This window comes from Erigeron canadensis, chromosome 7 (assembly GCF_010389155.1).
Source record: "Erigeron canadensis isolate Cc75 chromosome 7, C_canadensis_v1, whole genome shotgun sequence".
NCBI lineage: Eukaryota > Viridiplantae > Streptophyta > Magnoliopsida > Asterales > Asteraceae > Erigeron > Erigeron canadensis.
The window spans coordinates 28,872,009-28,938,861 of record NC_057767.1 but is presented as its reverse complement, the minus strand read 5'-3'; the positions used below and the strand labels follow the sequence as shown (position 1 = coordinate 28,938,861).

General features: G+C 34.1%; 5 protein-coding genes, 1 long non-coding RNA gene and 1 pseudogene across 7 annotated transcripts; 5 read left to right on the top strand and 2 right to left on the bottom strand.

The window, feature by feature from the left end:
- Window positions 1-6,424: 6,424 nt before the first annotated feature.
- On the top strand, window positions 6,425-7,169 carry LOC122608616 (annotated as a pseudogene).
- A 6,335-nt stretch (window positions 7,170-13,504) lies between these two features.
- LOC122606907 (heat stress transcription factor B-2c-like) lies at window positions 13,505-15,279 on the top strand. Of its 2 annotated transcripts, none has more exons than XM_043779794.1 (3): window positions 13,505-13,668; window positions 13,789-14,041; window positions 14,170-15,279. In XM_043779794.1, the coding sequence occupies exons 2-3, from the start codon at window positions 13,805-13,807 to the stop codon at window positions 14,980-14,982; spliced, it is 1,050 nt and encodes a 349-aa protein (XP_043635729.1). In that variant the 5' UTR covers window positions 13,505-13,668; window positions 13,789-13,804; the 3' UTR covers window positions 14,983-15,279. The 2 variants fall into 2 exon arrangements, with proteins under 2 accessions (XP_043635729.1, XP_043635728.1); XM_043779793.1 differs by having other exon boundaries at window positions 13,505-13,686.
- Window positions 15,280-19,070: 3,791 nt separating this feature from the next.
- Window positions 19,071-20,714, top strand: LOC122606908. Its single transcript, XR_006325000.1, has 2 exons — window positions 19,071-20,390; window positions 20,507-20,714. It is a non-coding gene; the product is annotated as an uncharacterized LOC122606908 (long non-coding RNA).
- Window positions 20,715-21,504: 790 nt separating this feature from the next.
- On the bottom strand, window positions 21,505-24,774 carry LOC122608078 (mitochondrial fission 1 protein B-like). Its single transcript, XM_043781163.1, has 4 exons — window positions 24,528-24,774; window positions 23,928-24,054; window positions 23,000-23,121; window positions 21,505-22,391 (listed from the first exon to the last, which is right to left on the bottom strand). The coding sequence occupies exons 1-4, from the start codon at window positions 24,756-24,758 to the stop codon at window positions 22,380-22,382; spliced, it is 492 nt and encodes a 163-aa protein (XP_043637098.1). The 5' UTR covers window positions 24,759-24,774; the 3' UTR covers window positions 21,505-22,379.
- A 4,686-nt stretch (window positions 24,775-29,460) lies between these two features.
- Window positions 29,461-32,746, top strand: LOC122608003 (protein TRM32-like). The gene is made up of 5 exons (XM_043781083.1): window positions 29,461-29,519; window positions 29,684-29,912; window positions 30,082-30,140; window positions 30,239-31,259; window positions 31,920-32,746. Exons 2-5 carry the CDS (start codon window positions 29,756-29,758, stop codon window positions 32,507-32,509), a joined length of 1,827 nt encoding a protein of 608 aa, XP_043637018.1. The 5' UTR covers window positions 29,461-29,519; window positions 29,684-29,755; the 3' UTR covers window positions 32,510-32,746.
- A 5,871-nt stretch (window positions 32,747-38,617) lies between these two features.
- Window positions 38,618-39,418, bottom strand: LOC122609236. Its single transcript, XM_043782295.1, has one exon. The coding sequence runs from the start codon at window positions 39,416-39,418 to the stop codon at window positions 38,618-38,620; it is 801 nt and encodes a 266-aa protein (XP_043638230.1).
- Window positions 39,419-41,328: 1,910 nt separating this feature from the next.
- Window positions 41,329-42,452, top strand: LOC122607415 (metallothionein-like protein type 2). Its single transcript, XM_043780384.1, has 3 exons — window positions 41,329-41,480; window positions 41,578-41,652; window positions 42,108-42,452. The coding sequence occupies exons 1-3, from the start codon at window positions 41,416-41,418 to the stop codon at window positions 42,199-42,201; spliced, it is 234 nt and encodes a 77-aa protein (XP_043636319.1). The 5' UTR covers window positions 41,329-41,415; the 3' UTR covers window positions 42,202-42,452.
- Window positions 42,453-66,853: the final 24,401 nt, after the last annotated feature.

The window sequence follows — 66,853 nt, the reverse complement described above, 5'->3', positions numbered from 1 at the left end:
GATGTATGCTACAACATAATATAGACTACACCTCAATTTCATTTCAACAAAAACTGAAGAAAATCAAATTAGTAGATAATCAACCAAAATAGGACGATAGAATGAATAAATTTAATGGTAGAAGTTACAACCATTCCGGCTACTTATCTTTCGTAATAGCATATTTCATACGTCTATTAGCTAGGAGTCATTGCCGGCTTCCATTCGAGTCCTATCTGTAAGTAAAACTCCCCGCATTACACAAGGGCACTAAATAAAGAAATGTAGGCATCCAATTTATCAATTAAAAATAAATAGAATCATAGGGTCAATATGCAAACTAAAGAAACTATTCTAAAAAGTAATTCGACAAATTGAGCAAGAGCAAGTGTAGTTATTCCTTCAATGAATCTACTACTAGAGAAGTTAAGATGAGAATAAGATATATAAGTAGCAGTCGTGGAAGTAATTAAGGTTACTGAATCGGGTACAATCTTCACTTTTTTGAATTGCTTTACTCTTCCATTATATAATTTGTGTCTGTACGTAAGTATAATTAGATTAGGGAGACAGAGGTGGTTGATGATTTTTAGAGTTCAGAGTAGGTAGACTTTGGTCTAAAAAGGGAAATGAAAAAAAAGTTGCTTATAAAGGGGCGGATTTGGTCTAAAAAAATCCGACCCGTTGGTAGACTTTGGTAATATTACATGGTTTCTCTTTTTTGTTACTTCTCATTTTGTTACTTTTCGTTCTTAATTAAAACGGACACAATTGTTCTTTTTTATATAAGATACTTCACTTGAAGTTTGATAAATCTTAAATAATACCATTATTTTTGACTTTTTTTTTATTATGGAAATAAAATGAATTGATACGATTTTAATGGAATCTTTAAGTTTTTTTTTTTTGAAAATTATATTCACTACTACGCAATTAATAAGTAGTATAACAATACAAAAAAATCCAAGGAGGATTAGATTACATTAAAATCATTCCAATCCTCCCAAGTGATTGATCCTTTTTTCGCCCTACCTTTATACCATAAGAAACCTATCGCTTTAACATCATTAATAACCTTATTGCTACAAAAAATAATCTTGTCAAAAATCCTTTCATTCCTTGTCTTCCAAAGCCTCCAACACGTGACGAAAACAGTACCTTTAAATAATTTCCTTGCCTTCTTTCCCAAACCAACCATTTTGTACATATTTATCACTTCACGTACAGACGAGAATGAAAGTGACCCAAATTTGCACCATGAAGCAATTTTTTTCCAAACTTCCAATGCGCAGGAACAGAGACAAAGCACATGATCTATTGTCTCATCTATGGACTCACACAGGCCACATAAAGATGTACCAAAATTGCAATTCCAAGCTTGAAGCGCTATAAAAGTAGGAACCCGTTCCATCGCCGCCCGCCAAACAAAAATGTTACACTTTTTTGCCACTCGGCCCTTCGCCCATTTAAAAACCCATCTGCCACTATATATAATCCTTGTCACTTTGAAGAAATTTCTTCACGCTTTTAACTGAAAACAAACTGTTCGAGTCACCAGACCAAACCCATCTATCAGTCACGTCTTTGAGTCTCACTTCATCTAACAGATCACGAAAGTCAACCCACTCAGCAAGCATATCTGCTGAGAATGGGATGGAGTACCAAGTAGTATTACCAACAAATCGTTTCGTATCCAAACAGAACCGGTCTTGAATCAAACATTTTTTCTCGTTCTCCTATCTAAATAGTAATGGAAACCGGTCTTTCAAGCATGCTTCATCGATCCATGGATCCAACCAGAAGCGAATTCGATCTCCTCTTCCGCATACTCCTTTGAACAGCCCGTTTAAATATTTTCCCGCCACTTCGACTCTCTCAATTTTCCTAACAATAGCCTTCCATCCACCAGCAAGCGAGTTATTAATAGGAACCGATTTCCACCTTTACCATTCCCATGGAGCGAATCAATCACCCTCCTCCAAAGAGCGTTTTCTTCCGTTTTATATCTCCATATCCACCTAGACAACAAAGCGATATTCGAGTCTTCCAAATTACACAGAACCAAACCTCCATGTTTAATGGGCGAGGCAACTCGTTCCCAAGCCACCCAATGAAAATTTTTTTCATCTTGAGAGCCTCCCCAAAGAAATCTTCTAATTAATTTTGGATTCAAGACCCGCAATGACTGTCTTAGGAACCACAAAAAGGGAGAAATAATATGACGGTAAGCTTTCTAGAACAGCCTTGATAAGTGTAACCCTTCCACCTATAGAGAGGGATTTCGCCTTCCATTTAGCAAGACGTGACTCAAAAATATCAAATAAAAAGTCCCAGCTTGACACTCTATTCATGTTCCCTCCAATTCGAAGTCCAAGGTACTTAAAGGGTAACAAGCCTTCCTTGCACTTATATTAACTCAACAACCCTTTTTATCTCCAAATTATCCACCCCAATTCCAAATAAATTTGATTTTCCAAGATTTATTGTAAGACCGGAACAAAGGAAGAAAACTCTAAGAACCCTTACCACTTTATAGAGATTGTTTGTCTACCAATCTCCCACAAAAGAACGTACAATCATCCGCGTATAATAAATGTGAAATAATTGGACCATCGATCTTTAGGCAATTTTAAACCCGAAAGAGAGCCCGACAAAGTGGCCTTATTTATCAAGCAAGAGAAACCTTCCATGACAATCAAAAATAAAAACGGGGAAAGTGGATCACCCTTGACGTAAGCCTTTATTACCACATTGAAACTTAAACATTGGTGCTCCATTCACGAGAACTGCCGCCCTAACCGAGAATAAAATCCCATATATCCATGTGCACCATTTATCATAAAAAAATATTACTTTTTATGCAATCAACTTTCTTGAAAATACTCGGATTCCATACACTTAACAGGCCACCAGACCGACCACATGGATTCACAACCTCAAAATCCATCCTGGAGTAACCCCAATAATATCTTCTGAAACATCCCCACATTGAATTTCTTGTAAAGCTAAAAAAGAAATTCCTAGCTTTTTGCAGTTTAATCTGTTTAATCCAATTCCCTTTCCCATTCCCTTTAATACCTCTAATGTTTGAAGAAAGAAAATTCATTGGAGAACTACATTAATACCTTCATCTTGAATTAATAGCCTGAGTGATTCTTTTCTCGTGACCTGCCAAGTTGACACACATATCTATATCGGCTTTAATAGTTTCTTGCATGTACTTCTATATCCATGACCTCGATCTCTTGAGCACCTTGCTTTTCAATCAGTTGAGTTTCTGCTTCCTTACTCAAATTACCAGCCTCTGTATCTATAGGAGGAGCAGTATGAGATTCCTCATCGTGTGAACTCTCACTAGACCTATTCGAGTCACCTATTTCTTGCATGTTCAAAGGAGGATTTCCAAAATCATCTGTGAAAAAACTGTTAGCCTCTCTAGGTCTTTTTTGAGTTGCTACCAATGTGAAAATTCCATTCCTTTTCGGTATCAATATCAGCTTGCTTTTCAACTCGATGTTCTGTTGTAGAGGCGAACACAATGGAAGTACCATTATTTATACCTCCCGAAAAGTTGTGATTAATTCCACCATGCATCCTCGTGAGTAGGTTTTTCTCCATTAACATTAGTAACGCGAAACTCTCCCTCTTCGAGTTCATTTTGAACAGAATTCGATTCGATGAATCTTTAAGATTAGAAGTTTGTTTGATGATATTGCAAGGTGGACACCAGTCAGCCGCCTTTTCCTCTACCCATACCCTAAAGGTTTGACCTCGCCACTTCAAAGAAACCATCGAATTAACTTTCAGGCCGTCTCCAACAAGCACACCAATACCATGAACTGATTTATTCCCATCCATTTCGTTTGTTATTGAAGGGATTACCACCTTACCAACTGTGGCACTGATTTTATTAATGACCTCCGGTGTTGCAAGCTGGAGAGGAAACCCATAAAAACCGAGCCACACCAAACGTTCAAAGGGGAGCGACTGTCCATTCCACACCTCTACCCTCGAAAACCAATTCCTCCATTTTTCTTTTTTGTACACAAAATTTTCTGCATCGATGTCATTTGAAAATATAATCAACATGCAAGAACAAACCTCCCAAGTATTGTATCGATGTAATTCCATGCTCACCATCGCCCAACAAAGAAGACAGCTAGTGAGTTTAGAAATTCAAAACTTGAGCATCGCACCACCAACGAACGATTGAAAAAAGCCGACATACCCACATGATCATCATCAATGGTAATCTCTCTTGTCTTTTCCCTCGATACACCTTTCACTGCATCAACATCAGCAACCCTATCCGTCGTCTTCACATACAACCTATCATTTGAAACCCTAGGTTTTTAGATAAAACTAGGTTTACGACCACGTGGATGATCCTTCAATACGTGTCAGTATTCTCGACTGCGAACCACGCTATATTGATCTTGAGAGCCCATTTCCCAATCTTGACATTATGTAATGATTTCTCCAGATCAATCGGATCCTTCACACCTTTGAAACTAGCAAACCAAATCTAACCCCTTCCTTGAAACTAGCAATCTCCCCATAAGTCTTCAAAACATCTGCCAGATCCCATGAGTGACACCCATCCTGAATATTCGACACAAAGAACTTAGTGATCTGATCACCCTGTCCCATGGATTCATTGTTTTTAGCCTTGAGAAACGCTAGCCCAGTTCTCTTCTTCCGTTTTTTCTTTCGACGCACTTAGTTGATTTTGTTTTAAAAATTAAAAACAAAAAAAAAGACTTTCTCTTATCATTGTGATGATTTAAAATGATTTTTATTCCTTATAACATGTATGTTAGTTGATTTTGTTTTAAAAATTAAAAACAAAAAAAAGACTTTCTCTTATCATTGTGATGATTTAAAATGATTTTTATTCCTTATAACATGTATGTTCTTGAGTTTTGTTTTAAAGAGAAAGGAAAAGATTGTAAAGGATTTTAAAATTATTTGGGTTTTTGAGTTTTATTTAAGAGAAGAAGAGAAAGAAGTGAAAAGATTTAGAAGGAGAATTATATAGAGTTTGTTTAAGATATTTTCTTCCTACTTTTGGGATAATTTGGAAAAAAAGAAAATCCACTGCTTCTCTTCCATTCATCCATTTTCTCTTCTTTCCCCTTACTTTACATATAAACTCGAGAACACAGAACATAAAAAGGACATAGGGAAAAACACATATGAATAATATCAAATTGACATCTTATAAACGTAAATAAATAATGATATCAAATGGAATCACATCAATAATATTAACCCGGCAGCGGCGTCAAAAACTTGATGTATAAAAATCGAGTTTAATTAAAATTCTAGAAATACTCCGAATCGAATACTACACACAATCGGGCAGTGGACCCGTCCGTATGCAATATAGATTAAAGTAAGTCCAAGTTCGTTCCTCAGAGACCAACAAGAGCAAGCGAGTTTTAAGTAGTTAAGAAAAATGGTTTGGATTTTAAAGACTCCACGTCATCTTAGATTTTTGTTTTGAAAAGTTAGTCAAATTAAAAGTAAAGGTTAGCAATTCCGCATAATTCAATCGAAGAGAAAATTGTCTTATATCAATAAGGATTAAAGGATCATCCACTTCGACTCCATGACATAACTTATTTAGGTATCCAGGGCTGAAAATAGCAAATTCTGCTCCTGTTCTAAGTTCCAAACCTTTTGTTCATTTGTTATATATAAGATGAGCATATGAACATTATCTTAGCCATATGCAGAATTTAAAAATGGTGCAAAATGTAATCTGCAAGTAAAATTTCTAAACTGGGCCATCTGTTTGTGTTTGGCTAGATGATACATTTCTGATCGTGATGTATCTTAAAGCATGAACTCGTATCTTACTTCCTTCATTTACTGGTATGCAATTTTAGTGTTTTTTTTTTATGCTTCGAGTGATCATATTAGACACACTTACTTGCTCTGTAGTAAAAAAAATATAAAAAATAAACAGGTTTGTTGGCTGCTTTTGGTTGTAAGACCAGTTGTAAAGCTAGGTGAAAGGTAAAGGTGAAAAGGGTGAATAGTTAAGGAGTGTAGGTGAAGGGAAGAAGGTGATTGTGATCGCCTAAGTAAAAAGACAAAATGTGGGATATTTTTTTTATTTATATATATTTTTTCTTATTTTCTTTTATTCTGATTGGATATAGAGTGAAAGATTGTAAGGTATTGTGTTTTTAATTAAAAAATAGTGGGGACCAAATGATAAGTGAATGGTTAAGGGGAAAAATAGAAAGTGAAAGAAATGAAAAGATGATGTTGATGTAGCAGAAAAAGTGTAGGGGAAAGAGTAAACGGTTACGAATGTTCTAATGGAATATCGAGTGTGGTCCTTTAAATTAATAAAAACTGGACCCAGTCCTCGTGACATGCACGTGATCAGATAGTGCTAAAGAGGGACAGAGAAATTTCAGGTCAGCATTCATAAATGGAGGAAACTAGCAGCGACTCCATGTCATCTCTGGCAACTAAAATCTGTAACCAGTTCAACAAACTCATCTCCATTATCCATTACCGTAGACGAGATATCTTCAGCAGCAGCCCGTGCCCCGTGGTGGAAAAATGTTTGTCCGTGGTGTACGTAGGCAGAGAGGGTCTGATGATGAAAGCCTTATGCATGAGGCTAGCACACTTGGGCCTATCAGCTAGCACACTGTGTTGGCGACATGACAACGCCTCCTATCTCATCCTCGGACCTCCTCATCACATCAGCTGGACCAGGTGGGTTCTCAACCGTTCTGTGGTGTAGCAAAATTCAACGGTGCCTGTGTGCTTGTTCTTACTGCCCAATCCGGTGACTGGATAGAGTGTGAAGTATGCGAGTGCAGTGCAGCAGTGGCATATGTAGCGGCTCAAACGATGGCGGGTGATGATGTTAATCAGTTGGAAGGGAAAGCAAAGGGAAGAAGATCGAGTAATGCTGCTGCCAATGGGTAGTGTATATAAAGGGGCATTGTTTGTGTTGTTTGAAATGGTCATTTTTGAATTGGCTGAAGTTTTGGGTCAGGATTCTGATGAAATTCGATCTCGACACACAAACTTGGAGTAGGATTTGCGTAAAAGTTAGTGATAAAATTTTCTATTACTTTACAGTTAGCAAATATAATGTAAGGAATGAACTAATGATATCACGTTTTAACAATAAAAGTTAAGCTTATAAGCTTTAATCTTGATATTAGGCTGGTGTCATCGAGAGCGTCGTGGCTCACGCCCTCACGTCTTCTTTCTTGTTTACCCGGACTTGTTTAATTCGCCATCCAGAAATTCCATGTTTCCACAATCTGTAATATTGTTACAACTGGAATATCGTTAAGATGTACTATTTTAAGTTGATTTTGTGCATATGTGGAAGTAGGAGTGTTCATCAGTTCGGTTTTAGGTTCATCGGTCTATTTGATTTGGGTTTTCGAGTTCAAAACTAAAACTAAAACTAAACCAAAATAGAATTCAAATTAGAAAAACCAAACTAAAATTCGGTCACAGACCAATTAAAAACCCAAAAAACCAGATATGAAAAACACAAATTTACTATTTTTTTATTTTAATTGTGTTCAACCAAAATAAATTCACAATACCAATTTTCACTAAAGGTAAATTTAGACTTTAGGCACAAAATGGATAAATAAGTAATAAAGTTTTCAGTAAAGAAACTAGTCTTACAAAGTACTAGAACAAATAAATTATTTTTTTTCATCATCATCAAAAATTCTTCGATCAAGTTTTTTCACTTTGAATTTTTCTAATTTCACAAAAAAGTGAATATAATAAATGTATAGACATCAAAAGTAAAAAATACAGTAATAATCATCCATATAAAAAAAAAATATGTATAATTTAAGTTATTCACTTTTTTTAATTTAACGAAATTCATTATCATATACCCATAATCAAACCAAAAACCAAATATATTTTCGGTTTCGGTTACAAACTAAACCCAAAACCAAATTCAAAAACGGTTTGGTTTTTTTCGATTTTTTAAACGGTTCGGTTTACAGTTTAACCGGGTATACTAAACCGCGAACACAATCTGGAAGCAGTCATGAGAAATCGTTAGCTCATCTCTTTTGTTCTTCCTTGTTTATCTTTTTCTGACGAGGTGGTCACACACCAACCGCCGCACCTAACGTCTCCGTTCCACTTTTAGGGTGTCTTACTAATGATGTTAAGGGATAAAATGGGGATGTTAGTTGGATAAGGTGAAAATGACGTTATGGCCCAAAATTGACCATCGTGATGATAGTATAACAAATACAGTACAAAATTTCTAAATACATCTAGGTTCTCACTTCTCACCAATAGTGAAGCCGGAAATCTTTTTTAAAATGAGCCAAACATGCGATACAACGTTCAAATGTAACAAATGTTAAATGTGTAATAACTAAGGTTTGCTTAATTTTAAAAACTGAAGCTATAAACGACGCTATCCTTGATAACTTTATAATAATATCAAATCAATAACTAATAACAATAATGATAAACTTATCGATGCTATAAAGGAGTGTTTGGTGGGAAGAAATCTTAAGGAATGAAAATGTAATTGAGAATGTAAATACTATGAAAGAGTCATGAAAAGAGAATGGATTATGTTGTTTTGTAACAACAAAGAATGAATATAAAAAAAAACTAAAATTTTAATTAACAATCAATATTAACACATATTAATATGGAGAGGGAACTCAGAAGACAAACTTTCTCCTCAAATAACAATAGTTAACAAAATATGAATATAAGAGGGAAAAAATATTATCGTATTCAATGGAAAAACAATCGTCTAATGCCTCTATTTATAAGATGATGAAAAGTAGGCTCCAAGTAATTACCATAATACTATCTAAATAAAATACTAATATAATGAAAATAGGATATAAAATCTGACAAATAGGAAACTCAAATCTTGACTCCTTATTAGTGTCCCACGTGAGTCCCCTCCACCTGAAAAAGAACTCGCCCTCAAGTTGTCTGGATATAAAGGCACTTGGGAATCATGATAATGTGATAAGTCAACCACATTACAAGTATTAGAGATACTCATAGTTGTTGGCAAATCCACGACATATGCATTGTCATTGATCTTATGGATGATCTTGAAGGGTCCATACTTTTTCGGTTGTAATTTGTTGTACTTGCCTACTGGGAAACGCTCACGTCGAAGAAAAACCATCACCATGTCACCCACTTCAAAAGTATTAACTCGTCGATGCTTGTCAGTAGCCCTTTTAAACTTCTGGTTAGTTTCTTCCAACTTCTGCCGAACTTCAACTTGAATAGCTTGTGAATCAGTCGCCAACTTAGCTGCAACAGAATTATAATCAGAAAGTTTTGGTAGATGTACTAAGTCAACAACATGCCGGGGTGACTTTTGATAGACCACAGAGAATGGTGATCTCCCGGTAGAACTATGGGTAACATTATTAAAAGCAAATTCTGCTTGTGGCAACGCATAATCCCATTGTTTTGGTCGATCTCCATATACAACGAATTAGGTTGCCTAAGGTCCTATTTACAACTTTTGTCTGTCCATCTGTTTGTGGATGTGCTGAACTACTAAATTCAAAGATGTATCGAACATGCGCCAAAAAGTCATCCAAAAGTGACTTAGGAATCGTGTATCACGATCAGAAACAATAGACTTTGGAACTCCATGTAGTCGAACTACTTCACGAAAGAATAGGCGTGCCACATGTGAAGCATCTGATGTTTTCTTGCACGGAATGAAGTGCACCATTTTCGAGAATCTTTCCACAACAACGAAAACTGAATCCACTCCACGTTGAGTTCGAGGCAGCCCAAGTACAAAATCCATTGACAAATCTTCCCATATAGACTCGGGGACGGGTAAAGGCATTGACAAATCTTCCCATATAGACTCGGGGACGGGTAAAGGCATGTAGAGACCAGTATTTTGCGACTGTCCTTTTGAGGTTTGACATATAGGGCACCTTTGTATAAACTTTCCAACATCCCGTTTCAATTGAGGCCAATGATAACGCTCCTCTAAGCTTGCTATTGTCTTTTCTCTACCTAGATGACCACTCAAGCCTCCGCCATGCAGATCTCGTATCAGTTTTTCCCTTAATGAACAACGCGGGATACATAATCGGTTCCCTTTAAAAAGAAAGCCATCATGCATAGAAAAGTCCTCAAAAGGAAGTTTACTCCAAGTGGTACTAAAATCTTCATCATTGGCATATAAATCATGAAAAATTTCAAATCCAGTTACCTCATTAGTCAAAGTCACCAACATGGTTGCACGTCAACTCAATGCATCAGCTACTTGGTTATGTTGTCTGGACTTATGCTTCAATGTAAAATGAAATTGTTGGAGATAAGACACCCAACGAGCATGCATTTTACTCACATTCTTTTGGCTGTTGATATACTTTAGTGCTTGGTGATCAGTGTAAAGAACAAATTGATCTTGTATAAGATAATGTTCCCAATGCTTTAGGGCCCGAAACACAGCCTAAAATTCTTGATCATAGGTTGACCACTTTTGACGAGCTTCACTTAATTTCTCGCTGAAATAAGCAACGGGTCAACCTTTTTGACAAAGGACAGCCCCAATCCCTACTCCACAAGCATCACATTCCACCATGAATAACCTATCAAAACGAGGAAGAGCAAGTACTGGAGCGGTGCATAACTTCTCTTTAATTAATGTAAAACTCTTGTTTTGATCAGGCCCCCACTGGAACTTTCCTTTCTTCAAGCAATTCGTCAAAGGAGCCACGATAGTGCTGAAATTGCGGATGAATCGCCTATAAAAAGTAGCAAGCCCGTGAAAGCTTCTAACTTCGGACACAGATTTAGGGATAGGCCAATCTTGAATCGCCTTTACCTTCCCTCCATCCACCTGAATCCCATCTCCACTAATAATGAAACCCAAAAAGATCAAGCTGGCTTGCATAAAACGACACTTTTTGACATTTATATATAATTTGTTCTCCTGCAAAACAAGCAGCACTTGTCGCAAATGGTTTGTATGATCAGCCTCATTAGTGCTATAAATTAATATGTCATCAAAATAAACAACTGCAAATTTATCAATAAATGGTTTTAACACTTGGTTCATCAACCGCATAAATGTGCTCGGTGCGTTGCTTAATCCAAATGGCATAACTAGCCACTCGTAAAGCCCTTTTTTTGTCTTGAATGCTGTCTTTCATTCATCCCCAGCTCGAATTCTAATATGGTGATACCCACTTCTTAAATCAATCTTTGTGAAGACCTTTGCACCAGATAACCTGTCCAACATATCCTCAAGTCGAGGAATTGGAAACCTATATCTAACTATAATCTTGTTAATAGCTCGGCTATCAACACACATCCGCCAGCTCCCATCTTTTTTTGGAGCCAATAATGCGGGCACTACACACGGGCTCATACTAACACGAATTAGACCTTTATGAAGTAGTTCCTAACCATCTCTTGTAAAATTGTACTTTCTTTTGGGTTCATGCGATAATGTGGCAGATTTGGTAAACTTGCCCCAGGCATTAGATCAATAGCATGTTGAATGTCTCTCATTGGTGGCAATTCATTAGGAAGTTCTCCAGGCATTATATAACAAAAATTTGAAAGTAACTTAAGAACAACATCAGGAATACTACCTCATCATTATCCTCCTCAAAAGCTTCATTATCCTCGTTTTCAATGTTCTCTGTATAACTAACTTGTCGGCGTTGGGGGCAAGTATTTGACCTATGGCCGACTTGACCACACCTATAACAAGTGTCACCTGTTGGTTTTGCATAAGGGTTTGCTGTTGGCTTTTTGGCAGCCTCCTTATCCTTATGCTCATTCTTGTTAGTATTAGAACTTGAACCTGTTGCATTACTAAACTTGGAAGGCTGAAATTTGGAAGGCTGTTTCGATGCTTCACCAGTAGGAAAACGGTTCAACTCGCCTCCAAGGTTTCCTCCTCTGTTGCTCATTGACTCGGCCCGTCGTGCCAAGTTTATGGCCTCATTTAGTGTCAGGACTACTTGACAACCAATCTTTTCACGTATGGATGGCTTTAATCCATAAAGATACCTCGATATTTGTTGTCCTTCAATCTCCATCAAATTATTTGTTGATGATAACCGCAAAAATTCAGCTGTATATTCTGGAACAGTCTTTTGTCCTTGGCGTAATGATTGATATTGCTCGAATAAGAACTGGTCATAATTAGGAGGTAGAAATCGACCCATCAACATCCGCTTCATCTTTGTCCAAGACTGAGTCGGTTGTTTACCCATCCGCCTACGTTGATTCTGGACTTGCTCCAACCAAGAGGAAGCCCCCCCCCCCTTTCAATCGATATGCAACAAGCTTTACTTGTTTGTTCTCTAAGATTTCTGCAAACTCGAAAAACCTCTCTACTTCTGCTAGCCAGTCTAAAAATTCCTCAATATTGAGATTCCCATTAAAGAACGGTAGATCTACCTTTAGGTGAAAATAATCACGCCGATTTTGTCCTCTAGTGGGGTCACGGTAGGTATCTAATAACCCATTAAAATCCTCATCTAAAGAGGATTCCTCTCCATAACGAAGAAGAAACTGTTGGGGTCATCGCTGGTGTTGTGGTGTTGGCTGTTGGTTTTGATGTCGTAGCTGCTGTTGACGTTGATGTTTTGGCGGCGGTGGTTGTAGTTGTTGTGGTTGTTGTTGCGACTGTAAAGGTGGTTGGTTATGGGGTTGTTGTCCTAACTCTCTCAACTCGGCTTCTGTTTGATCCACACGGGTGGTCAAAGCTTGAAGCATAGTTGTTATTGTGTCAATCCCTTTGAGCACGTTAGAGAGACTTTTGTCCCTGCCATCTTTGTCGCCAATCATCACGATGAGAAACAACGTGGCTCTGGTACCAACTAATATGGAGAGGGAACTGAGAAGACAAACTTTCTCCTCAAATAACAATAGTTAACAAAATATGAATATAAGAGAGAAAAAAATATTATCGTATTCAATGTAAAAACAATTGTCTAATGCCTCTATTTATAAGAGGATGAAAAGTAGGCTCAAAGTAATTACCAATCTAAATAAAATACTAATATAATGAAAATAGGAAATAAAATCTGACAAATAGGAAACTCAAATAGTAATTACCATAATACAACCCGCCGCCACTACCACCAGTCACAATCTGACGCCACCATCATTACCATCACCACCACCACCACAAACACCTTAATTTCACCGCTTGCTGCCACAAACCACCAGTCCACCATCACCAACTACAAATTTATGTATAATAAATCCATGTATGATCCATTAAAAAACAATACGTTTAAAATAAACAAATAAAAAGGAATGAAAAGATGATTGAATAAGGTGCCGAACAAAGTAGAAAACATGTGCAAGTTAAACTGGTCGTCGTTACAAATTTACAATGTAGATTTAATCAGGGCCGTCAACCTCTTGACACATTAAAATCCACGGCAATCAAGTAGAAACTTCTGGAATATATATTTTATTCTTTCTCTTTGCGTAGCTTCTCGTTCTTTCTTTTAATCATCCATTTTTTTTTGTTTAATTCAATTCCAAGATAATAACTCTCACCAAGTCACCCGCCCCACGCCCCTTTTTCCTTTCTAATTCTCTCTCTTTTCATCATTGCACCTTATCCTTCTCTTTCTATTTTCCTACAAGGAACTTTCTAGAATCCTCATTCCATCAGATCTAATCTTGCATGTACTAATTAATTCATCGGTATAATCTATATTTATTCATTTATTTGTGGCGTTTTATTGTATATAAAAATATCGAAAAAAAAAAGATGATTCTGATATTGTATATTTCGTTGTGATGTAGCTGGTTTCGTGGTGGCATGGAGTCGCCGGTAAGGGGAGGAGACACCGGTACCGGTAGTAGATCTCTTCCGACGCCGTTTTTGACGAAAACCTATCAGCTTGTTGATGATAAATCGATTGATGAAGTAATATCGTGGAACGAAGATGGATCTAGTTTTATAGTTTGGAATCCAGCCGAATTTGCAAAGGATTTACTCCCCAAATATTTCAAACACAATAATTTCTCTAGTTTTGTCCGCCAGCTCAACACCTATGTAAGTTTCAGCTCTCATATTATCATTATATTATATATATATATATATCTAAATAAATATATATACATATCATATATATATATATACACACGTATGTATGTATTGATGTTTTATGTAAAATTTGTTAGGGATTTAGGAAGGTTGTGCCTGACCGATGGGAGTTTTCAAATGAATGTTTCCGTAGAGGTGAAAAGCACATGTTATGTGATATACAACGGCGGAAGATCGTCGCAGCTCAACCACCTGCTCCTCCGGCACCAGCCGTCGTCGTAGCTCCTCCTGTTGCAGCTGTACTATCTCCGACGATAAGGACGACTGTATCTCCTTCTGACTCAGGTGAAGAACAAGTTTTATCATCAAATTCATCTCGAGGCGGCGGCGGAACAACTAACTTATCTAGAGAAACAACCGCTTCCGGCGGAACGAACACCGATCTCGCCGGTGAAAACGAGAGGTTGAGAAGAGAAAATCATCAGCTTAGTAAAGAGTTGAATCAGATGAAGAGTTTATGTTCTAATATATACCTAATGATGTCTAATTACGCTTCCGATAAACCGTCGGAAGGAAGCAGTTCACAACAGTCGCCGGCGCCAATAGCGGCGGAGAACGACACTTTGAAACCGCTAGATCTTTTGCCGTTGAGGCGGTTGGCCGAGGAGTGTTTAGGTAAGGCCGACGCCTTAGACAGCGGCGGTAGTGGTGAGATGGAACCTGGTGGAATTAGCCCTAGGTTATTTGGTGTAGCTATAGGTTTAAAACGGTTAAGAGAGAACGGATCCGGATCGACGGAACACGATAATGAGCTGCAGCTGCAGCAGCCTGGATTAGATATGAAACCTGAGCCGTTGGATCAAAATGGGAACGGTAGTAGTAGCGTTGTGGTTGATAATAATGAATCTAGTTGGACGATGAAGAAATGTCAGCGGTCAGATTGTGGTTAGATTTGTGTGACTTTTAATTTTGGGATTGAAATGGAAAGGGATGAAAAACATGAGGAGGAAAAATGTAAATGTGGCGAAGTCCTAGAGATAAGCACGTGCCACTTTGAAGTCACGTGTCGATTGTTGTCGGGTGGTAGATATGGACCAAGTGCTAGAAGTTTCCTGGACTTTTTTGGCCTTTGATTTTTCATTTAAAAGGAGAAAGTGTATTTTTTTTTTTTACTGTAAATTTGGGCTCAGCAGTATGTCTCTTCGTATACTCAATTTCAATTCTAGAGGAGAAAACCCTTGTATTCATTCTTGAAAGCATTTTGCTCACTCCAGGATTTGAATCCAAGACTTCTTAGTTTCAGGTTTCATCATATATTAATCCATCTATTGATGATTGGTATAAGAGGGGAAAGTGTATAATTTTTATTTTCATATTCCAGAAGGAATTTCGCTGTTTATTATCATAAACCTTATCAAAAAAGATTTGAGAATCCCCTTTACTGAAAAAAGTCAAGGAGGGCTGTTGTTATATGGGACCATTCATTTAGTTAGTGGAACTTCATTCATATTATACTTGTATAGAAATTTTGGTTACAAGATTGTTTATTGTTATTAATAATTTTATTTTACATGAACTGAGAAGCTTCTTTTTGTTAAAATTTGTTTTGCGTCTAATGTCAAATGGTTCGTGGTTAATTGTCCATAATATGCGTTAACTAATGCGATATAGATTCTTTCTGCAAGTTCATTTTTAGTGTAGATAATACAAAAGCAATCCAAGTTGTAACAAATACGAACTATTCCTAAGCAAAACATTCCAAGAGGGCCATTTTGATCTGCTGTCTTAGATATCCTTGATGAGTGAGTGAGTGACGCCGACAGCAACACTGTCTAATTCTGGTCTCAAATGTATGGATAGGAAATGGTGTGCTATGTTTAACATGACCTAAATTTGTTAAGCTCGACAACCACATTAAAGATTTGTCTAAAAAACTGGAATAATTAGCAGAGAATTACAATCTAATAATTATATGCTGTTCAAAAAAAATCTAATAATTATATGCATCTCTCTTGTGAGATCTTATGTAGTACTTATAGCTAGGGCCTTGAATTTGTTATCTCAATGATTGGTTATATTTGTCTAAATTTAATTTAATTTTATGTGTTTAGATTGAGATTTGGTGCAAGGTTGTTTGTCTTGACTGAAGCAGGTGTCAAGTATAGATTAGACTTGATCAAGAAAAGGTCAGGCATATATTTATCCTCTCTGTTTGCTGATATGTTGGGTCTGTCGGAATTTGGTGAAATCCAGTCGTTTGACCTGTTCTCCATCAGGTCAGCAAGTAATCAACTTTTTGATAGTTACATTTTCTATAATACTCACCTTAAATTATCTCTTGGAAACTAAAATGTTGTTATTTTGTTTTAGGACTTCTGATGTAATTAAATTTAAAACACTTCATGCTGCTGATGCTGCATTTGCAGCAGCAACTTATGTAGTTGGTTTCGGTATTATTCTCAAAGGCAGACACCTAAAAGTTTTGAAGGCCTTGAATAAGAAAGCAACCCATGATAAAGAAGTAGAAAAGACGAATTAGGAAGAGATTGACCACCGCAATCTCTACTTAGCTAAGGTATGCTTTTGACTTAATTTAGCATCTATTTTAGCATCTGTGGTAGTTTTAATTTTCAGTTAAGAATGGACCGATTTTGTGGATGGGTTATTTGGAATGAGCGTGTTTAAATGAATGCTTGCTGAATGTTTCAAGGTTTTAGAGATTGTGAAACTGTTGCAGTCATATATATTTTAGAGCTGGATATGCACCCACCGATTATCCATCTGAATCCATGATAGGAAAAGCAAAGTTTACATAGTTGACATGTCATAAGGAAAATCAACAAATAATGTATGTTTGATAAGTTTTAATGTTACAGTGCTTATATCTTTTGCTTCCTTTTTTTTTTTTTTGTCATACTTAGCACCGTTTGATCCAACTATACATGACCAGCCTGAGACTCAAAAATGAGATGTATGGCATTGCGAAGCTGAAAGTAAACCCACTGTAGATGTAACTGGAGATAAAATGAAACCTACTTCTTAGTCTAATGGTTTCCTTACATGTTTTTTAGAAGGTTGATTGGTTGATAGTTCTCTTTATTGCAGATTTGAATTGAACATGTTAATAGAAAACTTGAATGCAACAGCCAAAGGTCTGGAAGAATTGCTGGAGAGCATCAACGATAACTCCACCAAGACAAAAAATGTGGTTCATATTGAAGACTTCACAGAAGAGAAACTAATCTGACATGTAGAGGTGGCAAAATCGGCTAGGGGGCAGGTTGGTATAACGATCATGACGTAATTTTTTGCACTTTCTTCTAAAAGGTCTAAATTTGTTATAAATAGTTGGCGTGTCAGATATGATTAAAACACTATGTGGATGTCTGGTATTGTATTCTGATAGTTTTTTTATTTGGTTATTGTAGTTTCAAGTTGTAGAACCCATTTATATGAATATATGTCGAAGTTGCTACATATAAGAAAAAATCAAACTAGAGAAATCAGTAGGCTTGGTGCCAATTGGGTCTGTCTATGATGCTCTAACCCATTTGAAAATTTGACCCATTAACCATGCTTCAGTTTATTTGTACCACCTGTCATCCAACCAACCTAACGAGCATGATTGCCATATTTGTACCACAGTTCAGTTTATTATTGATATTCATCGGGTTCTTCTTTCTCTTTCCTTTTGCAGGTAAGCTACAACTTACAAGGAGATATTGAGCATCTCATGTAAGTAATGTTTTTCAATAATACTTAACTTAAAGGTAATATTTAATTATTCTTGATTAATTGATTTATATATAGCAAACTTTCATGTGATCTAAGTGTTAGCACACCCATGGAAAAGAATCTTCAAAATCTGCTCATGGTTAATACACAATTGAACCAAGAAAAGCCTCCGGTTTTCTATTTTTATTAAGAAACCGTACTCTTGAATTTGTTTAACTTATATTACTTTATTTCTTTTCTTAAATAAAAAGAAACGCACCATGTGATGCTTATATTACTTGGATAAAGCAAATTTTACTTTTAATTATCTGATTATATAAGGGTCAAATAATAAATTGTCTGTTATGATAATTTAAAATTCTATCTTCCCAATTTCAGGTCCAATTCCACTTTTCTGGAATGGTTGAGTGTACCACATACCGCCTCCATGTTTAGTTGTGATTCAGGGAATCAGTCAATCAGGTCAGTGATGTACTTTTTTGCCGGTGTTTTGGTGTCTGATGAATGACATAAGTAAAACACAGTCATAACTATTGAATTGTATAATCTTTCAGTAACTGGAATATAAGGATACATTTCTAAACCTTTTAATATTGAGAAGCAGTCAAGAACAGGCCATTGACATAGACCTATTGCTACAGAACAAGATTCTGAAGGTCTATCAACAGGACAAAAGGTAATGTACTCAAGTGAGAATATAGATATGACCGGGCAGCTTAGGTAATGAGTCAAAACGAGCTAAGATTGAACCGTGTCATTTTAGTGTGGGCTGGGTAAGATTGATCCAACATTCTTTTGCCCTTTTTTATGGATAACTCATGCCAAGGACTGATAGAGAACTTACGCCACGCACCAAAATGGTTCCTTGCTTTACATGGTTCTTACATCCTAACTAATTTTTCTAAATTCAACCTCAAAGATACAACCTTAGTTGACCTGTTTTCTAAGGTGGGTCAGTTTCTAAAATAAAATTGACCGACTTTAAGTATGTGACCTGTGTTGATGATAAATTTTTAGCGTGAGCATGGCCACAGTCTCTTGCTGCTTATTGATTAATTAGATGGAGAGTCATAGTTTAATTACCTTGATATTAAGATAGAAATTAAGCGATGCTAACATGACGAGTTCAATGTTTATATTCTCCTTTTATACTCTAGAGTCTAGATATTGTAATTTTCGTGAATTTTGATGAGTTATCTTTCAGAACAATCGTGTTTGGCCTGATATTGCAGGCTTAATCTTAATTATTGTTGAGAAATGACCAAGTGGAAAAACTCAATGGGCCTGGTATGTAAAATGTATAACTTACCTATTCTGACCTGGACCCTTTTTTATCTGAGCGTCAATTTGCGACTTTTTAACTTCTATAATAATCGGTGTATGTGGTTTAAATGCTGGAATGAAGCTCTTTTTTCTACTTATGAACTAGTTTTGTAATTATAATGTCATAAGCTAAATTCAAATTATGTCATAAACATTCCCTTATTTTGGCCAAACCTTCCAGAGATCAGTACTCACATGAGTCTCACATGCATTTATCAACCTTGCTAGCACAAAATCAGCAACTTTTGGGTCAAAGTTTTCATCGAGTAAACTGTTGCTCGCTATGATATCCCTATGAATAATATGGGGAATGAACCCGTGATGCAAAAAATCTCAACCACGGGCTGCACCCACTGCAATCTTGAACCTTTTAGCCCATGTAAAGATTTTCATGTCTTCGGTTCACATTCGTAGCCAATGATCCAAACTTCCGTTTTCCATAAAGTCACCAAACAAGCAGTTTCTCTTCATCAAATGAGCAGTAACCAAGCAAATACACTCTGCTAATGTCTCCATTTCAGCTAAAAACTGCCCTGCGATTTTGATTGGTTCATTTTTTTTATTACTACTGTCTTTCCATTTGGTAACTGGGCTTTGTAGACAGTACCAATCCACCATCAGCAACAATTTCAGACTTGCAGAAGTTGTTGGTGGCTTAAAGAATGTCTGCGATAGTCAACCGGGCTAGGGGTTGTTCAAACATTGCTACGTTAATACCCAATGATTCTTTTGACCTGCTGCTACTTAAAAGATACAAATTTTGATCAACGGAAGTGCTGTTACTTGCACCAGGATCTTCACAGTCAGACTTTTTCTTGAGTATATGAATCTGTTGTATTGCCATAAATGTTATAAAAATGGTGATCAATAAGGTCACAACGGCAATTGAAGCCAGTGACCATAAAATAAAGAGCTTTCGCCCACTTTGAAAGCTTGTTTGGGTTTGGGTAATAATAGAAGCCACCATTATACTGTCAACAATCGCTGAAATTTGTGATTTCAGTAACTTAATGCATCAAATTGTTACTAAATACTTTAATTGTGACATTAATGTTTGAATTTGTTACAATAATGCTCAATTTTATAACTTTACATACATGCTGTCTTACCTTTTCTTTTTTTCCCTTTCTTATAATAAGAAGTAAGAACAATCTTTAGGGGTATACAAAAACTTTTCTCATGGGACATTTAAACAATAAAGTCTAATTTGTTTCTCAACGGTTCTTTGTAGAAACCTTAGCATTGAAAAACGCAAACCGAGGCGTGTTATCGAGCATGCGTATCTTGTCCCGGAAGAAATGTGAGTACACCTTCAATGTCTTTCCAATTTAAATTCTAGTTTCTTTTGCATATATTAAAAAAAGTTATTGTTGCAATTGAGGCTTCAGTTTTTAAGGAATTGATTGATAATTGCAGAGAAATGATGAGGGAGGATCTGGACCCAAGAGGTGTGAAGATGCATCATCCGCTTCATACTTAGCGTCAATTTGACTGTGCTTTTCTATGCAATGTGCAATTGGACTAGTGATTTTATGTTTTTTCTACGTTTCAGTAGGTTAGTTGGTGCAACAAGTTTTATGCATATTTAATAGATTTGTTGTTATGTAAACAGTTTTATTCTGTATCTGATTCTGTCAAAGCCACGATACTCTTTTTTTTTTTTTTTTAGTTGGTTAAGAGCAGTAATAGATTTTCCTATTATTTGGGGAATATATTCTCTTTTAGGATGGTTTAACAAGTGCTTTGTCAATTAATTCGATCTATCTAATTATGGAGGCAACCTGCCTAATTTGCTTGAAATTTGTAACTATCAAAACAAGTTTGTGTATTTTTATTTGATTTTTGCTTTTACTTTTTTCTCCACAATAGAACTTTGAATTGAAGTAATCTCCATTATGATTTTCCTGAAGTGTTGTCTATATTTTATCCTTTTTTTTTTATACATTTTCCGGTGTTGTTTTTATTATTGAACAGGAAACTTATGAAGCAAATAACCTCCCAATTTGGGCTGAAAGTGTTCCCTATATTTAATGCATGGAAGGTGCTCGATTAAATGCCCACAAGAAATAGAGTATGTAAGGTAATTTTGTTGGCCAACTTCGGATTCTAAGGCCTCTCCTTATAGGAGTCACTTCTTCCCTGTTTCTTATCCACTTCTTTCACTATTCCTCAAGTTTCTTTCTCCAAGAACACCTCCCTCCTTATAATACTCACTTCTTCCACTATTCATTTATTATTTAATTATTCCATTTTTCTTTTTCACAAAAATAACTAAATTAAAAACAAATTAAGTAAAACTTTTATTAATAATAATAACAAAATTTATACAATTTTAAACAAAAATTTAGATATAATGTTAGGGTTTAAAAGTAAAATTTTAAAACTATAAAAATTAATTCGTAAATAACTAAAGGTTGAGGGGTTAAAACGAAAAGTTTATATAAATTTTACTGAGTACACATCATCGTCTTCTTCCTTTGAAATATATATATACACCTATATATATATATATATACTACACAGATTACACACACCTGTACACACACTCAAATTCTATGTACCATCTTCTTCATATGTACATATGCACATCACGATTCACACACACACACACCATATGAGAGTTAATTATTTTTTTTTTTAATTTCGTAGCGGACCCCACTTCAAGCCCCAAAACGCGCGTCCAGATGTGGGAGAAACAGCCGGAATGCATACGAAGACGCACCCGTAAAATTTCTTGAATGGTCAAAAAACTGTAATTATATATACATATATACAGCACGATGCCCGCACAATGCGACGACGGTGGTGATGACGACGATGTGGTGGTGGTAGTGGCGACTATTAGGTTGATGTAAATGTAATTGTTGTAAAGATGGTAGTGAAGATATCTTGGAAGTTAAGAGTTTAGGGTGTAAATTAGTAAGATAAGGGTTTGAGGTGTAAATTAGTTCATTAAGGCCAAATTGGGTCATTCTTTATGGTAGTGAAGATATCTTGGAAGATAAGAGTTTAGGGTGTAAATTAGTAAGATAAGGGTTTGAGGTGTAAATTAGTTCATTAAGGCCAAATTGGGTAATTCTTTCTAAATTATGTCATTCCTACAAGTGATCCCCCATCCAGGATTGGAGGGCAAGACATCTATATGACCAAGATGGCCATCTCACGAATTGGATTCGAACCGAGCGAGGCTTTTGAATATTAGTCTTGCTGTCCGCTTGAGCCTGAGAAACCACGAGGGGAGAAGAACATCATCAAGTTCCTTTTTTCCGGGATTTTTTACCCTGTTCCATTAAGGTTTTATCTGTATAATCAAAAGTTCACATGATCACTGATTATAAAAAAAGATGTAGCAGATAGATGCACTTGGTATCTCAATCAATAAGAAGAATCATAAGCGAACACACCAAAAAAACCTTAGTAAAGAACTATAAAAGAATGTGAAATATAACTAATGAAACTAAATGAATGACCTCCTAGAACCATATTGAATATCGACTCACAATTTACCAAAATACTAAATAAATTGTAGGTTTACAAGATAAAAGTTGTAAATTGTATTTGTTTACTTCCTAGTATTCATATCATAATAAGTTTTGTTTACACGCACTGTGGTAAAACTAAATAATCCAAAATAAATGTAAAAAAAATAATGTTGCACCGAGTAAAAACTATTGACTATATGCTTAACTCTAGTCATACAAAGGGAACATAAATATGAATATTTTAAAAAGTTTTAACATAATAAAAAAGAGACTCCTACTTAGACAAACAAAACAAATGTCCCCTCAAAAAAAAAAAGACTATGTAATTACCTCCAACTCCAAGTAAATAAATTTATGAAAACCAAATTAATTAGGGCAAGCACATAAAATGAACTATAGAAGCTTTGTGGAAAATGAAATACCATACCTCCAAACAACGAGAAACAGAGTCCAGGCTCTTTGAAAAGTTCCCAATTCTAAAATACCCAAGAGCAAGTATAAACATCACTTTTCGCTTTTGTTTGGGGGTAGGAGCATGAAGCAGTAAATCTGAAATAGCCATGTAAAAGATATAGTAAAAAGCAGCCTATTGCCGGGGAGGGGGTTCCAGGAAAAAGTTCACGAGGGGGCAAAATCAGAACTTAAACTTTATACATGTATTAAGTGAAATAAATAATAAATAGTAAACATACTACCCTTAATAGATTAAAAAAACATTGGAATTGGCCCCTCTTCCCCCCTCCTCTTTTTTTTTTTTTGTTAATACCGCCTCTGAACTATTGGTTAGCTAAGGGGGAGGGGCGTGTCGTTGTTAACATGCCAAAAAAATGACTTGTTGGTAACCAATAATAGCTTGCCACATGTCTCTTACCAAAACTTGTTGAAACGACAATTGGATGAGGCATTGGCATGCAGTATATCACGAAATAAGCGACGATTAGGTTGCCTAAATTAACACCCCCCACCCCCCCTCCCAAAAAAAAAGAAACAAAAAGAAATTAGGTTTCCTGTCAACAATAACAAGAAACAGCAGGTACCAGAAAAATAATGTCTTAAAGCACACTCCCAAAGGTAAAAAAACCGGCATACGCATGCCGATTGACAATGCCGAATGACACATGATGCCGATTTAAAAGGGGTTGATATGCCCCATACCGAAGGGCGTAGGTAAATGCGGATGACACCCTGCACTCTAAGGGCCAAAGAGATAAGTAAACCGAACCATCATAGGTTCAAAACTTCAAATTCTTCACCCTAAATCAATGAGAGGCTGTCTTTTTAAATTAAAAACATTAAAAGAACATAGAAACTTAGACCGAATGGATAACTGAAAGTATTCAAATTGATATGTTGACCTTGAAGCATAGTTAATCCAAATTGAACATCATCTGGTAGATATGAGGAAACAAGACCCCGTAATAAGAAAAGATGTATCCTATCTCTTTTGTCATCGGGAGAATCCACAAAGGCATGCTCACATTCCTGTAACAACGGAGTTAAATATCAGAATAACGTCCCGATAAGAGATTTGTGATGAATAAAGTTTAGACTCAGTTGCTTGTACAAGAATACCCATGCTTATATATTACCAGCCCCCAACCCTATAATAACAAGAACTAAATCCATTTTGACTATATATACAAGAACGGTACCCGTGCGTTGCAGCGGGCGGCGGTGCAAGTAGTGTAGGTTATTGATATAATTTGGTTTTGATGAAATGTTGAAACTTAAAATGTTAAACAAGGCTAGACGCTTTATATATATATACACACACACATTTGTAGATAAAGAACTGAAATCGTTGAAAGAAAAAAAAAATTGTCCAAAATTCATAATAATAATAATCAAAGGACAGTGAACCTTTTAATCTAAAAATTAAAGTGGCAACGAAAAACTATAATTAGCAGTCAATATACAAAAAAAAAATTGTTGAATAAAAAGGGAAGATTACTTACCTCAATGCTTTCAGAGTCGAACCAAAAATACGTGTCCCGGTGGTAAAGAAAATTATCAATTCTTCTTATGGTCACGTCAACAATATTGTCATCTCTGACGAAATAATTATCAATACTGGACGTGTCCAAAGTTATTATCTTCTTGAAAATATTCAGGATCTTCATTTTTTTATTGAGATTTGATTGATTGATCGATTGATGAGGCAAAACCCTAAACCCTCTTTGTATCATTATATATAAACAAACAGAAGAGAAAATGCAATTTTTGTGAAAAATTGGATATTCAGATATCTTTACCTTTTTATTATCTTTTTAAGAGTTAATTGCGTTTTTGGTCCCTGTGGTTCGTATGTTTTGCAGATTCAGGATCTTCTCAGGTTTTATCGCACTTTTTGGTCCCTATTTTTTTAACCTTTTGCAAATTTGGTCAAATTAATGATAGCTGTTAAATAAAGCAGTTAAGTGCTGTTAGAGGTGTTTAATTGTTAATTTCTAAAAATGTAACAGAATGCGTGTTAAAAGTGTTTGGTCAAAAGGTTTGTCTTGTTGTCAATGAAATATACACGTAATGTTTTGTAAAAATTTATAAAAAAAATTTACGAGTTCTAAAAATGAAAGTATTGTAATTTAGCTCGCTTCGGAATGTTCAACAGTTCGCTGTAATATTCAAAACGCGTCGGGAAAACAAAATTCACGATTTCACCCTTTTTTTCTTCGAGTAAAAGCTTAAAACTCAGACCAATCGACTCAGAATTCCACCATGCACAAAGCCTAACCAAAATGAACTTTAGAAACCGTCACGGGGAAATATGACAATTGGCTGAAAAACATAAATTTGCGATTTCTACGTTCTTTGTATTGAACTAAAGCACGAAACCGGTACAAAAATGCTCATTGCATTCCGCACAAACCCTAGCGTATTATTCTATCAACAAATTTTGCCGGAAAATTCGCCGAAAAAGTAACTGTCAACAAATATCGATGAATCTGAAAACTTAATACATGAATATGACCGGAATCGGATCATGAACAGAACCTAATTTTTTTCATATCAATTTGACAAATCACTAAAACATAATCAAAGAGAGAAGTTTGTAGGATTAAAAAACTTTTTCTTTATAAATAAAATAAATGGATATAAAAGCAATAAATGGAATAAGTTTGTCAGATAGGACAACAAACTTTAACAATCACTAGTATATCTCAGTGGCAACATGACAAACTTTTTACTAACACTATTAATACAAATACCCCTTACACTTTTAGAAATTTACAATTAAACCCTTTTTTTAAATTCTAACTACTTAACGACTTCATTTAACAACCACCGTTAATTTGTACCAAATTTGCAAAAGGTTTCTGAAATAGGGAACAAAAATGCACTGAAACCTGAAAAGGTCCTGAACCTGCTAAAATATACAAACCACATGTACCAAAAATGAAATTAACTCTTTTTTTTAAAAGGGTAAATTATTCACGAATGTAAAATAGTGTAGCATACATTTTCTAAGTCATTTCCGCAATAGAGATTCTTTCGTATGATAATACACAATTTAAAACCCTTGATAAGTAATCCCGAGAGATTTTGGGAAAGAAAAACTACTCATTTAGACTCGACATAGATGGGAAATTAAATACACCCTACCAACTTAAATATGCTCTCTCACATAATAAATCCCTAATCTTAAAGAAAAACATGTTTTTTTTCATTAACATGTGAAACGTCATAAAAACATATGTTGTAAAAGATTTTTTTTTTCAAAACCTTATATAGTCGTTCATCACATGTGAACAAAAAACGTGAACAAATTCATTCACAAGTTCACAAAATGTTATTCTGAAGGTTTCTTAAAAAAGTTTCTTCTACAACATACATTTTTATATTATTTAATATGCGAATAAACAAAAAAAATATGTGAACAAAAATATTTTTTAAGAGTTCTCATGGTTCTTACAAAAAAATGTATCTAAGTATATATATATATATATACACGAGCATGGTACTCGCACAATGCGACGACGGTAACGGTGTGTTGGTGACGCGTGGTGATGACATTGACAATTGGTGTCGAGTAGTGTAAGTTGATGTTAAAATAATAAAAATATTTTATAAGATAAGGACTTAGAATATAAATTAGCAAGATAAAATTTAGGATGTAAATTAATTCATTAAGGACAAATTTAGTAATTTTGAAACTATAGAGTGCATCAATTAAAATTTTGAATATATAGTTAACGTACATCTCTTTAAAATAACAAAACCCATTAAACCATCAATGATGTGATGGACTCAATAATGTGATGGACTGATGGCCTAACCTTTTTGCTTTTTAATACACTAAATGGATACCCATGTGATGCAGCGGCGGTATACTGTGGCGGTTGGCGGAAGTGACAACGGTTGATGGTAGTAATTTTCATATCAGCATTAACAAAATAGCGGGTTACAAAAGAGGGACAGTGGTTAGAGCGTGCCTGACAGAAATAATTAATGGGGGGGGGATTTGCTTTATTAGATAGTATACATATCAGCGTTAACAAAATTACAGGTTACAAAAAATAAACAGTGGTTAGAGCGTGCCTGATTTTAGGGTGGAGAGCTTATTATGGGAATAAAAAATGTCCAAGGGCAAATAAGGTATTTCAAAGACAAAAATAATTATAGGGAAATTTGTTTTATTAGATAGTATAAATATATAACCTTATTTAATTTTAAGTAATTACTTAATTTAACTAACTTAAAACTAAAAATTCATGTGGTTGGTAATCTAACTCACCCTATCAAGGGATCCTCTGATTTATTTATCATACCAAAATTAGCAATATTTATATATATATTATATTCAAATGTAGCTTATAAATATCCTTTCAAGATGAAGATATCATCACTCCTTGGTCCTTGGTGTAGAAATTTATTACTAGTCCGGTGTTATATATTTCAATCTAACTCATAAGTAAGTAAATAATACTCAATGCCAGATTTTATAGGTAAAATGAATAAAAACGATATCTCAATCACATAGTGTAATAATTTTACCTTCAATTTAGTTAAATTGAAAACATTTCACCAAACCAATCAAAGATAAAATGAGTGAAAACAATAGTCACAGTGACATTGTTGTTCACATATATGTACATCATTCTTTTTTGCTATACTTCACTATGATAAATTGAGTCCAACTTAATTTAAGTCTAAAAAAAGTCTATGTAACTTACACATATGTAAGTTAAATGCGTAAGTTAACTTACACATGCGTAAGTCGTGATGGCGGTGGTTGTCGTTTCCGAAAAATCATGGTGGTGGTTGGAGATGATGGTGGTGGTGGTAGGAGGTGGTTGGAATTTGTGGAGATAGAAGAAAATCAATGGACTCAAATTGAACTAAAAATAAGCTGGACTCATTTTATTTTTTTCATACTCCAATGAACATAATGTCGCTCATAAAACACATATGCATATTTTATGCTCACAAATATATGTTTCCTTCTATTTGTTTTGGAAGTAAAATAAATTGACCTCTATTCCTTTAAGCATATTTCAATGATGATATACTTAAAGCTGCATACGTAAAGTTAGTTAAAACAAAACGACATGAATGTGGTTTCGACTATTCAACTAACAATATTTTATATTTGTAAAATATTATTCTAACAATCTAACATACAAAATAAAACAAAATATATTATAGAAAACAGAATATGGTTGGACCAAGAAAGCGTTCTTACATTGACAATTGACAAAGTCCCCCACCCCACATGTTATTTTCTAGTCAATATTCAATTTTTTTCAACTTTTATTTTCCTCTAGTAATCCTTTCATCCATATTCTAGTTTCCATATTATTTTTTCCGTTTGTTTTAATAAAATTGTTTTGTTTTATTTAAAACATAGTGCTTTTATTATGTTGTCTGTAATTAATTATTGACTGATTTGTTTAAAAATCAAATATATTTTTAAAAATTAGGTTTTTGCTAAACGCGATCTTAAACAATGTAATTAAAATGTATTAAATATTTGTAAATTTATTATAGAATTCAAGACGTGAGTTTTTGATATAAAAAAATAGTAACTTTAAAGGTTTAGCATATTCTTATATAAAATTTGCTATACTTCATTAAATTCACATATACAAAAGAGATGGCGCGAGGGCTGGGTAAAGTAGTTGACTGGTAAACCCCATTTGGCGGCTAACTCCAAATTCCATTTCTTTTCTTTGACTCTAGATTTCTTCATAGCTAACACACGGGTAACCCAAAAATTGCCAATCTTTTATTTAATTAACAAACATCAACATCTTAGTAGATTAATATTAGGTTTGGATAAACATAACCTTGATGGTTTTGTTTAATAAGATGTCTATTAGAAAAGGTCGTATATCGTATGTAACAACATTTTTATATACATTTACTGCATGTTTTGACACTTTAGTTTTGAGTAATATAAACCATATATATACTCGTAAATAAAAACATAGAGAATAGTTTATTGCTCTTTCATAGCTTTTAACCTTCAAATATTACAAAATATATAAAGCAAATTTATATTGAAGGCTATGCAAATAAATGAAAAAGATAAATGATATATCCATCTAGAATATTAGCCTAATAATCATTTTAACACTTAAATCAATGAATGAAATTAAGAAAGAGAATTAAATTGTAATTTTCTAAGGTTATAAAAAAAGTTATTAGGCTTTTATTAGAAGGATATATTATTTTCTTTTAAAATAATAATAAAGTGAAACTGTTTTTGTAACTGTCCTAACCAACTCAAAAGCATATAATGTACATAATATTAATATCACATGTTGAAGGTGTCTTTATAAAGATCCACATTTTGCAAAGGACCACTATTTTAATTATACTTTATATGTTTTCTGTCTTTTTATCTTGTTTGGTATTCATTTTCTCTCATGATATAACTAATAACTATATGTCTTGTTTCTATTCCTGCTTCTTTTGAGAAAAATCTGTGTTCTAGATTTTATCTTTTGGTACACTTTCTTATCAAGCTTTACATCTTTAGTCTTTAAATTGTCAACAATTATGCATATATGTTTTTTTAGCTTTTGTGAGGTGGAATATATGAAGTCTGTGATCATTTTTTTTTTGTTAACTGATTCGGGTTATTAAATATCGATGTTTTTTCTTCATGTAGGAACTTGGTTTATGTTTTTCAAGGTTTGGAAAGAATAAAACTCGAATTCAGTATATAATTGAACACTTTTAAATGGCAAAAGTGTTGTGGACTGAAAATGAAGAACAGTTTGATCACAAGAATCATCCAGGATGTATCCCTAACATATTTCATGTTCTTGAATGGCACTCTAATGTCAAAAAGATACTTCCACATAGAAAGCATGAAGCCTTGATTAAGAATCCGAAACGTAAGCAAATTATTCCTTAATTATATACTTCTGTTTTTCTGCAAGTCATGTTGATTGTGTTTAACTTCATAACCTTATTTTTTTAGTCCATCATGGAAATACATGCCAATTATTATCATAACATGTGAGTTCATATACTAAGTAGTTTTTGGTATATATATTTAATTAGGCAACAGAAGGTATAAGAGGATATCAGATGATCAAGATCCTTTAGAAGGTCATATATTGGTAAGATTATGCATACTTACTATAACTCATGATTTTAAAGTGTTTGTAACTTGTTTAGTAGAAAATGAATTAACGAGTATATTAATGGTATTTATTAGGTGGATCAGTGTAATAGAAAAACGGGTTCTCCCCAGAAAAGATCTTTAAAAGCTCGTATAAAGGCGTTAGTTTCCGAGGATATGGATAAAGATGTAGATCAAGATTTTGTACCAAGTCCAAAGTTGCAAAGGACTTATTCCATACATCATTTGGAAACCAATGAATGGGTTCATCCAATCATTTTCTTTCCTGACAGTGTTACAGAAAGTCCAGTGAGTTCTAAAGAATATAGTGATGTTACACATCCTGAAATGACCGATCCTCGGGATATTTTGGATATGTTTGAAGTTGACAAAGAGCTATTTCTCGATATCTTAGAAGTTCACTCCCGAGCTTTTGATACAAAACCAAAACTGACCAAATCAGGTTCCTTTCCCACTGCTTATAAGCCGGGCAGTAGAGACTTGATACCTATGAAGCTCAAAGATAAAGTTAATGAGTTCTTTCCTACATCAAAAGCCGAAAAGAGATTGGATAGTGAGTTGAATATATTAGGTGGAAGTATGCACCTCGGAAGAATTTCTTCCCTTAACGAATCTGCAGATAGAAATTCAGAATTATTTGATTTTAGTGTTGGTAAAGAGGCCGCTCTGCGCACTTCAAGAAGCTTGAAGTTAACAGATGGAAGTGAGAACCTTTTAAGTTCCCAACAACCGAGTTTTTCTAGAAGGAATCATTCCTTGCGCCTTGTTGAAAATCCCAGTCAAGAATCACGTGCCGCTTATTTCCATAGAAGTTTTAGCCAAAACGAAAGAAATCCCATTTCTGTGCATTCAAATAATCTTACAGAGTTGAGTTCTACACAAGATTTTGAGTGTTCGAATGAAGTGATAGATAAAAATGAGAATTTTTCAGAAGACGAATATTGCCCTGAGGCCAAGATACATTCATGTGGTGTAGATACGTATGAAATGCCAATAAAGAAAGACAGTCATCAGATTCCACAGGAGATCGCTAATTTAAGCAGTGTTCTAACTCCTGAGTACTGTCCACCAGATGAAGACATTCAACTCTCAGAAGGTAACTTATTTGTATTTACATTTGCATATGCATCTATTAATGTAAAAACTACTAGTATTAAAGGTGAAATTTTCAATTTACTTATGAACGGGTGAAATCTGGTTATATTTTATCTCTAACGAGTCCAAAAAGCAAACTAAAATGATATGGGTCATATAAGTCGAAGATGTTAAATGGGTCAAAAGTTGCCCCGAATGTACTTTTAATGCATAAAAGTATAAAACCATCTAGATAATTTATCCAGACAATAACTATTTTTAAAATAACCACAAGGGTGGTGGCTTAGTCTTAAAAACTTGGTCCCTAAGGTTGAAAATAACCAGAGGTACCAAGTTCGAATCCTAGGAGCAAAAATATACTCCCTTGTGGCCACGGAGGTTCATCCTCGAAGACTCCCGGCCCTGCTTTGCGGGTAGTTTCTCTAAGGTTAGTCGGCTTGCAAAGCAGGTCAGATACCTTGGTTAACCATAATATGTTTTTCTAATAATAGTTTACCGTGAGTAAAGTTTGTCGAAAAGTTTTTTTGGGTCAACTTGGCAAGACATTCTTGATCCATAACAAAACTATTCATTTTGACCCTTTATTCAACCAGCTGAGTCCTACTTCAGCATCTATCATTCTTAGGAGCTGCTTCATTCTAACAAAGTTGATCACTTGCAGGTTTACAAGAAAATCTTATGGAAAGCAAGAATTTCAAGAGTAAAAAAGACAAGGTACGGTCAATGAGACTCTACCGAGAAGATGATGATTTCACATATGTGAAACAGATTCTACAGCTCTCCGGTTTTATTAAAAACGGTTTTCAACAAACATGGCATTCTTCCAGCCAGCCATTAGACCCTTTTGTGTTTCAAGAAATAGAGTCTCAATATTACCATGATCCAGAACGTTTTGCAGAGGAGATTAATGAATTATCTCGTCGTTTACTCATATTTGATTTGGTTGATGAGGTTTTGATTACTATGTATAAAAGATCATCACCATACTACCCAAAAGCATTATCTTCTTCTTGCCATATTAGTACTGCTCCAACTGGATCACGTTTTCTTGATGCAGTTTGGAAGCGTATCAGGCAACTGCTCAGCTTGAAGCCTGATATGAATGACTCATTGAACGACATTGTGTTTAGAGATTTGGGAAGGGATGATGGTTGGATGAACTTGCAGTTGGATTCTGAGTGTGTTGGTGTTAACTTGGAAGATTTAATTCTTGACGAAGTTATAGAAGATATGTTATTTGAATTCATTTGATTCGTTCGTTGATTGGAAATGACAGGGTAATTTAGAGAACAACTCGACGGAAGGGTTAAACTTGTAATTTCAGATAGGTTCATCGATTTAATTAGAGTCTATATAGAATAGCAAACGCTGCACGGATGGCAGTTGTAAAATTTTTAAATTGCCGTTTGTTAGTTTTGTGGATTGTTAGGTTGTACTTGTATGTATAATTTACGATGCCTGATGAATTAGAGTGATTTTTTTTTGCAATGTTTGGAGACTGGAAAAGATAGGTAGATACTTTTGGTATAAAGCATTACGTTTAACAATCCAGGTATTATTGTATTAGCGAGATTTTGTTACAACAGGTAATTCTGCGGAACATATCTTTGAAGTTTGAACAACAGACTGAGATTAGTGGATGTGAAGTATTAGAAAAAGTGAAGATGCGTAAAGGGTCAAAACAGATCACTTTGTTACTGGTGGAAACAGTCCAGTTGGGTCGGGTCAGCAACAAGATCAATATAATCTATGCACAAAATATTTTTAATAGTTTCATACAATGTATTCTTGTACCTCAATGATGACATCTAGAGAAGATAAAAGCACTTAAAATCACATAGTCCCGTGCTCACAGCAGATATCCTATGCTCTAATGACAGCACACACCTTTTTGTCCCCTTTGTATGTTAGCTTAGACAACTTTGCAAATTCAGTTTTCTGCTAGGATATATCATTTGAAGTCATGTTATCCAGCAATGATCATACGAAGAGGCCACCTTAACTAGTTGGTCTTTCAATTGGAATCTGTAACAGGATGAAGTCTGACTTGCTTGCTAGTTGTAAAGAAGAAATTTGAATTTTAGACTATATGTGGCAATTTTGACTAATAGATTTATAGATGGACTGATCTGGGTTGTGTGTTATCTCAAAACGGGTCAAACTTAACCTAATAGGAAAGCGTGGAAGTGAGTTAAAAGTTGCCCAAAGGCTATTCTTGATTTAACAAATGCCAAGGGCAAGTTATGACATTTGCAGAAAATAAAAGTGATTGCAGATAAACTCAACCAAGACCAGCTAGCCCATTTCAACCCAGCTAAAGGGAACCATTTTGACCCATGCTTCTCTATAAACATGTTTTGTACAGAGAATATGGTTTAGGAAGTTACGACGAGTCTGTCAAAGAAACAGCCTCTAACCTCAAACCGAAACAATAATAACTGTGCTTTGCATGTTAGACATGTAGTACACATAATCAAGTTCTATCATACGTCTAATAACGACTTCATAGCTTCGTTCTATAGCAAATAAATTAATACTTTACTAACGACTAAGTACTCATTAAAATTTAAACTAGTTAGGGGGCAAGTATACAAAGAACCACACAAGGCCGGCTTCACTGTTAAATGTTAATGTGGGCTAAGCAACCGCTTTGGGCTCCTATTAATGGGGGGAAGTATATTAAGAAACACATAAAAGCCTCAATTTTTTATATAGCGGACTTATGTTTTGGACTTTTAGGCTAGATACCAATTTGATCATGTTATAATTAGTGGCCCAAGAAAAAAATAGTCAGTCTTCACCTTAAAAAAAATAAGACATGACAAAATTATCATTACAAGTTGAAGAAAAAAAAGAAAAAAAAAAACATTTTTTTTTCTTTATTTTTTAGTTCTTCATATCATTGTCTTTCAATAATTGTCATCATTATCTATTGTTGTTGATCCAATTACATAAAGTTTCTAGCAACAACTTTAAACTATCTAATAAAGATCGATCGAGATAGTGATCATGATGTAGGTGCTTAATATAGGGTAAACTTGAAAGCTTTTGATTACATTTTTGGAAGTTTTAATTTATGACATTAAATAAAAGATTTTGTTACTTGCTATAAAAATTCATAAGTTGTCTATTTAAAGGAAATATATGTAACTAGTCTCGAAAGCAAAACGATTTGTTATTGTCTATAAACATGACCAAGTTTACATACATTTGCTTTTTGCTACTCATTATTGTTATTGCAGGTTCGCTAACTCGGCTCTTTTGTGCTTAATTGCTCATATATATAGATAAGAATAATATCTATAGATTCTATGTTTGATGATCGATATAATGATTTATTTGTTTGTACTAAATTGGTGTTTTTCACAGGAGTGTCAACGGTTCATGGCCAGAAGAGTTGTATAGATATTTTAAACAAGAACAATTGTGACCATTATGAGTGTGGTATGCAATGCTATAAAAAACACAATGGCAAGGCAGAATGCGAAGGTGTTCCTGGTCGACCAGCGGGTTACATGTGTGTTTGCATTTACAATTGTTAATGACACTGTTAAAAAATGTTTATGATATGAATTATGTTTTTTTTATTGATATAATAACAATTGAGAAAGCCTCAATTTATACTGGAACAAAAAGCTTAATTATGGAACCTAAATCAATTCCGTTTCTTGATGGCCAAGTCAGTATCTTCTATATCCGGAAATGATGATTCTGTTCTGATCCGATATTATGATTTGATCTTATCTTCTAACACTCCCCCTCAAGTTGGGCATTGGGATTACCAAAGTTCAACTTGCTTAAACACTTACGAAAAATAACTGTTCCCACAGCTTTAGTTAGGATATCTGCAAGTTGGTCTTCGGACTTAACAAACGGTAATTTGATAACCCCATCTTCAAGCTTCTCTTTGATGAAATGACGATCAACCTCTACATGTTTGGTTCTATCGTGTTGAATAGGATTCTCTGAGATCTGAATTGCAACTTCATTATCACTCATGATCTGCATACTTCCTTTGGGAGCAAATCCTAACTCAGTCACAAGTTTCTTCAGCCATAATGCTTCTGCTACACCTTTGGCTATACCTCGAAATTCAGCTTCTGCACTTGATAACGAGACAACTTTCTGCTTCTTACTCTTCCATGTAACAAGGTTACCTCCTACCAGCGAGAAGTATCCTGAGGTTGATCTTCTGTTCCCTTTATCTCCAGCCCAATCAGCATCAGTGTAAATTTGAATATTCAGATGACCACTTGCTTTGAACAATACTCCATGACCAGGAGTTCCTTTGAGATATCTCACAATTCTTATAACTGCATCCATATGTTCTTCTTGAGGTTGGTGCATGAATTAACTCACTACTCCAACAGCATATGCTATATCTGGACGAGTATGAGCAAGGTAGATCAGCTTCCCCACCATCCGCTGATATTTGTTCTTATCAGCAAACTTCCCATCGAGTTTCATAAACAATTTCTGATTCATAACCATGGGTGTATCTGCTGGTTTACAATCAACCATTCCAGTTTCAGCTAGAAGATCCAATATATATTTCTTTTGACAAATAAAAATCCCCTGGTGTGATCTCATAACTTCAATTCCAAGGAAATACTTAAGATTTCCTAAGTCTTTCATCTCAAATTCTGCAAACAATGCCTCTTTTAGTTTCTTGATTTCTTCTTCATCATTTCCAGTGATAATCATGTCATCAACATAAATTATTAGACATGTTATCAGGTTCCCTTTATGATTGAGGAATAAGGTATGATCTGAGTTACTCTGTTTGTACCCATATTTCTTCATTGCTAGAGTGAACCTTCCAAACCAAGCTCTAGGTGACTGTTTTAATCCATACAAAGACTTCTTCAACTTACAAACTTCTCCCTTTTTGAAATCATGAGAGAAACCTGGTGGAGTTTCCATATAAACTTCTTCTTTCAATTCTCCATGTAAAAAGGCATTCTTAACGTCAAATTGGTGAAGAGGCCACCCTTGATTTGCTGCTATTGAAAATAGAACCCTTATTGTATCTATCTTTGCAACTGGAGAAAAAGTTTCAGAATAGTCAATTCCATATGTTTGAGTGTACCCTTTTGCAACCAACCTGGCTTTGTATCTTTCTATCGTACCGTCTGGTTTATACTTGATTGTATAGATCCACCTACACCCTACTGGTTTCTTTCCTCGAGGTAGGACACATATATACCATGTATCATTCTTCCTGAGAGCATTCATCTCAGTATTCATGGCATCTTTCCAGACTTCCAATTTCAAAGCATCTTCTACTCTCGATGGAATTGATTCTGAATACAAAGTTGAAATGAAAGCTCTTGCTTCTCCAGAATGGCTCCCTCCTGCAATGTTGGCCATAGGATACTTAGAGTTTCGAGGAATTCTTTTTGGAGAGTATCGTTTTGCAGGTATCCCTCTAGTTGACCTGGGAGGGAGTACATACTTCTCTGGAATTGTAACTGTTTCTTCTACCCCTGCCTGTAGTTCATTTTCTGTAGGACCTTGAGAATTATCTGAGATATCATCATTATTCACAGAATGACTAGGGGCAGACTCACTTACCTCGGATATCAGGTTTGGGATTGTACGTTCGTTAACACTTTGAAGAGAGGACTGTTCTTCATCTACTGGATTTACTGGAGAATTTTGCTTCTCTTGAGGGTCAGTGACTACAGTATATCTTAGCCAACTCAGTGTGTCACTCTGTTCCTCCCCCTGACCACTGTGTTACGAGGAGTAAAAGTACTTGGTTTCAAGAAAATCACAATTCATCGTAGTGAACATACGATGAGTTTTTGGATTATAACACCTCTATCCCTTTTGAGTGACCCCATATCCCACAAAAATACATTTTTCAGCACAAGGGTCAAGTTTATCTCGATAAGTCTTTGGAATATGCACAAATACTGTACATCCAAAAACTTTGGGTGGAAGTGTAAGAGCCGGTGGTAGGTTATGGTAGTTGGCAAGGGTTTTCAGAGGTGTTTTCATTTTTAGGATTTTTGTAGGAAGTCGGTTAATCAGGTAGGTGGTGGTTGCTATAGCTTCTGGCCAAAAACTTTTAGGGACAGCAGATTCAATAATTAATGCCCTAGTCATTTCTAGTAGGAGCCTATTCTTTCTTTCAGCGACACCGTTTTGTTCAGGGGTATGAGAAAAGGTTGTTTGATGAATTATTCCTTTGGATTGAAAGAACGAAGTCATTTGAGAGTTTACATATTCCCCACCATTATCTGTTCTAAAAATTTTGATAGATTTTTGAAATTGAGTTTGAATCATGGTGTAGAAAATTGTAAATCTATCATAAACTTCAGCTTTATTTTTCAAAAAATAAATCCAAGTCATTCGAGTGCAATCATCAACAAAAATCACATAATATTTGAAATTCTGACCCCCAACAACTGGAGCAGGACCCCACACATCTGAATGAACTAATGAAAAAGGATCTTGAACCTTAGTAGTAGTAGGTTTAAAGGTTTGTCTATGACTTTTGGCTAAAATGCATGTTTCACAAGAAATTGGTTTATTTAAAGGAAAAAGGTTCGGAAACAAAGTATGCAAATAACTAACTGAAGGATGTCTCAGTCTTTTATGCCATAACCATGCTTGCCTTTCATTAGTTCCATGAGCTAGCATTACTTTTCCATTATCAGACACTTCATCAAAATAGTACAGTCCTCCTCTTTCAGTGCCACGCCCAATAATCCGTCCCGTCCTAATATCCTGTAAGAGACAAAAGTGTGGATGCATAAGAACAGAACAGTTGAGCTCCTTTGTCACATGACTTATTGATAAGAGTTTATGTGACAAGGAGGGAACATAGAGACAATTGGTCAGATTAATATTTGCAGAAATTTTGACGGTTCCACCATTTTTAACATGCATTTTTTGCTTATTTGCAACTTCAATCTGGGTTCTTTTGGGTTTTGAAAAAACAGAAAAATTGGTTGGATCATAGGTCATGGTATCGGTTGCACCACAGTCAAAGATCCATGACCCATTCGATTGCCTATTTAATTTATTGTAACTAGGCTTAACTATGTGGGCTCCTCCTTGTTCCTCCGATGGACTCAAAGACTTCGGCCCATATATATATGGCCCATGTGGTTTACAAATAACCCTATTTTTATTATTACATATATATATGTATTTATATGGTAAGTTAGGGTTATTGTATATCCCCTGTCTTCTGTTACCTTCCACCACCGAGAACTCCCCCTCCCTTTCATCACCTCTGGCCGCCGCTATGCCACCGAACCCTGTCTCTAATCTTCGATTATCATTTTCCTTGGTGGTACTAGCTTTGGCGGTAGGAGTGGCGGTGCTAGATTTTGTGGGGTAATTTTTCTAGAAGCTTTTCTTGGCCGCCGTTTTGTAACCATCCGTCCACCAGTCGGGATATCCGATTATCTCGAAGCACTGATCTTTGGTGTGTCGGGACATGCCACATTCATCACACGTTAAGTGTGATTTATCATCTTGAATCGGTTTCTTCTTTGTGTTTATGCGGCTATATCCTCTTGATGCAAAGCTTGATCCTTCACTCTCTTTCGCTATTAGACCGGCGGCAATGCATTGTGACTCTCCGGTGGTTGCTCCCAGAATATTCTGGTGAGCGGCCTCTTTTCTAACGGAAGCATAAGCGGCTTCAGCCGTCGGGAATGGATCTATGCGAAGTATCTCTCTCTTGATAGATTCGAAATTTCGATCTAATCCATTTAGAAATTGGAATAATTTCTGATCGGATCTGATCCTTGCATATGCCTTGATATCTTCTGCACACTTCATGGGATTTGGATCAAACCGATCTATTTCCCCCCAGACACCTTGCAACGAGATCCAAAAATCTTCTAATGGTTTTCCCGATTGCTTGATTTCATTGGCTTTGACGTGAAGGTTGAAGGCTTGTAATTTGTCTTTGCCGCTACTATACGTGGTGACCAATGCGTCCCACAGTTCTTTGGAGGTGGAGAATTCAGTCAGATTTCCGGCGACATTTGGCTCGATATTCTGAATGAGCCATGAGAAAACGATAAGATCTTCCTGTTCCCATAGTTCATAGTTTTCGGATGATGCTTTTTCTGGTGGTAATTCGGTTAGATGGTTTAAAAGATTTTTTGATTTTCCACCTATTGCGACTCGAATCATACGAGTCCATAGTGGGTAATTTTGACTGTTGAGTTAGAGATTAATTTGCAGGTTATCGGATAATTTCGGATTTGTTGGCTGGTTATTATTGTTTTGTAGCAGATTTGCTAGTTGAAGTACTAATTCTGTGTTTGAGTTTGGGTTGTCGGCTTCGGCCATGGTAGCCCAGATTTGACCGGATGATTACAGTGTATCTGATGAGCCAAAAACGATTGATGGCTCTGATACCATGTTAAGAAATGTTTATGATATGAATTATGTTTTTTTATTGATATAATAATAATTGAGAAAGCCTCAATTTATACAGGAACAAAAAGCTCAATTATGGAACCTAAATCAATTCCGTTTCTTGATGGCCAATTCAGTATCTTCTAAATCCAGAAATGATGATTCTATTCTGATCCGATATTATGATTTGATCTTATCTTCTAACACATCTCAAAAAAATCCATTTATGTTTAGAGTAACTTTAAAGGTTGTTTTAAGAACTAATACAACATTTATGAAGTTATGGATATTTTTAAGTAACATTGATGAAATTGCCTGAGATATATGATGTCATTGTTATATGAAACAATAGTGATATATGGGTGAATTTAATTTGGTGGGGTACGGATTAAATTATTAAATAAGCATTTGTGTTGTTGTTAAGAACTTGTCAAAATTTGGCATTGCAACTGCGTAGTCTATTGAAACTTACATTGCTCTCGACATATACTTTCTATATATAAACTTTTGCAGGACTTATTTTGGGCCACCTTCAGAAAATAATGTGCCTACTCTATATATCCACCAAATTAAGTCATTTTAATTGATTAAAAATAAAAAAAAGTTATAAAATAAAAGTGGGGTGTGGATATTTATCTTTAAACATTTCAAAATAAAAACATTGGATGCTTAATTAAATTTGAACAATTGAACATATCAAGTAATTTTTTTATATAAGATTTTGTGTATAAAACGCCGTTAAGAGAAAATCTACGAGATAAAGACAAAGTGTCAATACTAGCATCGAATAAAAATCAAAGGCTTAAAATTGAGTTGGATAAAGAAGAAGAAAAAAGAGGACGCTTTTTTCTAAAAAGTATATTGAAGTCTCTGTGACCATTCTTTTGTTCTCAAAATGGAATCATGCCCATCACCCCCACTCTTGATGATAGCAAATGTGACAACAGGACTACATTGCCATATTTGGACACTATGCATGTGCAACTGTACCTTGTTGATCGAGCAAAACAAAATTTGTCATTTTGTGTTTATGTTTCCATGTTTGATACTCCGTAACAAAATAGATTAGGGGTTGTTTGGTTTCGTTTTATTTCTAATAAAGATAAAGATGTTAGTTTGCATAATTTTACAAGTATGTTGTTTTTAGCGTCCAACTAATTAATTGTCCATTTATTTGATATAGAGTAGTTTATTAACCATCTGTATATATGAAATACATGGACAATTATTACAAAGCCCACATAGATGCCCGCCCCAAGTTATTACAAAGCCCACATCTTATATGGCTGTATTAAGTTTTTTAATAATGTTTGGATGGGTACACTCACATAATTTTATTTTATTTTTTGAAATTACATAAAAATTTGGTCTCCGCCAAATCAATCTAATAATCTTATATTTTTCTTAACAATCTAATTACATGACAAATGTAATTTATTAATTTGTTCTTTTAATCTCATCATATGATTTTATCCGGCCAATACGATAGAATTTTTAAAATGATTGTTAGATTATTTTATCCGTTAAAAAAATAAAAGCCCAAGCAATGGTATTTTCGTTAACGGTTTCATATTGTTTCACCCAATCTGATTCCATAGAGACGTACACAACCTTAGATTCATACACGTGTACGGTAAGATCACCCCCATAAATCCCTATAAATACCTACCCCAAAATCCCACTTAATAATACCATCAAGCTAGCTACATCGAATTTAATCAAAAACACACCTAAAACCGACCTCTTCATTTTTAATCTCTCAATCAATCATGTCTTGCTGCAATGGAAAGTGCGGGTGTGGCTCAAGCTGCTCATGCGGCAGCAGCTGCAACGGGTAACTTTTATTAATCGCGTTCGTCACTTATAACATGGATTATTAATAATCGATATCTTCGTTAATTACTGATTTTGTTGAATTTATATGTTTACAGATGCGGAATGTACCCCGATGTTGAGAAATCATCCACCACCACTGTCATAGTTGACGGAGTTGCCCCCAAACAAATGTACTTGTAACGTTATAATTAAAATCCTTATGTGTTTTTAGAAGCGCTATGAAAAGTATGTTAAAATTCTAAAATAGGTCTTAGAAAGCAAAAGAAGAAATAGATACCATGCATAATAAATTTTCCTTGTATGAGAAATTCGAAGAATTTTATAGTTCTTTTGAGAAATGTGAGACAAACAATTTATAAACAACATTTTACAAATACATGTCACTAATCAATTAAGTTCATTATTTCTTTTTAAACTTCATCGTTTCTTCTTCTTCTTTTTATTTATTTTTTTATCTGTTGTAAACTGAAATACCTCACGTATTACTTATTACTAACAACTAACATTTGTTGTTAAAAAAAAAGTTCTCCGCACGCAACATGAAAGACGGCCCAATTATAATCAATACAATCGATTAATTCCTATTATAATTTGTAAATATAACCAAATTAAGCATGTTGTGTAGGTATGCTGATGGAAGTGAGAGCAGCTTTGTTGCTGAAGGTGGTTGTGGTTGCAAGTGTGGAGACAACTGCAAATGCAATCCTTGCAACTGTTAAATAATGATGAAATCAGAAGCCCAATTAAACTAACTAGCAATTGTCCCTTGCTATATTATGTCTTGTGTTTTATGTTTTGTGTTAAATAAATGGAACCACATGTCTTTGGTACCTTATCACTAGTTTCAATTTCTAATGTTAATTGGAGTTGAAATTAGGGGTTCTATCTATTGGCTTTTAGGTTGCTTAATGTGTTGGTAATTTTCAACTATGAAATATCTGATGAATGGCTCAATGCTTTTGTATGGGTATCATGAAGTCTACATGACAACTTTTCCATTAGCTTTTCTATTTTATGTGATTACATTGTGAAAAATGATTAATATACCTAAATAAGAATTTTAATATACCTAAAATAGTTTAGAGTTTTTATAAATAGTTGTAAAATTTTATTTAACTAAATAACTTAATAACATAAACAATTATATTGTAAAATCAAAACAAATTTTAGCTTATAGCTATTTTTTCCTTCCCTTAATAATAGCAATGAATCCTCTACATATCAAAACATTTGTGAAAGGGAGTTGAATCATAAACAACATATACCGTCATAAATGCATTAAATAGTTGCACAGTAGAACTATCTGATGCATATATTATTCTGTAAGAAAAAAAATATATTGTTTATGGATCATTTCTTTTTGTGAAACCCGTAAAACTGGATTCATAAGTTCTGACTTCGTCTACGTAGACTGAAACCGAAATTTATTAATCCGGATTCATGTACCATGTCTGAAAACGAAATTACAAAATCCAATTTCACGATGAATAATTCCGGTTTCAAAGAATCCAGATTTATAAGTTCCGGTTTCTGTCTACATAAACGAAACCGGAATTTATAAATCCGGTTTTACTGGTTTCATAATTTTTTTATTTTTTTTTATAAAAACTTGTTCGACTAAGTGGATTGTATGTATGTCCATTTCATAATAAAAACAAAAAATCACAAAATTATGTGCAAAATTGTACATGTCATGTGATTAGGAACATTACAGTCATGCGATTAGATTTGTTATATACATATCATTAGTGCAAGATTAAAGACAAACATGTAAAATTCTAGACCGAAGGGTAGCTAAGTTGTTGTCGAGGTAGTTGCTGGTGTGAGCTTAGATGGCTATATATATACTACGGTATAACCAAAAGCAAGGGTAGGAACATCCTGAAACAAGATTGTGCAAAATTTCATATTGAAACATGATGTTTGATGGTACCCAAAACACTGAAATACGTAAATATTAACTGCACAAAGATATAGAATCACAGGTGATTAATGTCGGCTTAAGCTTCAAATCCAGCTATGCCAGGCTTCAAATGCACAAGCATAAGAAGCATATAATTAACCTTAATACAAAGGTTTAATATTCGAAAAGATTATATGATTATATCAGAGTTGGATGGAACGTGAATTATAACTTAAATTTTTAACAGGTCAATCATGGTAAAAAGATAAAAATAAAACATAAGCACTAAATGGTCAAATGAATATAACCCAACGTGTATACGTAATTCATAGAACCGTCTATAACATTCTAGTAAAAAATATATTTAGTCTCTAAATAATATAACTTCTGCAATCATACTAAACACAGTAAATACTTTTTGAGGACTTTAAAGACACCCGAAAACACTTTTGTTACGGGCCAAGCAGTTTCAACCAACCACAATAGTAACTCAACTTGGCCTGTTACAAGGCCCACCCAATTTGCCACCTCGATCTCCCTCTGAATATGTTCTGCTAAGACCATAATCGCACACAATAACAATTCTAGTTGCAAGAAATGAAAGACCAAATACCTAATAATTAGTTTAGAGCTTAGAAGTTTTCATGCCAAAAAGCAGCATGGTTGGATCAGTGGTAAACACCCTTGCCTCTGAAGACAGAGGTCATATGTTCGATCCTCATCCCATGCAAAGGTTAGGGGCCTTTTCTACCATTTAGGTAGAAACTGGAAGCAGCCTTTCTACTTAGGTAGAGGTAAGGTCTGCCTACATGTTAACCTTCTCTATACACCGTTGAGGTATTGGGGCTCAAAACCTGCGGAAGGCGGCACTGAGCAGTTACTTACTTTCTTTTTTTTTTTAGAAGTTTTCATGCCCATCCATGGATGTTGCTAGCTATTCATTATATGATTTGGTAATTGCATGTACATATACAATACTTGACTATCGAATCATAAATCAGAGAGCTAAAAACATGATTAGAAAGTGTGGGAATTGGAAGTCATTCTCGGCATCCATTCAACTTTAAAATGTGGATATAACAGTGTAGCACGTTATGGTCAACATACTTGTATCAACTGCTATTGGGTATACATAATCATGATATGAGAGATGCCTGAACAAAAGAATTCAGATCGCAGGCTGAATCTCGCATAAAAATAGCAATCAAATATTAGTCAAGACAGCTCGCAACCGATATCCATTTACTATCATCAAACATGGTTTTTAATAGAAATACCAGATAAAGCAAATAAGAACAAAATGCATTTAAGAGTAACTGAACATAATTATTCCAAGTTTGCTCCCTTCAGCAAAGAGGAACTAGATCTAAACCCGGTCGTTGACTGGTTATCTTTACCCCCTTATAAAATAAACTATCATTCCCTTTTTTTCGGTGAAAGACCGTCACCCCTAGTCGTACACTATCATTCCCCTTTTTTAACTGTCTATTTTTAAAATATTTAAAATCCCGTTAACTTTCAATACATTTCAACTCACACACCACATTTACCCAAAATATTCTTAAAATATTTTCCAACTAAATCTATACAAACTAACTTTCTAATTTATTAACTAATTTAAATATTTTTGAATTTATAAAAAAGAGAAACCTTAAAGATGTGAGAATATATTTATAACACATGTGTAATTTTTTTTTTTTTTTTTTATGGATGAGCGTGAACATGCTGAAGATATGCTCATGGAGAATTTAGTTTCGGATAGTTGGAGAATTGAATCAATAGAAAAGTAAATAAAGATGTGAGGATATGTTTATAATTTTACTTTATAATTTCTTGAATGCATAAAACATTTTGTGAAAGAATCACCACGCTTGTGAAATATTTGTGTTTCTGTAAGTTTGAAATGACCGTCAAACCACATACTTTATTATCTATACTTCTATACTAATATATAAAAATAATACACCCTTGTTGAAAAGTAAAAAAAAAAAAAAAGAGATGCGAAATGACTATTATACCCTTAATAAAATAATTTACATCATTAGTCTCTTATCTTTTAAATTTTCTTCACTACTCCCTTAGAGCAAATACATCTCCATCAATTACATTTACATTTACTCGACCTACACCACTTGACACCACCACCGTCAATAGTCACACATCACCAGCAAATACATTTACGATGCTAGTAAGTTTTAAAGAGCTAAGATTATTTTGGTTGTGAATCTAAATGGCATAGATCATTTTATCTATGATTGCAAGCAGAGACCCCCCGTTTGCAGCTTTTAATGTATAAGTGTATAAGAAAAATATACGAGTATATATCATATTAAAAAATAAAAATTCATCCTAAGTTTTATACTAAATATATAATTATTTATTACAGTTATTAAAGCTATATTTAACTTTGGTAACTACCCCAGTTAACAAAGTGTATTAAATAATGTTGTCATCCTTTGTAAAATAAATTTGAAATTGACTTTTATTATCAATTATAGGATCAACTAATAAATGGAATTGATTTGGTATATTGTTAATTGTATATTTTGATATTTCATGTTGTACCTATATATTGTTATCAAAAATTAAAATTTCTCATATATATATATATATAAATATATATTTTATATCAATTAATATTAATATCTTTAAAAATAAAGAAATTTTTTTAAATTTAATCATGATCTAAGAAAATGTATTGAATAACATAAATATTTTGTTTCTAAAAGTTATTGAAGTGGACTTTTAGTATCAACTAACATGAACTTTGGATAAAAAAATTTTAATTTTAATTTTTAATTAGTTTTTTATTATTATTTTTTTACATGAAATTTTCTTTAAAAATACTCCAAAATAAAAATTAATAATTTATTATAAAAACCTTCTAGGAAACTCGTATCATCGCATGTAACTATATTGACTTTTTCTTTTTGTATTCTTAGAAGTTAAAATTTTTTTTTACTAAATGTTTAACAAATTTAAATCGTAAGTAAATTAATGTCCTTGTAATTAAATGCTATGTAGCACCGAAATAGGTACGGCAAAGGGGTACGGGAACAATACGGGAACGGAGAACGGCAAAACTAAAAAATTTAGGATACGGGTACGGCAATATAAAAATATACAAATATAAATTATATCGATTTTTTATAGAGAGAGACTTGAGAGATTATGTGTAATTGTATATGTATAACTGTATAATATATGTTTGATTAGTGATCACTCATTAAATATTTAGTGTTTAATAATTGGTTTTGTAATAGAAAAAATTTAATGTTAATCAAATTATATATAATATAGCCTGTTTGGGTTTGGGGAATAGAAAAAGCCCATTAAAACCTTGATATTAGTTAGAAACAATATGGAAATTTCAAAGAAACGTTTTAGTATCTATAGAAAATTCAAGGAAACGTTTCATACGTGTTTCGTATGCAGAAACGTTTCCATGGATTTTCGGAAACGGGTACACCTACCTGTTTGGAGTTTCGGTGCATCATAGATTAAATGAGCTTACAAATGAAACAACAAATGTATAAAATAAATGAAACAATAAACATGAGAATATAAGAAATTAACATTTTAAAACATCAAAACTTTTATCCATTGATAATAAAAAGATTTAAATCAACAACATGTAGAATAAAAAAATAACAAATTTCATTAAATAACATGAAAAGATTATAAATTAGTTTTCATCGATTAGCCAAAACATATTTATGTTGAGCTTTACTTGATTTATGTTTTCATATTTGATAAATGGGATAACATTATCATCATCTAAAATGTATCCCAATTAAAATTATACCGTAAAAAAATGAGATAAAAAAGAGTTAGACATTATTTTAAGTAAACGTATTTACAATATTAGATGTATATAATAGTTTTGAATACATACTTGCTTATTCATCTTAGGAATATCATTTTCTACCAACTTAACTTCATCCAAAAGCATATCACCATCAACCTTATCTTACAAAGGAAAATGAGAAAAAAAAGTTATAAACAAGAAATACCCTAGAACTAACTACTACACACTCTCGGGCAGTGGATCCGTTCGTATGCAATATAGTTTAAAAGTAAGTCCAGGATCGAACACATGGACTAATTAAAAGCAAGCGAGTTTAATGTAGTTTAAGAAAAGCTTTGGATTTTAAAGACACCACGTCATCTTGGTTTTTATATTAAAACGTTAGTTGATTAAAAGAGTTAGAAATTCCAAAGAATTTATCGAAAAGAGAATTGTTGTATATCAAATAGAATTAAAAGATCATCCACTTCGGCTCCATGACACACATTATTTAGGTTGCACTTAAATGAAGAACCAATTCGAATATGTTGATTAATAACCGAGAACTAAACAAAGACTCACTCCGTACCCGTCAAGTTCGTTACTTTATTCAATTATCTTAATTAACTAGTTCCATTACTAAGACCGGTACCCCGAGACGCCTTTCATAACTTTCCTAGTCAACTAATTGTTTTGGTTATTTAGATAACAATCATGTCTATTGATTGTACCCAACCATTAACCCGTTAACTCTTATTAACTATTAATTACTTTCTACCGAACCCGTCATAGAAACAATCGCTTCTAACCAAGCAATCAAAATAACTTCTACACAACCTAAGTTACCACTAAGATCATGCAAAAACTATCCGCAATTAAGAATTTAATAACAAAGAATTAATAAGCTAAGATTACGACACAACGTTAAATCAAATCAACTTGAATTATAAAAATAGTGCAACCATCATTCAATTGTGTCACTTCATCTTAGTAGATGATGAAGTATTTAGCTAGACATGACAAAACAAATAAAACTAACAATCATCACATAAATAAAATCCATAATAATAATTATATAGTAATATAGTCTTGTAATTAAACAACTATTAATAATAAAAGAGAAAGAGAATCGAACGAGTGATGGATGCTGGTACAGGTTAATAACCGGTTTGGGTTTTAAAAAACTATAACCGGTGTAATCGGTTTTCGGTTAATAATAACCGGTTAACCGATACCGGTTAACCTAATAGGTTATTTTTTTAACCGCCCACTATCAATAATATATAAGCCAAAAGGGGTTTTCTTTTTCAACATAAAACAAGTTGTTCCGTCTGGATCTACCCACAAACACCACTGATAACACCACTTCTCTTCATCATCATCTACCCCTCATGGCCGCCACATATATCGATGTATATATATATATATATATGACTGGGCGGTTATTGGAACACACAGGCACACAGCCACATAGTACGTAATATTTTTGATGATCTTGAAGAGGTGATTCAGTGGAGGATCTTGAAGAGGTGATCAGTTGGTTCTTTCTCCGGTCTCCGATGCTTTTTTCTTTCTTTCCAGATGTATGTGACTTCATTTTTCTTTTTATATCTCGATGTGTATATATATATATATCACCCAGTAAGTGGTGAGTGGTAAGTATAAAATAGAAAACAATCCCAATTATATATAATTAATCGATTAACTGGTTAAAACTAAAAATAAAAACCGATTATCGGTTAACCGATTAGGAATCGGTTTTTGGTTTTGAAAGTGCAAATCGATTACTAACCGGTGGTTTTTCCTAACCTATAATCGGTTTGTACTGTATCGGTTACTAACCAGTTACGATTATAGGTTAACTTTCGAATCGGTTCGGTTAACCGCTTTTTTTGTGCACCTCTAGACCGAATGTATAAGTCTTCAACATAAATGGGCCATTTTGGGCCTTTGTCTCCTGCGCCCCAATACACTCACGCACACCAGACACCACCACTTCTGCTTTTCCAATTCTCCATCCCTCAACAGTATTAGCAAATAAATGGAATATAACAATTTGATGTAGATTCCTTTGTACAAGTATGGCATTATATTTACTTCCAGCCAAGTTCATCAAAAAGTAATGAACTTTCATTCTTCAATTTCATGGTCTAATTAATAGACGTTTATTGCGGTTTATCTCTAATCTTCATAATCGATCTTTATTTAGCCCATCTTTGTCAACTTCCATGTTATAGACCTATAATCATATAAAATCAAATATTAAGTATAAAAGTCTATAAAAGTGAAAATAATACAAACATAAAATAAATAAAAGAAACGATATCGTGTAAAATAACTATGTATAAAATAGGCGATATCATATACTTTTTTTTTTATCAAACGTGTTTAGACAAGGTTACATTTTCATCAGCCGAATCCTTGGTATCAATAACATCATGCAATTTCATTGCTTAGTGTCTTCAAAGCCCTTAAAGAAACATGAATAACAACATATTATAATATAATACACATAAAATCATATGGAAAATATGAGTGATAATAAGTTAGTCTTCATGGTTGAAAAATATATTAAATGAAAATGTGAAAGAAAAACTTGATGTCTTAATTTTATAGTACTATACAATAAATCTTTTACCATTTTAAAAATATCAATTATCATTAATTACGTTTTCTTTTACAAAGCTTATAAATGAAAATTTTTAAATTTGCTTTCAATCATGTAAAAAACAGATTTATAATAAAGGTTGCCATGCATGTATAGATTTTATCTTTTTAAGAAGTCATATACGTTCATTTTTATTTTGGTGGTATTGTATTGTTATGATTATTTTACATGATGATTAACAACTTTCCATGTTTATATAAGTTTTTGTTTGACTTTATATTTTAATGGCTTAGATTGTTTTAAATTTTATTTTCAATGATCAAGATTAAAATTTGAAAACTATTTTTTTCTTTTAATTAGCTATGATAGCCATATATATATATAAGAAATTTTTGTACGGATACGAAAAAAATCGAGCCATAAGGTGTATATACGAACTTTATTTTGAAAATTTGCAAAACTACGAAAACCGGTGTCTTAGACGCCGGTCTTGAGTTTTTTTGGACAAAGCCGGTGTCTAAGACACCGGTCTTAGCTTACTTTTACACCAAAGCCGGTGTCTTAGAGGCCACCTTTCATTCTTTTTTTGCCTTCTTTCCTGTCAAAGCCGGTGTCTCTTAAACCCTTTTTTTCATAAAGTAAAATTTTAAGTTGAACACCACCATTATTTCCGGCCGAGAAGTTTCTATCGAAGAAGATGAAAATATGTTTGAAAAGTGAAAGCAAAAAAGTCAAGATCTAGTTTCTAGTCTGAGTACCATTTAAAATCAAAGTATTTATTAACCCCTCAATTAATAATATATTGACAAAAAATTTTGTTTAGTTTTTACAGTTTTATGATAATAATGGAGTATATAAATAAACCACCGAACATACCCATACACATATACCCATAAATAGATCTTATATTTACTCGTATAATCTATAATCTAACTAAAAGAGGGGGTTGGGTTACACTTGACACCTCTAATTCCCTCTTTAGCTTAATACTCTCTTCTTATTAATCTTCTATTTATTTAATATATATTTATTTAATATTTTTGTCTTTCCTTTTATTTTTAACTAAAGTTGAAAAAATAAGTAACCTGGAATCAATATTTATATGGTGTTGATTTTTATATGTTTCTTCTTTAACTTTCGTACTGATTAAGTTGTGATATTGGTGATACACTTTTTGTTTCTCCTTTTATTTAACTAAAGTTGAAAAAAAAGGGTAAACTACAATCAATATTTATATAAAGTTAATTTTCATATGTTTCTTCTTTAGCTTTCATATTCATTAAGTTATGATATTGGTCATACATTTTTTATTTCACAATTATTATAAAATTATATATCTTTAGACTACCCGTCTAATAGACAGCCCTGAAAACTATTATATAAATAAATCGTGGTATAGAATCTGTACACACCATACTGGTGTTTTATACCAAGTATGGTGTAAGAGATACACCAATAAATACATACTTAATTAATATAACAAGTGATGTCGTTTAGTATTAAGGTGTCACTAAAATTTTTTTTTCATTTGTTCACACTTGATTATTAAAAATGTAAAAAAATTTATGAATTTAATCACATATAAAAATGGGTAGAAAAAAATTACATTTAAAAGTGTGAAAAAAATTTCAAAAGTTAGAACTTTTTCATACTTATATTATAAATATGTAAATAAAATGTTAACACTTAAAAGTGTGAAAGTTAATTAATAACAATTAAATGTCGTGCCTTTGGGCGGTTTAGTTAGGGTTTCTCATCCTACTAGGTATTGAGGGCGAGAGGCTTTATAGCGGGGATCTGATTAAGACAACGTAAGCTAAATCCCTTGTTGCGAGCAAATGATCCATCCCTTTCAAATAAAAAAAGATATAATTAATTTAAGAGCGCTAGATAAGTCATGTTGTAGTTTTGTTTAATTATATATTATTATAAAATTATATATTTAAAATTTTTCATATAAATAATAAAATTTAAAATATAAAGTTATTGGTGTATATGTTGAAACTAGTTTTTCAATGTTGTGATCGTAAATTTTGATTGACTTGGTATAAAACACCAGTATAACATTTGGCAATAGCAAATTGCTCCTGCAATGTATTTATGTGTAAGGTGTGTTCCGTGGTTTATTAGTATTATTATTATCTTAAAACTTTAAAAACTAAACAAACTTTTTTGTCAATGTATTATTAGTTGAGGGGTTAAAAGAAACTTTGATATTAAATGGTAAACTAGATCTTGACTTTTTGCTTTCCACTTTTCAAACAAACTTTCACCTTCTTCGACAGAAACTTCCCGGCCGGAAATAATGGTGGTGTTTCAACTTAAATTTTTATTTTATGTAAAAAAGGGTTTAAGACCGGTGTCTAAGACACCGGCTTTGGCAGGAAGGCAGAAAAAGAATGAAAGGTGGCCTCCGGGACACCGGCTTTGGCGTAAAAATAAGCTAAGACCGGTGTCTTAGACACCGGCTTTGTCCAAAAACCTCAAGACCGGCGTTTAAGACACCGGTTTTCGTAGTTTTGCAAATTTTCAAACTAAAGTTCGTATATACACCATATGGCTTGAGTTTTTCGGTATCCGTACAAAAATTTCATATATATAATACGGTCGATGTCATTGCTACTAAGCTCGTGCTTGCTGCTACTTTCTTATTTTATTTGGCAAGAGAGAAACAATCGCCTGTTTCATAACCCTAGCAGATCGGAGCAGCAACTTAGAAATATTATTTGGACGACAGTTCGACAAAAGCTCATGACGCTTCGGTTCAAGTCCAAATTGAAGAGTTGAGCAGCAGGTGGATACTTGGAAGTAACCAGAGTCATTGATTAACACTATGTAATTATTTCCTTAACTTTATTTTGTAATCACTTGCTAAGTTACTAGATTGCACATCCAGTATGATAGATTGATCCTCAACGAAATCACCTAAGTTGCCAACAAAGATTGACCACGGAATTCCTTATTAGTTTTTTACTACTACTTTTTTATACCTTTTGTCATAAACGTGAATCGTTGAACACTAACCCTAGGTCCCATTTATCAATTTTCATAGACAATTACATAAGCAGGAACACGGGGCGCAAACTAATTGTAACCTTGCACGTTCAATTCTCTGCCCTTTTAACATCTACAATCAATTACATATATAGTCTAGGGATGAGCACGGGTCGAAACCCGGCCCGACCCGCGACCCGGCCCGTGAAGGTTCGGGTCGGGTTCGAGCGGTTCCTTCACACTTTTTTGGTTTTTGCCTTCACCCGACCCGTCTATTGATTGTTGTCTAAGTACGTGGTTATTGGTCAATAATCGTTAAAGGTTAAATATATGTAATATCTGAGTCTAGCTGTCAGGTGGCCACCGTGGTCGATTAGTTCATCGCGCCTGCAATCCAGTATGGTCCTTTCTAAGCTTAGCATGGTGGACGGGTGGCCACATCAAAGGGTCATAGCATTGATATGTATGTTGAGAACTCCTCTAAATCAATTTAGCAATATAACTGGGTGCGTGAGACATCAAAGTATTTCATTTCATGTTTGTTTGTGTGGAATGTTACAAGTGAGTACTTGCAAGTACATATTGTTCTCGATCAACCTAATCAAATTATAGTTTTACAAAGTATAAAATTATACTTTTATATATATAAAGTATCAACCTAATCTTGTGCGTGATATATATAGTTTTTGCATATGTAAACGGGATATATATATATATTGACCGGTATATAGTTTGCTTTGAATGGAAAGAAACATGAAATATATTCGATCTTTAACTAGAGAATGATTGAGTGAAGATGAGGATATGATAGTCAATGTAGTGACTACATAATAGTCAATGTGAGGCTTTGAGGTCAAAAGTAGTGGATGATGGGCTTTATGGGTGGCACTTTGATCTCTTTTAACTTTTTAAGTGTTCACAAGCTTTCTGGTGACAATCTTTTTATTCCGTCGTCATTGTCCTATAAGAGTGTTAGCAATGGACGGATTACGGGTGCGTGGTAGGCGTGGCACCACGATGGAACACCGCCGCCAACGTCCCACCACGCGTGGTGGTATGCGTTTGCGTGGTCAGACCACGCTGCTGAACTTGTGCGGCCAACGATTCTGAGGCTTCCAACGGTCCATTTGACTAGCCGTTTGGAATTATTATTTTTTTTAACCTTTCTTTCCTTCCCTATATATATTTACACATAACACATGTCAAATTTTACACAAACACATATCATATTTTACACACATCTTCACTATCCATCAAATTACTTACATCTTTCTTTCCATACTTCAAATCATGGCGAACAACAATTCAATGACCTTTTGGGATGCTAAAATGGCAATGCAAAACCACATTCTCAACGACAACAGATGCAGATCCGAAGTAAACAATGTGATTCAAAGCGTAACTGACAACAAGGCGGCTTATAGGTCGGATTCGCAACTCCGCCGAAAATGGGTATGTTGTATATATATTCGACAGAAGTTCGATATATTGGCTGGATCAAGTTATTTTCCAGCTTACAGCCTCATCTTCGACGTTGACAGCCATACTAGACCACGAGGTATTCTGGCAAGGCAGGGTCGGTGGTGGTATGTAGATTATCATATGGATCCAGGGGATGGGTACATATCTCCTCAACCTGGCGATGCTGTCGGGTCATCTAAACCCTACCGATACATTCATCGAAACGATGACAATAGTACTGAGGACTCGGACTATTCCGAGTGTTAGTATAATGTATTTTAATATAATGTAATTGTTTTAGTATTATGTGTTTTATAATTATTATGGATGTTTTTTTGATTATGTAATGTTTTAATTTAAAGAAGTTTTAATGTTTAAAAATAGAATGAAAATTGTAGTGAGTGATGAAGTGAGTGGTCAGATGACAACAAAATTTAATTGAGTGCGGGTGAGATGACATCAAATGAGTCGTTAGAAGTGAGGTGTAAAAAATGAATTGAGTGATCCATTTCCAACATCTAAAGTAACTCTAAGTCCTAATCAACATAACAGTGCACGTGTTCCGTTTATAATTCCAAATTTTACATTCCTCAATTTCAAAGTTCAACTTCAAACCGCCTTTATTATATGAACATGATGTCTAATTGCAATATGTATACTTACGAAACTTTATTATTTACATCCTCTAAGGATTTGTTATCGATTAGAAATGTGTTTGATATAACAAAGTAGATCAACAATCAATGAGATAATTAACTTTTTAAAAAATAGGAGTAAAAAATATATTTGTCTATTGTATTTTAATGTTTTTTTCATGTATTTATTTTTTTAGTTAATGTATATGTTTATTTCTCAACTACTCGACATTTAATTTTCACCATAACAATCTGCAACTTGAAGTACAATAAACAACAACGAATTCGATTTTATTTATTTCTCAACTACTCAACATTTAATTTTCACTCTAACAATGTGCAACTTAAAAAGTACAATGAATAGTTGCGTATTCAATTTTATCATTTCCAACTACTTGACATTTTATTTAACTTAACAATTTGCAACTTATTAGTACAATGAACCGTTGTAATTTCAGTTCTATTTAATTTGATGTTTTTGTGTTTTAGTTTATTCTTTTGTTATTATTAGTGAAACGTGTTTTTTAGTTTGTTACATTATGTTTTTTTATTTGATATAATGTGTTTTTAGTATAATAATAATATAAATTATGATATGACATCAATAAACTAAGAGTTCAATGTAGGAGATAATGGTAAAACTGATATAGTGTGATGAGTCGGTGTATTGCTAATGTGTCATCAATAAACTGAGTTTCCGTTTGATAGGTTAAAAATGGTCTAAATGATTCGACTGAGAAAACAACAATAATAAATTATCGGCACTATATAATGAGTGTGAAAATAATAGCAAACAGAGTGTTAAGCATCCAAATTTCCAAGCATCTGTATAACCTTAAAAAAATTCTTTTCGTTTTGAAAAAATGAGATCATATATCCTCTTACAAACTAGCCTATTAATCCTTTTAATAATCTTGAAATATAATATATGTCATCAACTTATTCCCTTTCCTAATTATAACACCCGTCATTTTAAAACCTCAACTTCAAAAAAAAAACTTTTGCCAAACGGCTTTTAAAACGTAGCGGAAAAGGATCACATTAAAATTTCTCCATATGTAACCGGATGGTACCTTTATAAAATGCTGTTACTAACGTGCATCATCAAAACAATATAAATGAAATCCAAGTCTTGACACAAACATAAATGCCATTCATTATTACATGTAACATAAACGTAAATAATGTAGCCGAAATATAGGCTATAGGAAGTCTAAGTATTGGACCAAAACTGTAAATTTTGAAAGTTAGGGAATGAAAATTGCAAGTGACCGTCTACAACAGGGACAATTTATGTAATTAACTCTAGGTAATATTAAGCCAATTTACGAGATTACCCATCATGTGTGAATCACGTGACTTGGTTTTAAACGGACGTTTATGGCCAGGACTAAAACTGTTGATGGAGTAAAGTTTTTTGGACTAAAACTGTAATTTTTGAAAGTTAGGGATGAAACCTGCAAGCTGGGTACCACGACATGGACGATTTCTGTAATTAACTCTGGTATTATTAAGCCAATTTACGAGATTACCCATCACGTGTGAATCACGTGACTTGGTTTTAAACGGAGGTCGATGGCCAGGACTAAAACTATTGACGGAGCAAAGTTTTTTAGACTAAAACTGTAATTTTTGAAAGTTAGGGATGAAACTTGCAAGCTGGGTACCACGACAGGGACGATTTCTGTAATTAACTTTAAATTGAAATCCTTCATACCCAACCCTTAAGATCCGAATTGATTGGGTAAAAACCATTCAAATGACTCAACAATTGATCAATAAATCATATCTTACCTGGAAAAAGATTAAAGGATTGAAATCTATGCGAAATCACTCTCGAAATTGCTCTAAACTTGAAGGAGGCTCTTAGGGTTTTGTGTGTGAAAGTTTCTATGGATTATCAACTGATTATGAGGCTTATGGAATGTAATATAATCCTAAAATCTGTTGAATCAACTTTCAAAACTTAACACTTAAGCCCTCGCACTTTCTTACAACTCGTTTCGTCACTTAATTGCTCGTTTAACACATACGGGGACACTTAACGACTCTTACATCTTATCGGGAACACTAAATGACTTCGTCAATCATTATCAACTTTATTTTCATCACTTATAATCACTTTAATACATATCTCACGTTAATCATTTAATTCACAGAAACACATTAATGTGACTAATTTATACCCATTACCCACATCATTATTGGCCATTTTAGTAGATGTTTTAAGTCGTTTTTGTATGCATTTGGCGCATTTATGGTGTTTGTTAGTGTTTTCAGGTTCTGAACAGGTTACGCGTTCATTTGGTACATTTTCGGTTGATTATTGGCCAGGAAATACGTTATGGTAATGAAAGTCGATTTAAATGGACGAGGCGGTAGAGCTTAGCGAGTAATCGAGACCGAAACAAGTTGGTCCTGTACAAGCTGTGGACTGCGCCGCAGTAGGAAGGCACAATCCCACTGCGCCGCAGTCCTGATCCACAGAAATAAATGGAAAAACCCCCCACTGCGCCGCAGTGGGGATGGCAACAGAAAGACTGCGCCGCAGTCTGTTGAAGAAGAAAAGAGGCTGTGGAATCATACTGCGCCGCAGTGGTGATCACACGAACCACTGCGCCGCAGTCAGCCGAAGTCAAAGTCGACCAACACCTCACTGCGCCGTAGTGAGGAGAAGTCAAGCCCCACTGCGCCGCAGTGGGTGCACGGGAGAACACATCCTGACTTGTTTCTGCATCAGACTTTGAAGGGGTATAAATATAAACCCTAGGCACGAATTTCAAGGCATTCAAACTCTTTGTAGGAGCTGCTCTATCGGGATTCTTCCTTCTCCAATCAAGTGTTTCACTTAGGCGGATTCATCGAAGATATTACGGGCACCCATCTAGATCGTATCTACATTATTGTCTTGCAATTTATTTTCTTCAAACAATTGGTACATCATGTTTCTTTTCTATTTCATTGATTATTTTGAATTGATCATGAGTGGCTAACTCCACCTTGATGAAACGAGACGGATAATGTGATTGCAATATTTTTAGTTCAAAAAGGGTTTATTTAATTATCGTTGTTTCGTGATCTTGATGATTTTAATTCTTTTCAATTAATTAACTTCGATATTGGTTGCATATGATTCTTCGTTGGTGGTACCAGTTGAATGTGTATGTGATTTTAAAACGGTTACTTGTCTATAAGTAATTATCACTAGTTCATGGTATGATAGTGAATATCATTTTAAGAAGGGATTAATATTGTCAACGTGATTGATATCGGTTGGTGGTACCACGTTATTGTCACATTGGTTCAATTGGTAATTTGATAGTCAATAAAACTGATTGTTAGGAGAATTGTCTTGGTCTTGGTGGTACCGGCTTTGGTAATTCGACTAGTAGTTAGGTGATTCGATAATTTGTTCACGGTTGGTGGTACCACGTGAGTAGTTTAATCTTGTCACGATTGTCTTTTAAACTCTAGAGAATTTGTTCTTCATCAAATGCAATCACATTTGAAGTCAAGGGAAGTCAAGGTGGATGACTTTTAATTATATCGTCTGAACTTTTCTTTTTAATTTATGCAATAATTTTGCAAACCAATTTATTTAATTGTCAAGGGGAACTTCAAAGCAACACATGTTTTTCAAACCATTTTGCAAGCAACTAATCATTTCACAGTCCCTTAGAACGAACTCAGACTTACCTCTTAACTATATTACAAACGATCGGGTCCACTGCCCGTGAGTGCGTAGTAGTGAGTTCTTTGGTAATTTTAGTTTATCAATTTAAAGCTCGATTTTGCACATCACACATATAAATCACATATTAGCTAACGGTCACTTACGACAAGTTAACTGTCAACGTAAAAAGTTTTGGGATGTTACACTAATTTTATTCATTGATTCAGACACATTTCATGATCAAATTATTATGAGAATAATTAGAGTATCTTTTTATGAGAATTTATCATTTTCCTTAAAATATGATGGGACATACGAATTAACTAGATTACTCGTACTTAATTAAATCACCACCAGTCATATATTATTAAATTACATCATCACTCTATTATAATATAAAAAATCTTTGCTACCCTTGTAAATCAAACACATTTACATCAATTACCTACATTATTAAATGTTGCCACCGCCATCACAACTCTATCATTGCCGCCACATTGCACGTGTACCATGTTTAAAACAAAATAAAATGATGCTAATATTCTAACAAGTGTATATAATTAGAAATAGAAATCTATTCACCCAAATTGAAAAAAAGCAAATCAAAACCTTTTTTTAAAAGGTAATTGTATTCTCTCAAGCCCCCAAGCAACTTGGGGAACAAATAAACAAATATCTTACACAACATCAAATTTACACCAATCTTTACCTTTTCGTTATACTATTATACCAAAAAAAAGAGCCCTAAACCTTAGTATCGTGCACAATCTTTGTAGGACATGCTCTAGTATTATGAGATTCGGACACATGATAAAATAATATATAGTTGCTCTTAGTTTTCATTCATACCTTATTACATAATATTTTGTTGGCCTAAAGCCCTCAAATGAAATTAAACTTCTTGAAAATAAAAGATCAAGCTATCATCTCAATCTTAATACAACACAATACTTGATTTCAAGAAAAATGTTATATACAATAGTTTTGAAAAATGAAACTATCCACGCTTAAACATGGATACTCTAACTTCTAGATAAGTTTTGAAAAATTAATATTGTCCATCCTATCATGTGTTAGAACTTAACCAGTATTTTCATATTGATTGTGTGGATACTTGAATAGTTTGTCAACTCACATAACTTGTACAAGTTAATTTGGATTGTTATTTTGTTTACGAGTGTCCGGGTCATCTGTTGACCTGATAAAAATCATGATGCAAAAGTAATGATGAAGAAAATAATGTGACCTTAACATAGTTACTGGGTCATTGACCCATCCACACCTACTTAATATTTTAAATGCCGGTTTTAATTGGTTGAACTAATATCCAGTTGGTCAATTGGTTTAATTATAAGCGGCCTTTTAGTAAATCTGGTTTAGATTTAACTAGCTGCTTTTCCGGTTATACATGTCCTTTGTCCAGTAAGATTCTGATTTTATATCTAAATTACCTTTTTGTTTGCAAAGATTAAAAGATGAGTTTTAAATCTTATCTATTTTCTCGTTTATATTGTTAAATTTTATGTTTGTTCATTTATTTATGTTTAAAATTAGATAATATTTTTTTGTTAATATAATAACCATATGTGTAATTTATGTTTTGGTTGATGGTGCTGATGTGACAATGACATGTCACATTACCTATTCTGATGTTGTAAACCATTATCATTAATTTAAAACTTGTCTCTTATGGTGGGTTTATAATACGACTTTATCTGTTAAAAGGTTTATAAATTGACTATTTTTTTTTTGAATTGATAACTCGATCTAATGCTTTTAACTAAACAGTTTCAATGAAAAATGAAATCATTCTTCATTTATATATATATATATATACCCTAAAGTTATATTTATTTTTTAGATATAACCCATCCTTTTAAGCGGGTCTACAACATAACTATTTTTTTTCATGTAACATGTAACTAATTTTCTTACATGTTACTGAGAATTTATAAGTATGTGTTTTATTGACGGTTTTTTTTATGAATATCTACTAACCATCTTAGCAAAGTAACTATATACGTTCGAAAAGGAAATCAAAAAAACTTGGGACACGTCGCAACACATAGGATATGGTAGTACTTCAAAGGTTTGCTTTATTTGCAACCTTCAAAATGAAAATTGGTAGGTGAATGAATGTAGAAAACGGCCAAAAAAGCTTGAAGTAGATAAATAATAATTGTATACCCATTAATTTATGACAGAGACACATCAACAACCACTTTTAAACCACATCCCCACCACTACTTTTTCTACTTCTTTTTTCTGCACACACAAAAACTACATACAGTATACAACTTTCGATCTTGCTGCCGTTTTCATCACAGATTCACAGAAGCATACATAATGAAGTAAACACATACACCTTTCCTATCTCTCCGTCGTTTCCGTCATACAAAGAAGTATAACTAAAGTAAGTTTTCCATTACTCTTTCGATCTAGTTGTTTCCATTCTCCCGCAAGGTTTAAAATTGCTAAAACTCCGTTTGTTTCCAATTTTGGTACAATGTAATTTTTTAAAGATATATTTGTAGTTTTGTTCCTAAATAATAATAATAAACAGAAAATACATTATACATACAAATATCATCATCGTTGCCATAAGCCTCATCTTTGAAAGTATGTTACTTATGTTGAAAGCATTAGTTTTGACATAAAATCTTCTATTGGTAAAGTAAAAATCTCCAGTTATTTTGATTTTTAACAAAGTTGAAGAAAGTGTTTTATTTGTTTGGGTAACTGTATCATACATTGATAAATAGTATAGTTGTATGTGAAAATGTTATTTTATTTTCAAGTTATTATATAATAATAATCATAATAGTCGGGTCAAAATTTATGTAAAGGCTAAATTGTAAATCATTGATTTCGATGTACTTATTTATGTTGTTTAATATAACGTAACTCCTCTATTATCACATGCTCTAAAATTGCAAAGACCAATGTTCAAGTTAAAGATAGATGTTCTCATAACTGACACCTAGACGAAATTATTTTAATGGTCCATTTTTTCTAATTCTCTGGTGAGAGTTAATTTTTGTTTAAAATTTTTTTTCCACTCAAAGATGACTCTAATAAATATAATAAAAGACTTTTAAATTTGCCCCCTCACAAAAAAATTTCTGGCTTCGTCCCTGGTGACCACCGCCGTACATCACCACCTGCACCACCTAAACATCATGACCCGCTACCATAGAAAGGTGAAATTTGAGATCTGGTAACGATAGACCAGGTCCTCACTTATTTGACCTTTTTTCATCCGTTGACCGCGTTGATTATCGTTGACTGTCATTGACCGGTGGTTAAAAACAGAACAGTAGGCTAGGGTTTTGTTTGCGATTGAATTTCGATGCGATTGCAATGGGTTTCATGTCTTAATTCGAAAAAGCGAAAGAGAAATCACGTTTTTCACTTTTCCGGCGAGTTTTCGAATTTCCTGACGAACCTTGAATCGGTTTTAATTTTGGCAAGGGTTTGTGCGCATTTTGTTCCCTGAGCATTTTAGTGACAATTTCGAGTTCCAATTAGAAGAAATGGAGGAGGAATCGTAGATTTAAGTTTTCCGGTGAGATTCATGAATTTTCGGGTGGTGGTGGTGATGTAATGGTGGCGGTGGCTCTGACGGGTGGTGGTGGTGAGCAGCGCTAGAGGCAGAGTTGGCGGCAGAAATTGGTGGCGGCAACGGGTGGTGGTTGGAGTATGTAACGGTGGCGGTGGTGGAGACGACGGGGGTGGTTGGAGCTAGTTGTAGACGGCGGTGGTTGGCAACGACGATTGCGGGAGGTGGTTATAGATAGTGGTCTGTGGTGGTTGTAGAGATGGTGATTGGAGAGGGTTGGGGTTAAAAAAGTAATTACTTATAAAAAGAGGTGTATTTTAGGCGATTTAATTAGTTAATTGAGAATTGAAAATAGGGGTTCTCTATTATATAGTAAAGTAACTCCCAATGCCGTCTTCCACAGGTTTTGGGTCCCTGTCTTTGACGGTGTATGGAGAGGTTGATATGTAGACAGCCTTACCCCTACCAAAGGTAGAGGAACTGCTTCCAGGTTCTACTAAAGGTGAAAAAGGACCTCCAGCCTTGCTGGGCATGAGGATGAAACCATGACCTCTGTTTCCAGAGACAAGAGCTCCAACCACCGATCCAACCCAGTCGGTATAGATCTATATTACGAGTATATAGTATTATAGATTATAGATATAGATATACATATAGATTATAGATATACATATAGATATTAGAACTAATTGCATTTTTGGTCTCTATGGTATTACACTTTTTGCAAGAATGGTTCAAACTTTTGAAAAGTCGCAATTTTGGTGCCAAAAGTGTAACTTTTTTGCAAAAATGGTCCAAAAGATAACTTCCGTCTAATTTCTTCCGTTAGTGTGGTCATGTGCGTGTCATGTGAGGGGTAAAATTGTCGATTTATATAAACAAGACCGTTCTTTACTCTCTCTCTCTATCTCTTTACTCGATCTCTTTCTCCTATTTTGTTTACTTTTCAGTGACCATTTGTACTTTTGTGACTAACTATTTCCGGCCACCTTCACCAGTAAAACCACTCACTAGACATCAAACACACCACCAACTCGAAAGCATCAGCCCACCAACTCCACTGCTCCACAATATCTAAAAAAACCAGTGCTTACTCCCCTTCGAAAAACCACCCACCGGACTTTAACCAACACCACCGTACATCAAATCCGCACCACCGTAACCCCCTCCAGCCATCACAACACCTTACATCATAACGTACATCACACCCACACCACCGTCAGACCCTCCCTAGTTGACATCCTTTAGCCATCAAAACCTCCGTCGGCCCCTACCCACCACCCATAACATTACCTTACCCACTCACCACACCACCCATAACATCAATCTCGGTCAACGGCTGCTGTTCAACTCTCTCTCTCTCTCTCTCTATATATATATATATATATCTTGTTCATGTATGTCCGGCCAAGGGTTTTTTTACCCATCTTTAAACATCACAATTATTTTCTTTTTCATGATCTGGCGGGTTTTAAATGTAGATACATATATATATATATATATATATATAGTGATGGTGTAGATAGGAAATATCGACCGAAGTGTGGTGGTGATTTTCTCCGGCCGAAGTGTAGAGATCTATATATAAATACAGATCTTATATATATAGAGATCTATATATACAGATCTAGATCTATATATCTGATTTATATATATGCTAATTAAATGTAGCACTTTGTTTTGATTGCAAAGGTAGTAGTTCACATCAGGGGTTTAAGTATTATTTGTTTAGATTTGAAATTTAGGGTTTGACTACTACTTGAGATTTGAGATTCTTTTTAGAAGAAAAGGTGCTGGTTGATGGTTGAATGTGTTTGGGGAAGAAGATGTTTGTGAAACAAAAGAACATAAATAAAAAAGAAAAACAAAAGAATAAAGATTGCATTAGTTGCAAAATTGGTCCTTGTATGTGTAATAAGACGAGATTGCCCATCATGTGAGAGGCACATGACCACACTAACGGAAGAAATTAGACGGAAGTTTTCTTTTGGACCATTTTTGCGAAAAAGTCACACTTTTGGCACTAAAATTGCGACTTTTCAAAAGTTTGGACCATTTTGCAAAAAAGTGTAATACCATAGGGACCAAAAATGCAATTAGTTCTAGATATTATAGATATAGATATAGATTATAGATATCCGATTGGTCAAACAGGTAAAAGAGAAATCTTTTTAAATGGGCTAGAAAGGGACGTGTTGGTTTTGGTTGTCAAATAAACATTTTGCCCATTATTTAGAAAGAGTGGTGATATTAGTACCACTAAAATTGATAAACTTACCACAAGGTATAAATTATATAGCATACTGTACAAATGTTTAATGCACTGTTATGGTAAATTTATCAATTTATGTGGTACGAAAATCACTACCTATTTAGAAATGTTTAATGCATTTTATAATGCTTTGCCCATCAGAATTATCTGTCAGCTGTTATGTGTTTTTTGGCATTTTAGTCTCGATAGTGGATACACGAGGGACCGACTAAAAGAAACTCAGGTATGATACAATTTCTTTACTACAGAACATGTTATAAGTTAAAAGGAGTCTCACTAAGCACAGAATCGCTTGCCTGTTGGGAAATGTTAACCGAGACTTTGTATGGATCTCGTCGAACAAAACCGAAATTTATGGTGTTCAAATTGTTTACGAGTATTTGATACACAAAGTGTGGGTTGTGCATATATATATGCTCTTAGTCTTGGAAGGGCATTATTTGGCAATAGTATCTGATGACAAGACCTTAAATAATCTGCCCATTCAAATCTGAAATGTTGGTAGACTATCTTATTACACCGGTCTAATGGTAAAATCAACACAAGGGGCCTTGGAACATGTTCGAAATGTCACTGCTATGTTGGTAGACTATCTTATTACAATAGTCTAGACAAGGTAAGCTTCTACATCTTTCTAATCCATTATGCATAACGCTATTTGACTCGAGTCTATCTTTGGGCAACAAAACATGTTTTTGGTTTTTATGATTTTAAACTCATCTATGCATATCGTTAGAGTTTGGTGGTAGGTTTTGGTTTTGGAGTCATGGTATCATAAGTGGTCTGTTTACTTTAAATGGGAAGGTAATAGTAGGAGTGTTCAAAACCGGATATCCGAAAATTCGGATATCCGAATTCCGGATATCTGAAAATTCGGATAGTAGATTTGCCCATCCGAAATCCGAATCCGAATATCCGAAATTACTTTTAGTTTTAACAAATAAATTTTAAAAAAAAAACATCCATCATTCTTCTAATTAAACAAAAACACCTAAGTAGCAATCTTCAATTCTCTACGCTGTACACATTTTTGACTGCTTTTAATGCGACTACAAGAAAAAGAAAAAGAAGAACAATAATATTATTAATAATATAGCTAATTGACAGCTTTTGATTGCAAACATAAATCAAATAAGATTAAATAAAGGTAGTTAGACATTTGTAATATTTAAAAGATGATTAAATATATTATTACTAACTCAATACTAAATATAACATGAATTAAAGATCTTACTTGGAATGAAATGGAGGGCGTGCGAATTGCCAAGGAAAGCAGTGGAGTGAAGTGTCAGAATCTTTGATGGAATAAAATGAGGATCAGGGTTTTGTTTAGACCAAGTACTCGTGAGTCGTCAATAGTTAGATTGTTAGGATGAAGGCCCAACATATGGAAAAGTAACTTAGCCGAAGACCAAAATCATTATTTATGTATATGTAATTTTCGGATTTTCGGATATCCGAAATTTTCAAAAACTTCATCCAATATCCGAATCCGAAAATTCGGATATCTGGATTTTCGGATAACTTCGGATCGGGTTTTCGGATATTTTGGATAGCGGATTCGGATTCGGATTTTTTGAACACCCTAGGTAATAATGGCAATGATATCCACTTTTCTGTCCAGATGTTTAATGCATTATGTATCTTTAAAAATTAAATAAAAGTAAAAGGTGCTTGGTGAAGGTCACCTTAGATACACCGAGTTTCGAGCCCTTGCAACACTTCTTGAGTGCTTAGGTTTTCGTTATTTGAGTAACATTAAAGTAGTGTTAATCAGACCATACGGTGTGAAACATTCAGGGGGGTGGTTTCGGCCCTGAAACGCGGCCTGAACGCCGTGTACATGGTCCCGGGATCGCGTTCCAGCTGGTCAAACCACGGTCCACGGTTAGTTTTGGACGCCCACTTTTCCTTGTTGTTTTTTGTGCATTCCGATCTCCAAGAGAACAAAGTGATAGTTTGTAGTTTTTTTTTTCCTGCTGTATGTGATATATGTATATTATTAAATTATTAAAAAAACACTAGAAACAAAAAAAAAATATTAAATAAGTAATGATTGGCTTTGACACATGTCATGAGATGCCCTATGGAGGCAAAGTTGTCTCATCCCTCTCATTTTGAAGAATGCCTTGGAATGTCTTGTTTGATGATGTGGCGCCACATGGAAGAGAACCCTCCTCTCATGGAATGCCTCATACCATATAGTCTAAAGTGTTCATTTTATGTTTTTAGATTTTCATTAGGATTTTTTTATCAATTTTTTAGATTTTTGTTCAGGTTTTTATGATTGATTGTAGTGATTTGTCATTTAATGAGACATACTATATAGAATTTGTATTAACATACCGTGTATAAACACGGATCTATATCTAGTGCTTACTTATTATAAGTTGTGAAAACAGCTACCAAAAACTCACTTTAGCATTAATTAGCACACATCAATAACCAAAAGCACTTCATACATTTTAGTAATGTAACA

Excerpts from the sequence above, each read along its gene's own strand:
- LOC122609236 (XM_043782295.1), bottom strand. The coding sequence starts at position 39,418 with ATGATTCGAGTCGCAATAGGTGGAAAATCAAAAAATCTTTTAAACCAT.
- LOC122608003 (XM_043781083.1), top strand. The coding sequence starts at position 29,756 with ATGGCAAAAGTGTTGTGGACTGAAAATGAAGAACAGTTTGATCACAAG. Across the intron at positions 30,141-30,238 it reads CTTTAGAAGGTCATATATTG|GTGGATCAGTGTAATAGAAA; the intron begins GTAAGATTATGC and ends GGTATTTATTAG. Across the intron at positions 31,260-31,919 it reads AGACATTCAACTCTCAGAAG|GTTTACAAGAAAATCTTATG; the intron begins GTAACTTATTTG and ends GATCACTTGCAG.
- LOC122608078 (XM_043781163.1), bottom strand. The coding sequence starts at position 24,758 with ATGATACAAAGAGGGTTTAGGGTTTTGCCTCATCAATCGATCAATCAA. Across the intron at positions 24,055-24,527 it reads TCGACTCTGAAAGCATTGAG|GAATGTGAGCATGCCTTTGT; the intron begins GTAAGTAATCTT and ends CCGTTGTTACAG. Across the intron at positions 23,122-23,927 it reads TGGATTAACTATGCTTCAAG|ATTTACTGCTTCATGCTCCT; the intron begins GTCAACATATCA and ends TGGCTATTTCAG.
- LOC122607415 (XM_043780384.1), top strand. The coding sequence starts at position 41,416 with ATGTCTTGCTGCAATGGAAAGTGCGGGTGTGGCTCAAGCTGCTCATGC. Across the intron at positions 41,481-41,577 it reads TGCGGCAGCAGCTGCAACGG|ATGCGGAATGTACCCCGATG; the intron begins GTAACTTTTATT and ends ATATGTTTACAG. Across the intron at positions 41,653-42,107 it reads GGAGTTGCCCCCAAACAAAT|GTATGCTGATGGAAGTGAGA; the intron begins GTACTTGTAACG and ends CATGTTGTGTAG.
- LOC122606907 (XM_043779794.1), top strand. The coding sequence starts at position 13,805 with ATGGAGTCGCCGGTAAGGGGAGGAGACACCGGTACCGGTAGTAGATCT. Across the intron at positions 14,042-14,169 it reads TCCGCCAGCTCAACACCTAT|GGATTTAGGAAGGTTGTGCC; the intron begins GTAAGTTTCAGC and ends AAAATTTGTTAG.